The 68,657-nt window shown below is 45.8% G+C and overlaps 1 long non-coding RNA gene across 1 annotated transcript; it reads left to right on the top strand.

The window, feature by feature from the left end:
• The first annotated feature begins 28,641 nt into the window (after positions 1-28,641).
• On the top strand, positions 28,642-59,733 carry LOC146866732 (uncharacterized). The gene is made up of 4 exons (XR_014960555.1): positions 28,642-31,149; positions 44,667-44,740; positions 57,923-58,000; positions 59,533-59,733. It is a non-coding gene; the product is annotated as an uncharacterized LOC146866732 (long non-coding RNA).
• The last annotated feature ends 8,924 nt before the right edge of the window (positions 59,734-68,657 follow it).

The raw sequence follows: 68,657 nt of genomic DNA, 5'->3' as shown, positions 1-68,657 counted from the left end.
AGCTGGGTACAGCCCTCAGGCTACCCTTTGATGTTGAAAAAGGGCTGAATACACCCCGTAGAACTTTCTGCCCACAAGAGAAATACCCTCCCCACACACAAGGCCCTTTTGTCTCCTGTCTCGAAGGAATACACACAATACCACAGGAGTGCCTTTAACAGACAAGTGACACTGGGCACTGGCAGAAAGGTACATTTGGTTTAGGCAGAAAAATGGCAACTTTATAAAAGTGGTATATTCAGAATAGTAATTTAAAATTCGACTTTACCGATTGGGGGGCGTGGCTTCGGCGCGAGGCGGAATGGCTGCCTCTTGAGGGAGCTCCGCAAGTCAGGTCCTTTATCCGGCAAATACTATCCGCAAATATCATCTGTGCGACGCCAGGGTGCCATGGGACAGTAACAGAGAGTGGTGAAGTGCTGCGGAACTCCTGTTGTCCCGAAATTGCTTCCTATGCTGCTGTTCCGAGACGCTGCAGTGACGGCGTGCTGATCGGCAAACTGGCACCTGCCCGGGACCCGATCGCGGAGCTCCGGCGCTGAAACTGAGAAGGCGGTGTCGGGGCGGCCGCGGCGTGGCGGCTGAAGTGGAGACGACTGCCATCACCGATTCTGGACTGCTGGGGCGCCGCTTTACAGCCGGCGCGGTGCTAGCGCCAACTACACGCACGTGGGGCTGAGCTGCCGGGGACTGCGTTGGTGCATGGGGCGCGCCCGGCGAGATGACTCCGAGCGGCTCTCCCTGAGTTGCTGTCTGTTGCTGGGAAAATAGTGCCCGAGTTCTGGGGACGCCGGGCCAGCGGACCAGCTGAACCTGCGGGGATTGCAGAGCTGTGAGGCGAGGGTGCTAATGAGACCTGGCTGGACGCGCTTGGAGGTGCCTTTGGAGCGGCGAGCTGGAGCGATGGTGCTGGTACCGGTGCAGTAAGTGGGGATTGGGTGCTGGTTGTGCCTGGGGCGGGGTGGGCGGTGCGGCCCTGTCAGGTTACTCCAGGAGCTGGTAGTGGAGGTGCCTGGTGGGGGTGGCGCTGCCTAACCGTCTCAGGAGTGAGCGCTCAGTACTTCTGCTGCATGCACTGGGGGTGCGCCGGCCTGACTCGCTGTGGTGGAGGGGTGCCTGCCTGGGCGAGCTAGTGCACCAGCGGCCTGTTCATTTGGGCTGGTGGACTCTGGGCGCTTGGGGAGACGTCGCGGTGTCACCCTAGACATCCTGAATATGATCACACTCACTATGAACGGTCGCTGCGCGGTGCCCTGATTCCTGCATGGGTGCTGAGCGGCGGAGTCCCCGGGCGGCGGAAGAGTCGCACTCTGGAGCCTTGTGTGGTCACTGCTATGACTGAACTTTGGAAAGAGTTGCGGAGCCCCCCTATGCTATACCATAGGGCCTGAGTGTGGGGCAGGTGCACTGTGTGGCGGACTCATCTCGGACCGTCCAGGGCGTGCAAGGGGCGCAGCGAACGGTGGCCACTGGCTGGAGGCCGCTGGATTTAGTGATCGATGCCAGATCTGGATGGACTGCTGAGGGGGTGTGCGACGACTCTGCTGTCTGGTGGAGGGGTCTGCGGTGGTCGGGCCGGGGAGCGAGGGTCGCGGCTGGATACCGCTCAACTCTCCGCTGCCATCTCTATCAACATGGGGAAATCTGACCCCAAGCAGCCCAAGCTGCACTTCGAAACCAAGCGAACTACACGAACCACGGACTTGGGGAGAGAACAGGGTGGTCTGCAGGGTGCACAGGGGATGGCGGAGGACACTGAAGACGACACTAGAACTATCCTACTAGAGCTGCTCGCTGGCATGAAATCGATTGATAGTAAAATAGATGCGCTAGCGACCGGGCTGGATGTGGTCAAGAAGAAGGTGGAGAAGCATGAGCATCGGTTGGATGTTCTGGAAAATAGACTTTCTGACACGCAGGACTCGCAGGCTGAATCGCGGACTCAAATACTACAGATGGAGAAAGTTCTGGAAATCATACGTGCAAAGAACGAGGACTTGGAAGCGTGCTCCAGGCGCAATAACCTTCGCATTATTGGCCTGCCGGAGTCGACCGCCATATCCAAAATGGAGACTTTCATCGATGGGATGCTGCGTGATCTATTTGGCCCGGTGCTGTCCCCTGTGATGATAGTAGAGAGGGCGCATCGCTCCTTGGGTCCCAAACCGAGGCCGGGGGCGCCCCCCCGCCCGATCATTGCACGCCTTCTGAACTATGCTGATAGAGACGCTATCCTCCGGGAGGCTAGGGCTAAGACACCGGTCACTTACAAGGGGGACACGTTGTCTTTTTTTCCGGATTACACCCCTGAAGTGCAAGCCGCCAGAAGGGAGCTTGTACCAACGAAAAAACTACTACAGGCGGCATCGGTGTCGTATGCCATGCTCTACCCGGCCAAACTGAAAATAACGAATGAAGGGTAGGCACACTTCTTCACGGATGCAAAGACGGCTCTAAAATTCGCAAAGCAGATTTGCAGATCAAAGCCTCGGTGTGAGGGGGCGGAGACTGAAGTGGCGACATCGGGACTGGAGGAAACAGACTGAACTTGATGACACTGTTTTTAGTTTGATGGCGGTGATGGGGCCGTTTATTTTCCTACATGATGACAGCACTCATATATAAATGTTGTTTTGGTGATAATTAGGTGTTGGGCAGGGGATGACGGATGCTTCCTGCAGGATCTCGTTAATAGTTTCATAATGTTGCAGTCATCTACTGTTGTCCGGGGTTTTGGAAACTGGGGCATATATTGTCTACGAGCACAGGCGGATTGTATTGTCTTAACCTGGCGACCTCACTTCGGTGGGAGTATTCGTTGCCGGACTGCTCCCCCTAGCGGGTATTCCCCAATGTTTGATGGGTCTGTTATGGGGGGGGAGGTTGGGGTGGGGGACTGGTGTCGGTCTCAACCTAATTGGGAGGTTAGAGTGGGTGGGGGGTGGTTGGGGAGATGGGGGTGGTATGTGTTGTATTTTTTTTTCTGTCAGGTTGCAGTTGGATGGACAGCACTGTGTGCAGCAGGTTAGGGTAAACGAAATTGCTGAGGGCGGCACCCCCCTATGGCCACTCGAGTCCGTACTGGGCCGCATAGTTACTGCTCAGGATGGTAATGGGTGAGAGATTTCGTATGTTGACTTGGAATGTTAGAGGCCTAAATTCACCTAAAAAAGTAAGACATGTGCTGGCCTATTTGAATCGTCATTCTATCCACATAGTTTTGCTGCAAGAGACGCACCTGACACAACATACTGAGCGGAGCGTAGCAGGGAGATGGGCGGGTTTCAGGTTGGCGGCCTCATACTCGTCATATGCACGTGGCACGACGATCTTAATCAAGCGTGGGGTGGTATTTCAGCCAGCTCGTACGTATGCGGACGATGCAGGAAGATGTGCTATGGTACAGGGCAAGTTGCGAGGTGTATTGGTCACTATAATCAACATGTACGGACCTGTGGTGGATGACCCAGGATGTTTTGCTAGAATGTATGGTATATTGAGAACCTGGCCGGTGGCCACTGTCTTGTGGGGAGGCGACCTGAATACATATCTACATCCTGATTTAGATAAGTCCAATCCAATGTCTCATCGAACTCCTAAGATCGCCAGGAGCATTATATGTGCCATGGAGGAATTTGGGCTGTGCGATGTGTGGAGAATGAGGAATCCATTAGCAAAATAGGGGACACACGCGACACCTTCGCACAATAGGTAGTCGAGATTAGACTACTGGTTGGTGGGAGAGGAGGCAACGGGCTGGGTGCGGGGAGTGGTGAACCTACCGCGTACACTGTTAGATCATAATCCCGTACAGCTGGATTTAGAAATCCCGACAGCCATGCGGTTCCCATTTACATGGCGTCTGCGTTCTGAAGCATTACTGGACCCCATATATGAGAACGCAGTTCGGGAGGCCAATGTACAGTACTTCGCAACCAATAAGGGTACAGTGGACTAGGCTTCAACGCTATGGGAAGCGTTCAAGGCGACAATCGGAGGGGTATGCATTGGGACCGCAGTAGGCATCCTTAGGGACATCAGGACGCAGCTGCAAAACACTGAGAACGCCCTGCGTAAGTTGGAGAGTAGATATGCTGAGACTCCTATGGCGGAGGTGCTGGTCCGCATTAATGAGTTGGTTAAGGAATATGACAGACTAGCTGATACGGAAATAAAGTACTTATCGCGCAGACACACGGCGCGCAGGTATGGGGAGGGAGTACGGCCTGGGCGCACACTCGCACTTAAGAGTAAGGAGCGATCGGAACAGGCACATATTGAAAAGATCACGGACGAACATGGGACAGAACACTATCACCCGCAGGCCATCACGGAACAATTTCGGAGCTTTTATGCGGAGCTGTACGCTTCTCAGGGGGGGGGGGAGGGGGGGGGGCGACGGATGCCAAAATGGAGGACTATCTGGAAAATGTAGCATGTGCCTGGTTATCGAACGATCACAGGGAATACTTATGTATGCCCATTGATGAACAAGATATCAGGGCAGCGATTTCGGCACTCTCTAACGGCAAAGCTCCGGGGCCTGACGGCCTTACGGTGGAATTTTATAAGAAGTATGTAGATTTGCTTGCCCCACACTTATTGGAGATGTACGCCGAGGCGCATGAGGTCGGAAGGTTGCCACCTTATCTGCGACAAGCACTGATAATAACGCTGCTCAAGAAAGACAAGCCTCCGGACAGATGCGATTCTTATCGCCCACTGTCTCTGATCAATATAGATGCGAAGATATTGGCTAAAATTTTAGCGACTAAACTACAACCTCTGATGCCGCGGTTGGTGCTACCTGACCAGTCGGGTTTCATTCCTGAGAGATCTACATCGCATAACCTTAGGACGGTCTTTTCCATGTTCCATATACTGGAGCCGAGCATGTCTGCGGCGGCTGTACTGCTAGACGCTGCGAAAGCGTTTGATTCAGTGGAGTGGAGGTATATGATGTTTGTTCTGAGGCGGATGGGATTCCCCCCATTATTTCTGCAATGGATAGCGGTCCTATACGCGGCTCCGACGGCTATGGTATGAGTGGGTGGGTTGACCTCGGATCCTATCATCATAGAGAGGGGTACGCGCCAGGGATGCCCGTTATCACCACTACTGTTTGCTATAGTGTTGGAGCCGCTGGCTTGCGCTATGCGGTAGAGGCACAGGGAAACGGCATTAAATTTTACATATCGCCCTGTGGCCATATCATTATACGCGGACGACATGGTGCTGTTTGTGCGTGACCCATCTCGCTTCTTGGCGCAGTTGTTGCGTGAATATGTATGCTTTGGCCACCTGTCAGGGCTCCTTGTAAATTGGGATAAATCCATCATTATTCCGTTGACGGAATCCACTAAGCGGCTGGATGTGGAATTCCCGCTGATGTGGTCCACGGATCCGGTTAAGTATCTTGGAGTATGGATCCATCGAGATCCAAATGTAGTGGTCCGTGAAAATTATGGGAGAGCATACTCTAGGCTAGAACAACAGGTGGACGTGTGGGTTTCCTTGCCGATGTCTATTGCAGACCGCATTGCCTTAATTAAAATGGTGGTGTTGCCGCGGTTTCTGTACTTATTCGTAAACATCCCAGTGGTGCTGACGATGGGTTTCTTTCAGAACATTCGTAGAGCTCTGATACGATTGGTGTGAGGTGGTAAGACTGCGCGCGTGAACTGGTCGACGCTAACTAATGGGTATGACCGGGGAGGCTTGGGAGCGCTAGATTTTTATGTCTACTATCTCAGTGCGCAGGCGCAATACATTTACTACTGGATGAGACCGCATGCGTACACTCCACACGTGGCGGTGGAGGAGGGAGACGCGCATCCGGTTCCGCTACAAAGTATAATCACACATCGGGCGCATGGAACTCCGAAAACCGAGATCAATGCTGTGGACACCACCATAGCGGCATGGCAGGCAATAGGGCGACTGGCGCGGAAGCTGGCAGTATATGCTCCAGCCATGTACATTGAATATCATGCGGCGCTGTCGGTTACTCATGAGGCGCCCTCCATGCGTCTGCTCAGGGAGGCAGGTTTCCAGCGAATGCAGGACATATACCAGGACGGGTCATGTGTTACCACAGATTCTCTTCACTACAATAGCAATCAGTCACTACTACTTAGATTTGCAATGCACAGATTGCGCCAGGCGATTAGGGTACACTATACCACCTACCCTATGTAACCTCCCAAACTATTAACACTGCAGCTTGCCCCTACCACACCCACTAGCAAGAAACTGATTTCCAGGTTATATAAGTCAATCAAGGGTGAAAGCACGAACAAACCGGACAAGAGCTTGGAACGCTGGAATGCCTGTTTACTTGAACCAATTCGGGAGAAAGATTGGAAACGTGTGTGAGTTGACGGGAACGCTTAGCATGAATGGAAACTTGCGCATTATACACTTTAAATATATACATCAGGTATATTACACACCGGCACGGTTACATAGCTTTGGAATACGTGAGACGGATTGCTGCGTGAGATGTGGGCAGGGGAATGTAGATTTTTTGCATTTGGCGTGGGGATGCAGCAAGGTGTACGAGTTCTGGGAAGTGGTGGTGAGAAATTTGAAGACTATGGGGGCTGTGGAACTCCGATGCGCGCCGAGTGTCTGCCTGCTTTGTTTTGTGCCGCATATTAAGGGAGCGAAAGGAAGATTTGTGAGATTAGCAATATTGTTAGCGGCGCAAAGAGTGGCGACTACGTGGGGAGGGAGACGAAGTCCGAAAGAGGAACACTGGCTGAGGGACTTGGTGTATTGTAAGGACAATTTGAAAACATACGCGGAGGAGCTACCTGTGATTTCAAGGCTCAGAGACATATGGGAACCGTTACGTGTATTCTTATTGAACAGAGCGGCAGAGGCCGAGCATTAGGGTGTATCTCAAATTGTTCGAATGATTTGGCGGGAGGGCTGGGGGGTAATTGACAAGTAGACTGACATGCACTGCATTTCTCCAACTGTTAGAGTAACATTTGACTGGAATATTGGTGAGGGGTTTTTATTTTTTTTTGCTTTTCCTTTTTTTTGGGTTGTGTTGATTAGTACATGAAGATGTAAACATACGAGGAAGATGATTGGAAACAACTGGCTGATTTATTTTAGTGTTGCTATGTATTCCTCTATGTGGACTGAGATATATTGTAATGATCTTTATTTGCGTTTTTGAAATAAATAAATACATTTATCGACTTTACCCTTAAAGAGGATTTTAAATTACATTTCAAATGAGTGCAAGACGTATTTCATTAACTGTTCCTAAACTGAAGTTATTACTAATTAAATGGAATGTGGTAACCCATTGTTAGTGTAATGGCAAGCTAGCCTTGCTGCAGTGAAAATCGACTTTGTTTTTTTTCCCGCTGCTAAGACATGTAAAACATAATTATACATGGCCTACTGCATAAATACAGTGCACCCTGCTCTATGAGCTTTTATGGCCTAATTTCCTTTTAGATAATTAAAATAAAAGGTTTAGGCCTGGCAAAAGGTTTATTTTGCCAGGTCAAAATGTTAGTTTAAAACTGCACTGCTTGCTGCAGTAACAGGTCTCAGACGTGTTTTACAGTGCTACCTTGGTGCGAAGCACAATGAGTGCTGTAGCTCACTTGCAGCATTTAATCTACAGGCCCTGGGTATATGTAGTAACATTACTAGGTACTAATAAGTAAACTAAATGTGTCAATCAGGGGCATACCAATTTAACTATATTTAGAAGGGAGAGCACAAGTACTTTACCACTAGTTAGTAGGAGTAAAGTGTGCAGAGTCCTAATACCAACAAAAACAGTTCTGTTTTGACGGAGTAACCTGTCCGCTGAAATCTAAATCAAGCCCTGAGTGATTTACCCAGAATCACAGGATGTTGAGCCTCTCACTTAGACTCAAGCCGGGTTTCCCAGCTTCAAAGTCTGGTGCTGTAGCCGTTACACCACATCCTTCCCCTGTCTATTGCTTTCTTATTAGCATTCTTTTGGTCACTCTTTTTTGCTGGCATCTGAGATGCATAGACAGTAGACTAATAGAAGTAACGGAGTTCTCACAACTTAAATGGAGGTGCTGGCAATTAGAACAGACAGACCCGGCTGCTTTGCAAATGTGCTTTTGTCATTAAACCATGTGTGTCGCCGTGACTAAGGCTCAGAGCAAAGGAACACAAACAGGAAGGATTTCACTGTACCAACATGGCTGCCAGAGTGTATTTGTAGCCCCCTGTCAGGTACAGGGATGAGGCACACTAACCTCGTAAGCCAGGTACAGCGGGAGAAATGCCAGTTGCTCGTTCACCTCCTCCCCCTAGAGGGTATCGCTCGCGAGCCTCCAAACAAAGACGCTCAGCGGGGAACACCACCCCAGGGGAAAGGGATTAAAAGAACCCAGGGGAAGGAGGTATAGGCGGAACCCTCGAATGATCGCGTCTAGAGTTGAGCCTCACTCCAGTAGCGCATCTCTCATAAGCCCTGGAAGAGAAGAGCAGAGCAATGTAGGAAAGGTACTTGAAGCTAGCACAGGAAACAGAAGGGGATGCACAATGTCACAAAAAATAGCAAAACTCACATGACCCAAGGGCGCAGTCCAGCCAGTGAGTAGATCCAAGGAGCGTCGAGTATGGTTCCCCCTTTCTTCTGTGGAAGTCTAGGGGTCGTGAAATCCTTGCAGGAAGCCACCTCAGGTGATTCTAGACACAACAGTCGCCTGTTCTAGGTGTAGTTCCACGTCGCTCTCCGAGCCTTTCAAACGGCTCCAAGCGCGTAGGTGACCTGGTTGCGATGCGCTCTCCGAGCCTTTCAAACGGCTCCAAGCGGTCTCGGCAGCAGAAGCTTCTAGCTTTGGGGAGGATCTGATCGTGGATCCCCAGAAGGCCCCTATCACGTGGTACCCAGGAAAGGAAGAAGACCCAGTCTGTGGAAAAGAAGAACCGAGTGCGTCCTGGTCCGCACCACTAAACCCCCGGGTTGCTGGGCAGCATTCTTCAGGGAGTCCCTGCCTGGCTGCCCATGGAGGTTCAGCTAGAAACAATAAAAAAAAAAAATATATGGATTCCCCTCTATCGGGGCACTGTGAGGCTTGTTTCCCCTCTGGCGTAGTTGACGGTTTTGCTCCTCGTAGGAGCGAAGAGTCACCAGGAGCGGGGCACCGCGTTTTCCGGCGTCGCGGTCGGGTGCAAGATCCACGGTGCACCTAGCGCTTCTCACCCACACGGCTCCGCGGCCAATGAGCGTGACGAGTAGCGCTGTGATGAGAGCGAGGAGAAAACGGACGGCGTTCTCCTCTAAGTCCGTGATAGATTGCAGTTGGCAAGCACCTGGATGCTGGAAGGCGGGGCTTATGTAGGTCTCGCTCTCGCGTCTTCTCCCAGGTGTTATGGTTGATGTAGTCCAAGTCCTCTGCTAGAGCGCCGGGACGTGACACCCCCCTTTCTATATCTACTGTACAGTATAAAAGTAGTCGGAAAAGCACGGAAGACTTTTGCTGTGATTGTGCTGCACTGGGCTGGACTGGGAAACAACCGTTACAATGCATGCCATTACCCCGCATGTCGTTACAACACGAAAGGCTTGCTGCAGGGGGTAGAAGGTGTTTGATTTAGCTCCAACAACTTCCCTACTGTTGCACACACTGGACTTGGAATAGTAAATTATACTATTCCAACTTCCAGCGCACCCCTGACAGCAAGTTGGAGTAAAGGTATGCGTTGCAACGGCATGCGGGGTAATGGCATGCACTGTAACGTCATACCAGCGGCTGGAACTTGCCAACACGAACAGTAGCATCAGCAAAATGTTTGTACCTTGTGCTGGCCTACCTCCGTCACAGCAGGGATGTACTCTAACACTGGTAATTCAATTAAATTGTCTATTGCGTCATGAAAATCGATTTGACACGCTTTTCTAGGCATGGTCCATGCAATAAAAAAGTGCATACAAAAATAAGTTTATAAACAGTAAATATTGCTGAATTAGTAAATAATAATTTTACAACACCTGAAATTAAAAAAATAACTACCCCTCGCAAATAAAGAATAGAGAGATAAACATGAAAACGTGGATGCTTCTTTGTTTTAACTGTAAGAATATCTTGCAAAACTAGCAGAATAATAACATTTAATATCCAGACAGAATTCAGTCCTCGCAGGCTCCTCTTGGCAATTTGTCAACATATGGTGCAACTTCTGCCTCGCGTAAGCTACTAAAGGCGTTTATTTTCTCACTCTCCGTGTACAATAGATGACTTAGCGCTGTAGAGGATGATGAGAGCTACTGCCATGAAAGTGCAAGGAAAGTGGTTATTTAAGTGCCAAATTATGTTTAAATTGCAGGCAGCCTAGCACACACTTACTTTATCTAGGAAGCTAAGTGAGCTTGGCTAAAAGACATTGACATTTCCAATAGCTCTCGGATTGCCGAGACGTGTTGGCTTTGCCAATTCTTGTTTTATATACAGCTTATTTATTACCAATTATGTAAGGTAGTGAAGATTTACTCTCAAGTATGTCCTAGTTTCCAATTTCTTTGGGGCAGAGTTTAAAAAACAAAATGTAAGTTGACTGTCAGTCCCTACACTAAATGACTCTTTTTTTCAGGGGGCTGGTAGGTAACCTTCCCTCCATAGTTGCAGGAAAAATTATCTATGAACACAAACCATAATACTAGTCACCAGTCATTCTGCAACTTGAAAGGAGGGGCATAATCCACCCTCGGCTACTGGTGGAGGTATATTTTGTGTACAATCTTTTGCCATTTAAACCCTGAGCTCTGCTGGTGACAATCACAAAACATGCACATGCCTAATGACTCACAGCTTTTTAAGTCTGCTAAGGGAATAAACACATGACAGTCTAGAAAAGGGTAGGCAGGAGCCGAAAGGTACTGTTTCCACAGCAGATATATAGTCTATAAAGCTGTGGGCCCAATTCCCCCCCAAAAGCAGAAACAATATGGGTGAAATATCCACTGCCTCATGCCGTACTTTTCATACTTTTGTCCAATCACAAAATATTCCCAGGAGTATGTCTGAAAAGTTGTGCCAGGCTCACACCTTCAAGTGTACTCCTGAAATGTTCATATAACTTTCCATGAGGGCTCCTATTCCTGATCTATAGAGTTCTCCATAGCAGAGGCTCCCAAGCGAGAATAGGATCCACTGTGCAAATGCACAATTTGTTAATTCTCTGAAGAGAAAATATTTTCCTCTATGTAACAAAATTCTTCCCGTACACCACCAGCAAATCTGGTGCTGAGCCACTCCCTTCCTATGACAGCAGGGTAGTTACACCAGCACTTGAAGAGAGTAAATGTATGAACCTTTCCAGAGGGGAAAGGGGATGCATCAGAGTTTGGAAATGTCCACTGTTGGAGCTGGCTCTTTTTGCATGGTCATCCTCAGATTTCAGTCTTCTGTTGCTGAACCAGTTTTTGTTGGCATTAGGACTCCGCACTTTACCACTGCGAACCAGTGCTAAGGTGCTTGAGCTCGCTCCTTCAAACATGATGAAAGTGTTCAACATCTAATTGACACAACGGTATCCATCAGGAAAGAAGTCAAATAACTCCTTATAAACACATTTCTTCCCTAGATTCTAAGATTACCTCTCTTTGTACCCATCCTGACTCCTCAATCACACTCACGACTACTGCTCTCTGGCTACTATAGTGTTTTCAACTGTATCAGTCTTGACATTATGTTGTACACTCCCTTTTTCTCGACACTGCCTGATCCTGTAGTATTTTTTGATACTTTTGTTTATATTGGTTTATCTCCTTTGCTCTCTGAACATTGTAAAGTGTACCCTCCCTTTTCCGGGTGCTACCTTATCCTGTATTTTTTTTTCAAATATGATATTATTGTTATTATTGTCTCTGCGCTCTGTAAATTTGTGAAGTGCTCTGGTACCCGCAAAGGTCATGTTCGTGCTATAGAAAACTATCAAAATAAATAAATACAATTGTAAGTCCCTAGTCAATGGTAATACATGTACCCTGGGCGTGTAAATCAAATGCTATTAGTGGACCTTTAGCACTCCTTGTGCCACCAACTAAAGTAGCCTTTTAAAACATGTCTCAAACTTGCCACTGCAGCCTGTAGTGCAATTTTAAACTGCCATTTCGCCCTGGCAAAATAAACCTTTTGCCAGTCCTAAACCTTCTTTTAAGACTTATAAGTCATCTCTAAGACAGGGTACATAGTATTTAAAAAGTAGGACATATGGGTTTAAGTTTTACATGTCCTGGTAGTGAAAAAGTTATGTATTAGTTTTTCACTACTGTAAGGCCTATCTCTTCCATTGACTAACACTAGGTAATCTTATGACAGGTAATAAGTGATACCTTTTGATTGAGAGCAGATAGAAATATGGTGAGTCCACTCAAATGAATTGCAATTTAAAATTTTCTCTAATAGTAAAGTCGTATTTTAAATCACAATTCTGAAAAAATGCCACTTTTCATCTTCAAAATACTTTATTTGGTGTTTTTCAACTATAAAAGTACATAGACAAATACAGTACATTGTAAAAAAAACAAAGCTCAGCTTAAAAGCACATCCCTGGGGTCATGTCATTAAAATATTTCGATCAATAAAAATATGCTTTCAAGTGATGTTGTAATAAGTTACAATATCAAAGCATTTCATAAGAATTGATCAACAAATACTTTATAATGAACTAAAAATTGATAAAAGAAAATGACAGTTAAAGTGCATCATATAACACTGTATAGGCATTAGGACACTAAGACAAAAATAAGCATGATAGAAAAACAAATTATGTTATCTACTCCAATGCCCTACACCAGGGGTCTCCAACCGGTCGATCGCGAGCTACCGGTAGCTCGCCGAACCCCCATTAGTAGCTCGCGCCTTGCATCTAAAAATTTTGTATCCTGTTGTTGTCATTTATTATTCTTGGGCCTTTTTTTACAGCCGTTGCCTGCCCTCACCAAACCCAACTGCTCAGATTGGTCTAACTGAGCTTAGTTGGAGCGGGGCAGGCCAAAGATGACGTCGCTAGTGCTGATCTCCTCCTCCAGCCCATGTTACCGGCCTTTCACAGCCCGGCACCGCCCTCATGATCCAGCACGATGTATGCTGGTGCAAAGAAGCAGGTCCTGGAAAAACCTGCTAGCATGCAGGTGGTGCAAGCAGTATTGAACTGCTAGGAACCAGCGCCACCTGCTTTTTTCTACCTTGCATCCTGGCAGAGAGAGAGCACAGCTGCTTCCTCTCAGACGCTCAAGAAGAGCTCTCCCTGGCAGGCCAGCACCCGCAGGTCTCAACACAGGGACAGGAAACATGGCGCGTAGCGTGGTGCGATGGGCCCACTGACAACAGACACTGTGTCCGGAGTGGTGAGCAGGGACAGTGAAGCGGTGATGAAGGGGTCCAAACACCAGCCAGGGGAAGGGAGAGAACAAAGACAAATGAGAAGGGTGGTCGAGGCAGGTCAGGCTGCGTGGAGTTTCGAGAAGGAGGGAGCTGTGAGAGGGAAGGGCGGAGGAGGAAGAAAGGCAGATGAGAGTGAGAGACAAGCGAGGAGCAGATCAAATCGGTAAGCATTATACCTCTTAATGCGCTGTTCTCCAGACTGGAGCTGTGATGTGTGCTTTCTGTACTATAATCGTGCTGCAGGTATGCCACGGGCACTTGAAGTATTGGGTCTTGTTAATAGTGAAGTATGAGCCTGCCTTGTCCCATCTGCTCCCGAACTACTAAATATATTATTGCTAATGCTAATTACATTTCTGGGGACTTAAGAGTGAAAGGGGCCCAAAGGATGCCTTCAGCAACACTGCCTGACAGTTTGGAAGCAGCCAAAATGACGACTAACAGACGAAATCGAAAATGTCTTTTTCCGCTTTCCAGCTCTGGGTTTTACATCAGGAGAAGCAGGGTGTTGCCAAGTTTCAGTTTCCTTTACCGAAGGCACAACATAAAAAAAATCCCCACGTCTGCACTCCGAAAAAGAATGTGAATTGCTCCACTCTTCAGAGCAGCTTTTCATTTCTGATCCAGTTTTAACTCTTTCAATCCCTTCTTTGGACAAGCCATTGACAGCATAGGCATGCTCGTCAAAATTATAAATGTGTTTATATTTAACATTCAGGGATAGTGATGTGTGATTTCAATGTTTAACACAGCAGCAGCTCACTAACATTACTGCAAATAATCTCTGTGCCACCATCACATTTCTAATATGTGATGTCCTTTTTCGATCTATTCTAAATGAAGAAACATTTTTATGGATGTTGCATGAAACATAACACAACATTTCTCTGCAAATACTCTGTAATAGACTCACACAACAGCCACATTCAAAATAAATGAAAGGAAAATGATATATAAATCAATCGGTTTAAAAATAATTAAAGGTCATCCAGGCAAGGCTCTCTGCAGAACAACGCTGGCTGTATCAGGGAACCTGAATGGTTGGAGCTCTGGGCCAGAGCCCATTTTGTCCATGCCTTAAAACGTCTCTGTTCCCAGTGCGTGTGGCATTCAACACTAACACTGCAGCAGAGTTCTGGATCATGGACAGACCTGGAGTATTCTGAATAAAACCCTTAATTAATCAAACTAGTTAAAAATTATTTAAAGCTGAACCAGGATGGGACATTTTAAAACTGTAATAAAAAAGAGTATGTGGTGAAGGAGAAATAATTGAGGTTGTTCACAATAAAATGAGTCTTTTTTTAAATCTAGTGACTGCACATCTAAGATAAACTTCAATAATTCACATTTGGTATGGAATATATGTTGAGGTTTAACTTTTGCAGTGCGTGAACAATTAGATCGAGGATAACAAAAGCAGGTCGTAGGCTTGTATCCGGCAGTATTTCGTTACACTTTCCAGGAATGCTTCCAAGCAAGACAAACTTTTGCTTCAGGTAGCACAACCTGCAGCTGTCTATAGCTTCAAAAGAGGGAGAGTGCCCCCTTTTCTTCAAACCACCATATGGGCTTGGAAGAAATTAGGCTTAAAGTCAATGAAACTGGGCGTGGGAGGGGTCTCTCGAAAAAATGTGCGAGTTTCCTAGCCTTCAGTAGCTCACGACAATTTTCGCTGCTCAGATGTAGCTCTCACTACAGAAAAGGTTGGAGACCCCTGCCCTACACCTAATGGACCAACTCCAGTGAAGATACTTGGATACTGCACAGACTATCATCTGAGGGGATTCTGTGTGAAGAAGCCATATATCGACCTCTAGTTGATAACAACCAAGTTGCTTACATAGTGGAACGATCAATGCTTTCCTTGGGTGGATGTAGCCAGGGCAAAAGAAAATACAGTGCACCAGTGATTCCTCTGACTGTTGGCAGACCGGGCATACAGTACTTAGAGGGTGCAGGCGATTCCATTTTGCTAATAAAGGCATTAATGGTAATGTTCCATAACGGAACTTGAGGAAAAGTGAATTTGCAGCCAATGGGTCAATAATATCCAGAAAGAACTCAAATAGAAATTCAGGTTTAAAATCTAGGAAAGGGGAAGTAAGCGTCCCCTTGGTACATTTTGAATTTAGCTAAGATAGATGTGATGCCAAAAGACATTCTTGAGTGTGGTCTTGGATAGATAGACCGTGGATGCCGAAGGAGCACCAGTAGTCTGCTAGGCCAATATGCACTTACATCTTCTGGACATAGCATAGACACTTGATTTTGCCAAAACTGTCCAGGGAAGCTACTTCCTTCAGGGCTCCACGATAATCATCAAGGCCTACAGAGTACTTCACCCTTCTTCAATAGAGTTGCTGCCTCAATTGGGCCTTATGTATCATTAAATTGAGACCCATGCCCTGTTTTAACAAATATTAGCAGGGTATTCTTTGGGAGGTGTGTGAGATCTCAAGAACATGTTCTCCTCCTCCCCAAGTTTAGTCAGATTCAAAGTGCCCAATGCTTCTGCCTCATACAAAGCCCTGCCCTCGGCCTTAGCTCTATAGGCCTTAAACACGGGAGAAATGTGGCTGGTGTGAGATGTCCTATTAACATTTTAAAATGGCAGCAGAGGGATGGACTACATTTAAGCTGCTCTTCTCAACCTATGATGCTCATGACCTATATCTGGATAACCTGATCCCCAAATATTCAAAATCACAAACTCTGTCCAAAGGGCAACCCCCAACATTATCAAGCCCCTAAATGTTTTGCAGGGATTAAGGGCCATAAACTTAGTCTTGGAATGGTTTATTACAACCACTCATTTTGTACCGAAACCTTTGAATTTGTTGACCAGGCATTATAGACCACTCAGGGTCTTTGAGATCAAGAGGGTATCGCCGGCAAATAATAGGAGGGGAATGTTATAACCACCTAGGCAAGGGGCATCATTGAGGCCATCCGCAACGCTGGACACCACAACGTTAAGATTCAAGGAAAAAATGGATGGAAATCCGTTCTGTTAGTTCCCCTCCACGACCCCATCTCACTTGAGCAAAGGTGTCCTTGTGGAGGCGGACCAACATTTTCTAAATATCGGGTAGGACCCCATTATTCCTCAGGGCAGCCCACAAGTTGGCTCTGGGGACTAAGTTGAATGCCAACTTAAGGTCGAGGAAGACCAAGAATAAGTGTGCCCTCTCTATAACCACAGTTTTCCAGTTCATTAGTGAAAACTTAATAATCTGGTCTCAATCGTACTGATCTCTCTTCTAAATCCTGCCTGCAATGGGGAAAGTGTCTGGTAAGCCTCAATCCAGGATTCAATGTTCCAAGTTTTTGTCTTGCAAATACCTTTTGAGCTACATCTATCAGGCTGATAGCCCTGTAGTTTTGGGGGGAGTCCCGCTGGCTATTTTTATAAATGGGCACAATTTGAGCAGCCTTCACTTCACTGAAGCAGCATTAAGGACATGGGTGCCCCATTCTTCATCCTCTTCACTAATAGGGGATTGGCAACCTATATCACAAGCTCATATGTAGTATTAAAGTCCCCCACAAAGATGGCAGTGTCATGAGTCAAAAGAAGCCCTGTGTAGAGTAAGGTCCAGGATCGCCTCTGTCTCCCCCTCTCTGCTGACCATCCTATTATAAATATATAAAAGTAGTAGGTACGGGCATCAGTTCTGGTGATGGATATACCCATAACATCATATGAATTTAAGGGTAGGGGACGTATTGTAGCATTGATGTTTGTTGTAGCCCTAATAAGAAGATATATGATACTTCATGTAGCCTCATCTGTGAGACGGGTCAAAAGACCAGGTTTCCTAGAGGAAACACAAGTCAAATTAATTGATGCAACTCTCCCAGAATGGATCACCAAACTCGCCCTTGATTCCCACAATATTCCAAGAAAGCATGTTTGTAGTAATGAGGGCCATGCTGGTAAGATGTAGTTTAAGTAGATTTATTGAAGTAAGTTACATGTAGAAGAGTTCTAGTGTAGTAGCCCCACCAGGAACAGCCTGCCTGCTGCTCAGCCCATGGTCCAACTATCACACTTCACCTCACAGGCACCCCAACATTCCAATGCACATCATCACGCCAACATTCTATGCGGCACACAGCACATTCACACTGGCTGAGCAGGTAGAGGGATAATGGCAGGACATTCACATGAACAGGATACTACATATCCCCCTTACTAATATAACAGAAGTATAAATGAGAGGAACACAAATGCAGCTGAAAACCTGAAAGAAGATATATCAATGAGAACCAAGAAAAGGAATAAATGAGAGGAACACAAATGCAGCTGAATAGATGCAATGAAGTGAACAAAAAAGAGAGAGCGGAAAGATAGGTGGAGGTGAATGAAGCGGAAGCAATAGATGAATATACACAGATATAACCCGTCCTTCCTTTCTAATAAATTTCAACAGAACAGAATGAAAAAGTAAGATGTAAGAGACAACGGGGTAAGAGATTGAAGGAAAAGCACCAATGACTACCCCCAAACAAACCGACTGGCCAGAACAGTATGCACCGAGGAAAGACATAGCATGACATAAACTAAGCACATGCTTAACACCCAGACACACAAAGTGGAAAGGGAAAGATCTCCGACAAAACAAGGAAGAAAGAGAAACACACTACAATGAGGGAAAACCAGTGGATAAAGGAAGACAACAACCAAATGTAGTCCAGAATCCAAGGATGAGAAGAAGATAAAACATCATCAGGAGAACTGACAAGCGAGAAAACCGAGATGAGAAGAAAATACAAGAAGTATCACTCATCCTCCCACATTTCCATATATAAAAATGTAATACAATATTTGGATAACATTACAAGTAGGTAAAGAGCAAAAAACTGTCAAGAAAATGGGAACAACACCCATAGAGACAACCCTCGTGTGAGGATAAACACTAGCAATATTGGGACTGACACCCAATATGATACACTCGGAGAAAGGATAATAATGTAAAGCTAGTACGTTTAGATGGGACTAACACCCATAACCTACCCACAGACAAATAGATTGGTAGCTAATGTAAATGGGACTAACACCCATAACTCAACCCTTGACAAAGGGTGGGTAGCTAATGTGAATGCTACTAACACCCTTAACCTCCCCCTTGGCATAGGGGAGGGTAGCTAATGTAAACAGGACTAACACCCATAACCTACCACATGGCATAGGAGTGGGTAGCTAGAGTTTATAAGACTTGGACCCATAACCAGGTACCCTAAGTAAGGGTATACACAACTTGAAGCAGCGTAAATGGGAGGAACTCCCATTGAAGCAAATGTAATGTGAGCAAATGGGGCTAGTACCCATTTCCGTCCCTAATGTAGGGAGAGAAAGAGAAATGTAAAACAAGCAAAATGAACAATGTCACCATTCCCTGATGAAGAAGGTGTGTACCCAGTGACCAGAAATGTAAGATAATGTGCCACCAAATTTCACCAAACAATCCCAAGAAGGATAACTGGACAGCTATGGAGCTTTGAATAACAATTCAAGATGAGCAAAGCAGAGTATGGCATATAAACAGAGAATGTCACTGAGGTTGCAGGTGAATGGAGGTTGTAGAAAAACTCTTGTGGATGTATAACAAGATCTACTAATCGTTTATACTGCCTTCTGCATCGATTATGCTGTTGTGGCAAAAACTGTGAGTCTTTTCCATTACTAGGCGAACGTGTTACCGTTTGCATGGTGTACGTGAGGACAGATTCACGGAGACTAGTTCACAGCTCGAGCAAACAGAGAATGATGCTGCAGTAGAAGGTTCGTTATGGTGCGAGCTATTGCATAAAGCACGCATGGTGGTTGGGAGAAATTCTACGTTACGCACGTTTGCTAGGCATCATCGACATCTTGTTAAAAAGGGGATTCTTCGGGCTTGTCCGATATTGTACTACGCTGACTTGGCTTTACATCAAGTGAATCTTTAACAAAAACATGGCGACACGTACAAGGTGCTGTGCTGGGTTGCCTTGGCCCGTACATGTTGAGAAGCTCGGGAAGATGCCTCGCAACGGAGACGACGACTTGAAGGTTTCAAGTGACAAGGGAATGAAGGTAGAAATGCACGCGCTGAAACTGTTACCTGGCTTCCATTTCAGACCGCAAAGCAGCGGTTTAATGGCCCAACAGAAGACAGGTCCCAGATGAGGAAAACAATCATTGTCAGAAACTGTCTCACCTGCAATGTTCTGCTCGAGTCACCGGTACCGTGTCAACAATATGAACACCCAGCATACGAGACAGACGCAAAGTAGGCATACAATAAAGCGCCACCACTACCTTGCGATGTCAGGCAGAAAGTCAGTCACAACATTTCCCACGGTGACGGACACGACCCAAGACAGCTCGTTGGCAAAATCTCGAGCAAGCGTGAATAATGCATCACTAGTGAAACATCAATATTGTTGAAAAAAATACATTCAGATGGAGGCAATAACAGTGAGAGAGTAAGGGCCATATCAACAACAACCGGCGATAATTATCTCTAAGCGCATTTAGCGCTAGGATAATTATCGCCGGCTAGCGTTGATGTTTATCGCTGAGATAGCGTGCTATTAGCAACGCTTATCTCAGTAGCGATAAAAATCCTCACGCTAACAGGCTAACGTGAGATTATCGCTGGAAACCCAGCGATAATCTCACGTTACCTTGTTGATAGGGACAGGCAAACTTAGCCATGATATCCACCTTCCATAGGATATCATGGCTAAGTCAGAAAAATACCAGATGTAAAAAAGCAGCGTTAACCGCGGTTAGCGCTGCTTTTTTTGTCTCTAACAGGGTTAGCGACATTCTTGATATTAGGAGAAATGTCGCTTAGCGACATTTATCCTATTATTTTACTCTGGAACGCCCCCTTTGCATCTCATTAGAGATACAAGGGGAAGCGTAGAGTAAAAGGGTGCTAACATGCAAATTTGCATGTTAGCACCCTGTTGTTGATAGGGCGCTAGTTTTTTCTCTCCTTTTTTGGCTTTTAAAGCCAATAAAGCAGAGGTAAAGCCCTTGTTGATATGCCCCAATGTTATTTAGCTTGATTTTCCATAGTTTGACGCAGATATAAAACTCAGTGACCTCCAAAAGCACCAAGACAGAACCACAAAGCGTTGTTTACTCAGACATTTTCCTTTGTACCATGTTGAATCCAATGATAAGTCAAATTGTATCTTGTTAAGCAAATTAGCTTTGAATTTCCATTGTATTAAGCACACACCAGTTTGGTGTAACTTTCTTTGACAACCAACCAATGTTCATAAGCACAACACACCTAGGCTGGGGATGTCTGACGGAAGGAAACTGGTGAGGCTGAGAGGTGTTGTGCTTCATCTTCACAAGATTCTAGTGGACATCTTTGGTTTTCTGTGAAGAACTTCTTTCTTTCTTGTTGACGTCTTCGGTGTTCTGTGAAGAATAACTTGGTTTCTTGTTTGCACTTTTGGTTTTCTGTAGATAGCTCCTCTTGGTAATGTGTGTACGTTGCCTGCAACTGTAGACTCTGTAGGTAGCGTCATCTTCGCTTCCTCTTTTGGCTGCCAGGTCCATGAAGTCCAGTTGTTACACGTAGGTAGTCACCAACTCGTCTCCAAAATAATGTAGTAATGAGGTCCACGCAGCCTGCCTGCTGCTCAGCCCATTCGCCAACTGTCACACTTCACCTCACAGGCACCCATCATTCCAATACGCATTATCACTCCAATATTCCATACAGCACATTCACACTGGCTGAACAGGTAGAGATATAATGGCAGGACAATCACATGAACAGGATACTACAATTTTAAAAGCAGGAGAAAAAGGAATAGGGTCTGGGACACTATACGTAGGGTTAAAAGAAGTATACACAGTTAGAGAATCCCTATCTGGGTTCTATGTTCCTAAGACAGCATGATGTCCCTACTACTGACACTGATATTTACAGGAACCTTACTAAAAGCAGAAATAGAAGGCATAGGGTCAGTGACACTAGGCGTGGGGTCAAAGAAGGTATCCACAGTTAGGTAATCACTATCTGTGTGCAATGTTTCTTTTAGAAATTTGGCATTTTCTTGTCCTACCCATTTATGCCTTCTACTAGTGTCCTGGGTCATATGACTGTGAATGGCTCTACAGATGGGGTTTGTGTATTCCTCTGAGACAGTGACACAAACGGGGACTAGTTGTGGGGCTGATGGGCCATTCTGCCAGGATGGCTGTGAGCAGAGCTGTGCCTTGCCCCACTCACACTTCAAAAGGCTTGCCTCTAAAACATACAAAGTAGCCGGACACTACTCTTGTGTCACCCCAGACTTCTTGGAGCCTTGGCAGGGGAAGGTAAGAACTTTCTGGGACCAAGTTTGTGAGTAGTATAGGGAATGCCCTCACTTTGAAGGCTGGCACCAGTACATGGAACCTCCTGAGCCACTCATCAGTACACTCCTGGACCTGTGGACATACAGAAGAAGGACTGCCTTGTGTAGAGTCTTTACTGATATGAGCGCTAGGACACTTGCGATTCTGGGAGAACTTCAGCAGAAATTACGTAAGCTGCTGGGAGGTGTTAAGGTGTGGTTAAGTCATAACGCAATGTGTACAGGAGTGTTTGATGGTATGCTTAAGAATATAGATGTCTGTTACAGAGCTCCGTGTGTGGCATGATCATTTGCACGCTGCCGGGCTGGGAAGGTCACTACACCTTGCTCCCTAGAGAAGTGCCCTGCTGCTTGAGGCCTCCCTTGCTCCCTAGAGCACTGCCCTGCTGCTACGATAGGACTGCCCTGCTGAGGACTGCCTTGACTAAAGAGCTACCATGCTGCTTGAGGTAGACTGGACCTGTTCCCTTCATCCCATGCTACCTGAGTGACTTCACAAGTCAGTTGACTGACCTCCTGTCTTAGCTACAGACAGGGACACAAAAAGCCCCAAAGGCCTCCCTGCAACTGCCCAAATGACCTGCTCCACTGGACCTGCAACTGGTTAATTTAGTGACTTTTGTGGTTCACCGTGACATGGATTGTGGTTAGTGGGGCTTCCACTCTTCTCAGCCAGTAATCCAATTTTTTACACCCACAAAAATGCATTTTTAGGGCATTGTCAAGATTCTACGGTAAGCTATGCCTTGGAATGCCACTTACCATCCATTGAGTGGAACATACAGCTGAAGAGATCTCTGCAGTTATTGCAGTTATCCTCCTCAGTAAAAGGTTTAACATTGCCTTGAATCCCTTTATGTTCATGACTGTATTTAGCATTGTGAATAGAAACCATAATCAGTACGGACATTCCTAAAGGGTCACTAATGGATTATATGTCAGGTTCGAGCCTCGCAGGGTCCAGACGCGTTGTGCAATGGTCCACCTCCTGATATCACCAACACCCCGGAATATACCAGAAGGCACGGGGTGTTCGAGGGATCAGGCGAGGGAAGGGAAAAAAGGGAAGGAACTGCGCGGGATTTGATAGGCTCTGAAATGACAAGGGACACAGCATAAATAAGGAGCTTACACAAATGACTACTCTCATCAATTCTCACTAACGTGACCGTGTACCTGTATTGATGGCTGCGATATCCTCAAGCCCCCTCAAACGCTTAAGTACTGCAAGGTCACCATCCTAGTCCTACTAGCCTTCACGGCCTTCAAATGTGAAGCCAGGAAACAATCCCCATAGTCTCGTAAGCTTCCTTCCCCCTACTCCCTAGTGCAAAGAATAAAGAAAGGATCCCCAACAAACAACGGATCCAAAGCAAACAATGTAATGGTGGTAAGATCCCAGCCGGAATCTTAAGGTGAAGGATGTTCCAGCACACCCACTCACGCGAACAGTAGAATAGTACTTCCCTGAGGAGGGTAGTCTAGGACGCCTAAGCGTGGTTAGAATCACCACGATACGTAGGCGGCTAGAGAGCCTATAAGCACTCCAAAGACGGCAACCAGCGGAGGACTTCCCCCCGCGTTCCGCTACTCGCTCTGTTGCCTCTCCGGCTCGTTCCTTCACGAGCTGGGCATAAGTGCCAACCTCGAACCCCGGAAACGGTAAGGCGCAGCTCCCACATTTACGCCGCTGCCTTCCGCTCAAGGGGAACAGGTCACGTCTCCAAGTTACTCGCTTCCCTACCGGGATTCAGCGGAGTCCAGCGTCGGGTAAGGCTCCTCTACTCCTCTCCGTGGCTAGGCTTCCCAGCCGTGAACGAAGCCTCCAGGTACGCTGAATGAAGTCCCCAAGTACGCTGGGAGGAACCTCTCACCCAGCCGCACGGGACCAAACACAAACAGGAAATCGGAATTACGCACGCCGACGCCCTCGCGCCGGCGTCTGAAGTACTGCCCCTGCCCCAGGGCTTCTGGGAATTGTAGTTCGGGCTGCGTAGGCGCCGCTACGCCGGGATCCTGACATTATACTAATATTTCTGGGTCTGCCACAATGCAGACCACTGTTATTTCTATGTAACAGCAAATATATGGTGCTACAAGAAAATTGTTTGCACAACACAAAACGCGAGGGGCCAGATTTATAAAAATTTCATGCAATGCAACATGGCAAGATACCTTCTTGCACTGCATGAAAGGGAGAGGGAAGGAATGCACTATATTTAACATTATATGGAGCATTCCTGTCCTTACCTTGCGCTGGCACACAATGTGCTGACTTGCACCAACGCAGATACCCTTACACCATGGTGCAAAGGTGCCTGCGTTGCAAGCAGGATTGTTTTTGTCCAGGAAAAGACACCTTCCTGCACAAGTACAATCCTCTGAGGCTTTTTCCTCTTTCTATGTGTACCGCACATGAAGAAAGAAGAAAATGCGAGGAGAAATAAAGATATTTTACCCCATTACGCCTCCTCTGGTCTACTACTAATGGAAATTTGGGAATGTGCCAAAATCCATGAGTAGATGCATAGGAACACCCATGCTCCTCCCATTGAACACCTTCCTGGGGCAGAGTAATGCAAGGCAGTGACTTGTGCTGCTTTGTGTTGCTCTAGATTTACCAAGCACTGCAAGACAACGCAAGGTGGCCTTTTTTGTTGCTTGGTAAATTTAACTTTAGTGTTGCATTACTCTTGCGTTGCGTTACCTTGAGTGATGTAATGGCAATGCATCATTATGCTAAATCTGGCCCTATATGTGTTCAAGCCAGAGAAATGACCCCCATTTTAATTAGTATGTATTTAAAGGCCTTAGTTGCTCAACTGCTGTTGTAAATTGCCCTTTTGGATGACTCCCCATCCCCCTTCCCATTTTTGCTGCTAGATGCTGTGGTAATTGATCTGAAATGTGCTAGGTCCTGCTAACCAAGCTCAGCACCAGTGCTCTCTCCCTTACACTGTAATTGTGAATTGGTACACCCAAATGGTAAAGGACGTTTATACATTTGTAAGTGCCTAGTATATGGTACCAGTGGTCCCCAGGGCAGGCATGTAAAAGGGGTACCAGGGTGGCAGCACTTATTGTGCCACCCTGTGTTACCTGAGTAAAACCAAAGGCTGTGGGTCTGCCATGTCAGCCCTGCATGAGCAGGTTGCCTGCTTGAGTTCAACCCTGTATACACCATGTGTGACAGGGTCACCTTAGTACATATAGCATATATGTCAGTCACCCCTAAGGTAGGCCTCCTATAGCCCAGGATGCAGGGTGCAGTATATGATATGTGTGGCAATATATGTGCAAGCGTATATTGCCCTGTGGTAGCATTCTCAACATAATTCTATGGTGAGTGACCGACTATCCATAGGATAACGTGCTGGACACTGAACATACCAAAGATGTCCAGCACCATTATAGAATGGTTGATTGCTTTCGAGTTTGCTACCAAACACTGTGCTTTTTAACTCCTGACACAATGGTGGTGTCAAGGATTAACCAGCATGTACCTAGGTGGTACTTTAGATATTGACGTTGACGCTGACACAGAATGGCAAGTGAATGGGCCATAATGGCGGTCAGCCTCAAAGGCTTCACCGGCGCTGGTGGCCAAAGGAACTTGCGCCCTGAGTACAAAGCCTCCTACTGTCCCAGGCACTGTTTTTCACAGGCAGGTGGGAAAATTAGATATTCAGGAGGTGTACACCTCCACAATGCTAACCACAGCTCCAGGGTGTTGCAGAGGAGGTATAGTCACTAAAGGGGCGGATTAGCCGCAGGACTAGATGCCCATTGGCTACTAGTTCTCACACCCACTAACACTCCCTAAATCCAGGACTTAAGGGGCACCCCAGTCACCAGAACCTCAGATTCAACATAATACCAAGAAAAGACCAGTTTCCACAACAAGGCAGGACTCCACAAAAAAGAGGCTCTAAGCTCAGCCCCTGTGGCAGCCACCCTGCACCTACTGGAAATTACTCAACCAAGGCAAGAGGCCAGTTCCAAAAGGAAGATGAACCCCTCTGCAAATTTGGACTTCATAAGAATTCCCTTGGCCTAGAGGAACTAGACTCCTGCAGTCGGCAGACACAAACTGCTAAATCCACGTCCTTGAAGTACTGACCACAGAGCTGTACCATGTGGCTGCTCAACATTACTGGGCAAGTGGCTTCTGGGAACTGTAGTCCTGACCCTCAGGGAGGCTCAGCTTTCTACAACGTTCACCTGGTCCTCTGGAAAATGATTTCCTCAACCGTTGTGCTTGCAGGTACCAAGGCTTGTTTGTGGTCAATCCTACTACAATCTGCTTTACTCGACACTCCAAGAGATCCTGTTCAGCACCACAGATAGCCTGAAGCACCTCTGCACCCTAATGAATCAATCTATGCCTGCCATTTAATTACACCTTCTGCGTGACCTCACAGCAGTACTTCCATTTATTGTCATCTAGTGGAATACCTAAGTCGGCTTGCCATTGCATCCTGGCTTAGGAATAGTGTGTGCGCCTGAACTCCTGTGATATATCATATATGTTAGACACCAATTTAATTGGAGACTTTGCACGTAGGATATAAGTGAAGGAGGGGAGGGCAGGGGGTTCTTGATATTCCTCGCCCAACAGCGCCCGCATGGCATGGCCTATTCTGAAATAGTGAAATTGAGTGAGTACAGATGCACCCTGCGCACCATCAGTGACCTCCTCCCAAGTGAGAACCCTACCCTCCAAAAAAAGATTGCCCATATTGTGAATACGAGCCTCATTGAGTGACTGGACCACCGCCCTCTCTCCGGTCATTGGGAGCCAGTGACACCATCCCAGTGGCAGCAATGGGGAGTATAGTAGTGTAGCTGCTTGTCTTTTTAATAAATCATGCCAAGCATGTACGGTCGAATTTATGGAGTCCAACACTCCGCAGATTCTACTAGGAGGCTGAGTGAGCTGGAAAGGGAGCGCAGATGGGTCAACCACTATTCTCTCGATATGTAGATGCGGAAGAGTGTGTGGACCATGACACCAGTAATAGGCATGGGAGCTCTGTGCTGCTCTATATTATAGTTCCAGATCCGGTGCACCCAGCCCACCCATGGAATACGGGAGTGTAAGTGTATCCATGTTAGCACGAGGAGATTTCCCTGCCCACGCCAAGCGTACCATTAGAGCGCTTAACCTTTTGAATATGTGTTTTGGGGATTACCATAGGGATATTATTGAAAAGAAATAATAATCTAGGCAATACGATTCTTCTCATCAAGGCGATACAGCCAACAAGGGAAAGAGGCAACCTTATCCATTTGTCAATATCTTCCTCTATTTTAATAATCTCTTCCATAATTGTCCCTCAGTACTATCTCCGAGTCGGTGTGCAACTGTATACCCAGATATCTCACTGAGTCATTGGTCTATTGCAGCCCAAAATCTAAGTCAAAGGGAACCATGGCTGGAGTTAATGGGAAAATAATGGACTTATTCCAGTTGATAATTAAGCTAGAAAGGCCACCGAATCTGATCACCTCTCGAATCAACGGGGCCAGGTTGGTAGCTGGATACCTTGTGTACAGCAGCATATCATCTGCATAGGCCGACAGAATAAGATTGGAAATCGAATCCCCCAGTGTCCATGGTACTCTCTGAGAGCCCACGCCAAAGATTCAGCCACGATTGCATACAATAGCGGGGACAAAGGGCAGCCCTGCCTGGTGCCCCGAGATATCATGAAGGGGGGTGTAACATGATGCCCCGACCTCACTCTAGCTGTCGGCTGATTGTACAAAACTGAAACTAATCTGAGAAAAATCTCTCCAACGCCCAGTCTGCGTAACACTGCCATCATGAACGGCCATTTGACCGAATCAAACGCCTTTTCTGTGTCCAGGAAGGTCTGACATGTTGTATTGCCCCAAACACTGTCCTAAGATTTTGTGTTAACATGCATCCTGGCACAAACCCTGCCTGCCCTCCCACGAGAGTAAGGAGGAGGGCAGCAAGTCTGTTGGCTAAAATGTTGGCAAATATCTTTGTGTCGACATTAAGAAGTGATAATGGTTTGTAGGATGAACAAGCCTGAGGGGATTTACCTGGCTTTAGCAAAGTGATTATAAGAGCCTCCCTCATTGTCTGAGGCATTATGCCTGTGTCGCCAAATTCCTCAAACAGCCTACTCAAGTTGGGAGCCAACAGGTCCTTGTAGGCTTATAAAAGGAGACGGTGAGCCCGTCAAGTCCCGGAGCGCTACCGTCTCGCATGGTGTTCAAGGCAACCTGAATCTCTGTGGGGTCCAGTGGCCTCATCAAGTATTCCCTGTGAACATTCGAGAGCCAAGGTAACTTCACATGTTCTAAATAATCCAACAAGTCTGTTTCATCCAGTGCGAGCTTGGAACTGTACAGTGTTTCATAATACTTGTAGAATTTATGCGCTATATCCGACGGGTCTCTCAGTATACTTCAATCCTCCTCAATCAGTTCTGAAACCACACCTAATTCTCTTTGATGTCGCGCTAGCGCAGCAAGCACCGCACCCGGTCTGTCCCCCTCACCATAAGTTTTGACTACAGCATACTTCCCCATGTGTTTGACTTCATTGTCAGCCTCCTTGCTGTATTCTTCCATCGTTTTTTTCAGAGCTTCGGTTACCTACGGGTCGCTGCCCTTGAGAGCCTCCATTTCTAGCCTGCCCAGTTGACTTTCAAGAGTCGAGAGCCTGCCCCTGATGGAACGGAGAATGCCGGCATGCTTACTAATAGCGATGTAGTCCAGCGCTCTTCCCGGGTGAGAAATCCAAGATGGCGCCCGCGACTAGACCGCCGGAACAAGAAATAGGCGATCTAGTCTTTCCTGAAGGGGAACCGTCAGCCCAGCAAGCGGAAGAACAAATAGCGGGTACAGAGAATGGAGCTTCGTTCTACGCTGCTTCCGAGGACTGCGGATTTGGAGAGCAAACCAGAACCCCGTCGCAGGAGGAAGACGACGCCGAGACGACCGAGAGCCCGTCAAGAGCAGGACCGCCCAGTGGCAACGCGCAAGAGTCCTGTTGGCCTGGGGAGGGAGAGGACGGCAAGACTCCGACAGCCACGACCCAGGAGGGCCGTGGCCCTAGGCAAGTACCGTTTCTTAGTTGTTTCACTGCGGGCTGGTGGAGGACAGGGCTGTGAAAAGCTCCTTTGTTCCCTTTTCCCCTCCTCCCCACATACACCAACCCTCCCTCTAAACCCAAAGCTCATTCCTGGTTGTGGGTGACAGTCTATTAACCAGCCCAAGCCTAGGGTTGCTGACCCTATTGTCCTTTTGTTTCCCTTGAGGGTACGGGCCACTTGCAAAACCCCCGGACTTCCTGGCAGCAAGGAGAAGCCGACCAAGGACCACAAGAACCTCGTGCCCGGTGGGAAGGCCACAGAAGCAACATCCCCGTGACCCATTGACTGGACTAACACCCGAGGAGCCACCTTGCTGTTCCTTCCTAATGTTATGTTTTGTTATTTTTAATTTATTCAGCGCACAGCTACTCTGAAGTGTCCCGGCTCTATAGACCGCTGGGGAACCCGTCCTGGCTATCCCTGTGAGATGGTCCCTTTCTGGGTATCTCCAAGGTGAAACCAGGCATCCCCGGCGTCTGTGGGGGGCCGTTGTAGAGATGAGGCAAGCTTAATGCCCAGAGTTGCCGAGTGTGAGCCACACCTCTCCACCACCCCTCCCTCTCTTGGATCCCACACGACCTGTACAGCATCTCTTACCCTCAGGTCAATAAAATATTCACCACCCCTCGCTCCTGTCTCTGCGCCCTGTATATCTGGGGATTACAGTGGTGTCAGACGTGGGATTGCGTCATTTAAGACCAACATGACCCAACCCGTCACCATGGAAGCCATGATCACCCAGTTAGCTGAGGGACAGAGACACCTGCAGTCGGTCCTCGAACGCCAAAATCAGGCAGCCCAGAAAGAAAGAGAAGCCTTTCAGTCCGCCTTGAAAGAACAAGCAACCCTATTGATTGCTAACCAACAAATCCAAGACACGGCTATCCTACGACTTACGGAGACTATATCTACGGCCAGGGTCCATCCTAACATTCCCAGCTCGGTACTACAGAAGTACCAAGAAGGGGAAGACCCCGATTATTTTTTGGTAAATTTTGAGAGGGTGGCCACGACCGCCAGCTGGCCTCCCGAAGGGTGGGGTCAGTATAAAGCCCCCCTCCTGTCCGGCGAATTGCAAGCCGCCTATCAGGCCGCTAACCCTGCTGGTATAACACCCTACCCTGAGATTAAGAAAACCATTCTCGAAAGGTTGGGGTATGACACAGAATAATATAGGGCAAAATTCCGCAAGGAGAGGTGGGTGGCGGGCAACAACCCCAGAGCCCTATACTATTGTGTCAGAGACCTGGGCGAAAGATGGCTACAACCCAACTTCTTCACAATGGAAGAGCTTACAGAAAGGGTATATCTAGAACAGTACATAGAGGCCCTCCCTGCCAACACCTTGTCCTGGTTAAAACAACACCCTCATTTGAGTGTGCAAACAGCAGTAGAGTTGGCATGTGCCTACCATAGGTCCCCGGATTTTAGAGCCCAACATGTAAAAACACCTCCAACCCTTCCCCATAAAACACCCCTCAGACAGGCGGAGAGTAGAACTGCTGATGGAGGTAGAGGGATAACGAAACCACCTGCACAACCCTTCCCTTCGACCACAGGTCCTCAGTGTTTTAAGTGCTTGGAGAAGGGGCATATAGCCAGACACTGCCCAGTAAAAAGCGAGACGGTAGAACCTATGGAGGTTGGTTTGACCCGGGCAAGAGTATTGGCCGCAGGAGGAACAGAGCCCCGATATAGAAAGACCATCCGTTAAAACGGCCGGTCTATTGATGCCCTGTTGGATACCGGGTGTCATCACACTGTAATATCCCGAGATCTGGTCCCCATTAGTCACATCAGTAGTGAAGCTGTATTGTGTCCATGGGGACGTCCGTCTATACCCCCTAGCCAATGTCCTAATGGAAATAGAGGGGGAACCCCAGGTTAGACAGGTGGGCATAGTTCCAGCTCTCCCGGAAAAAGGCATACTAGGAACAGATCTTCCCCGATTTGACGAGTACTTGGCAAGCGTGTCCAAAAAGCTCCCTGAGACAGAATGGCTACAAGAAGCACCCTTTTCTGCCTCTGAATTCCCACAAAGCGAGCCCAAAATTCCTAAGTCCAGGTCGGAGAAAAGGAAGGAGCGGGTGGCTTATGTAAAATCCCAGTGCCCCCATGTCACTTGTCTTCTTTCCTCCCCAGAATAGAGCGAGTGGCCGGCCCGTAGCTTCAGGACAGCTCAACGTGATGACAGCACCCTGACCCATGCTTGGAACCAAGCCCACAAAGAAGACCTTAACAAGGTAGGACCATACTTCCTTATTAAGAAGGAGCAACTACTGGTTCCCCTTGCATTCAGGGAACAGGCTTTACACATAGCACACAGTCAGATTAGGGGTGGACACTACGGACAAGAGCACACACTGCGCTACTTACTAGAGAAGTTCTATTGGCCTGAAGTCTACAGGGAAGTCGCCAGGTTTTGTGCCCCTAGTCCCCGATGTCAGTTAGTCAACCCGTCCATAGACAAAAAAGTTCCTTTAAGGCCCTTGCCTATTATCGATGTACCCTTCAAACGGGTGGGCATGGATTTGGTTGGCTCCTTTTACCGTTGTCTCGAGGTCACCAGTACATTCTGGTTGTAGTGGATTATGCCACCCGATACCCTGAGGCGATACCCCTAACAAGCATGACCACAGCTGTGGTTGCACAAGCCATGATCTCTTTCTTTTTAAGGGTTGGCTTTCCCTCAGAGATCTTAACCAATCAGTGGACCCCCTTCATGTCCCGGTTATTATTATTATTATTATTATTATTATTATTGAATTTGTTAGGCGCACAGCTACCCTATTCAGGGTTTCCCGGTGCAAACGATGAAAGAAGTCTGTACCTTGCTGGGTATTCACCAGCTCTGAACAGCCGTTTACCACCCCCAGACGGACGGTCTGGTAGAACTTTATAACAGAACCATAAAGACCATACTCAGAAAGTACATCACAGATTCAGGGAGGGACTGGGACCGTAAGCTCCCACTGGTAATGTTTACCATACGCTCTCATGAACAGACATCAACCGGGTTCAGTCCCTTCCATGTAGTCTTCGGACGTAGACCTCACACCCTTCTAGAAATGACAGTGGAGCAGTGGACTGAGGAGGAGGAGGAAGGGAGACCTTTGTTAACGTACTCAACCACCCTAAAGAAACACCTCATGTCTCAATGGGAGGAGGTCCACCAAAATCTGGAGAAGGCCCAACACTAACAAATGAATCAGTATGACAGGGGCACTCAAGTCCGACAACTAACAGTCGGAGATAAGGTCCTCATGCTGATGCCCACCTAGGAATAGAAACTGTTAGCGACCTGGCAAGGCCCCATACCATCCTTAGTCAGGTAACCCCGTCACCTATAGAGTAGCTATACCCAGAACTGGAGCCCAGGGACAGATCTACCACATTAACTTGCTAATAAAATGGGAGGAACCTCCCCCTCAGGTCAGAAACCCCATGGCGTCTGTAAATCACATCACCTGCACGAAGACCCTAGAGATACGCGTCCGACCCTCAAGTTCCCCACCAGTAGAATGGCCCAATATGGGAGAAACACTCAACAGTAAAAAAAACACAGTTGTATAGGCTGTTGAACAGGTTCCCAGGCGTTTGCTCCAGCACCCCAGGGAGAACCACCTTAGTGTACCACGATATAAAAACAGAAGCAGGGACAGTCATAAAGCTAAAACCCTACCGCATACCTGCCGCCAGACGACAGGCTGTAGAACAAGAAGTAGACTCAATGTTACGGGCAGATATCATAGAACCCGCTCAGAGCAATTGGTGTTCCCCGGTGGTGTTGGTGCCCAAACCGGACAGTAGTCTCCGTTTTTGCATCTACTACCGCCAACTAAATGCACACTCCAAATTCGACAGTTACCCTATGCCAAGAGTTGATGAGCTCGTGGAGAGACTCGTAGGGGCCCGTGTGATACACTATTTATCTAACAAACGGGTACTGGCAGATCCCTCTCCAACCCGCTGCCAGGGAGAAAACAGCCTTCTCCAATCCCTCAGTCCTGTACCACTTTAAGGTCATGCCCTTTGGACTGCACGGAGCACCCGCGACTTTCCAGAGATTGATGGACATCATCCTACGTGCTCATCAACAATACGCAGTGGCTTATCTGGATGATATTGGGGGGTACAGCCCTGACTGGGAGACACACTTAGAACACCTTCGGTGTATCTTCTCATCCTCCACCAGTCGAGTCTGACACTCAATCCAAAAAACACCACCCTGGGAACCAACCATATAGAATACTTAGGCTACTCCATTCAAGACGGGACACTACAACCACAACGCATCAAACTAGAAGCGATCCAGAACATACCCCAGCCAACCCCTAAAAAGGACATACTTGCCTTTCTTGGACTGGTAGGTTATTACCGACTCTTTATTTCAGACTTTTCCACCAATGGAAGTACCACCAAGAACACAGCTTTCAGGCCTTGAAGACCCTGTTGTGCCAGGCCCCTGTACTGATGTGTCCCGATTTCGGAAAACCCTTCATCCTCCAAACGGATGCCTCTGACCACGGATTAGGGGATGTCCTATCCCAACCTGACCAACAGGGTGACTTGAGACCAATATTATATCTCAGCCGTAAGTTGTTCCAACGAGAGACCCAGTACTCAACAATGGAAAAAGAATGCCTGGCAATTAAGTGGGCTATGGAGGCCCTGCAGTATTATTTGTTGGGTCGCTCTTTTTTTTTTGGTTACTGATCACGCCCCCCCCCCCCTCACCTGGCTTGCCACTCACAAGGACACGAATCCTAAGATACTACAATGGTTCCTATCCTTACAACCTTTTTCTGTTCAGACCATCCATGCCCCCGGTCGAGCTCAAGGGAATGTGGATTTTGTTTCACGGTACCCATCAGAGACATGGCCCGAACGTCCATGCTTGGAAGGTAGGCAATGTAGTCCCGCGCTCTTCACGGGTGAGAAATCGAAGATGGTGCCCGCGACCAGACCGCCGGAACAAGAAATAGGCGGTCTAGTCTCTCCTGAAGGGGAACCGTCAGCCCTGCAAGCGGAAGAACAAATAGCGGGGACAGAGAACGGAGCTTCGTTCTACGCTGCTCCTGAGGACTGCGGATTTGGAGAACAAACCAGAACCCCGTCGCAGGAGGAAGACAAGGCCGAGACGACCGAGAGCCCGTCAAGAGCAGGACCGCCCAGTGGCAACGTGCAAGAGTCCAGCCGGCCCGGGGAGGAGGAGGGCGGCAATACTCCGACAGCCATGACCCAGGAGGGCCGTGGCCCTAAGCAAGTACCGTTTCTTAGTTGTTTCACTGTGGGCTGGTGGAGGACAGGGCTGTGAAAATCTCCTTTGTTCACTTCCCTCCTTCTCCCCCTCCTCCCCACATACACTAACCCTCCCTCTAAACCCAAAGCACATTCCTGGTTGTGGGTGACGGTCTATTAACCAGCCCAAGCCTAGGGTTGCTGACCCTATTGTCCTTTTGTTTCCCTTGAGGGTACGGGCCACTTGCAAAACCCCTGGACGTCCTGGCAACAAGGTGAAGCCGTCCAAGGACCACAAGAACCTTGTGCCCGGTGGGAAGGCCACAGAAGCAACATCCCCGTGACCCATTGACTGGACTAACACCCAAGGACCCCCCTTGCTGTTCCTTCCTAATAACCTCTCAAACCCTCCCTCTCTTGGATCCCACACGACCTGTACAGTATCTCTTACCCTCAGGTCAATAAAATATTCACCACCCCTCGCTCCTGTCTCTGCACCCTGTATATCTGGGGATTACAAGCGACTTCACGAATGTAGACGTTAAATGCCTCCCAGACAGTGAAATGCTCGACCGCACCAAAATTAATGCTAAAAAACTCAGATTGCCGTGGCCAGCTCGACCTTAATCACCGAAACTATTAGTGAATACGGAGGGAACTGCTGTGTGAACGGGGCGACCCCCTGGGGGGAGGGGATTTCAACCTCCAAGATGATTTGAGAGTGATCTGAGAATGTGCGAGGCATAATTGTGAACTCATGAACACGGGGAAGGAGTGACCCCGACAGAAGCATGTAATCAATTCTAGTGTGTATGTCCTGGGGGGCAGAGTAGTGTGTGAACCTGCCTGCTTCAGAATGCCTAGCCCTCCAGATATCGATCAAGCCCAACTGCGTTGCTATGTCGGAAATGGTTTTTGATGCAGCCAAGGGGCGTTGGGCCGGCCCATAAATATTAGCTTGCATGTCCAGCCCTTTCCCATGACATCTAGAGATGGCATACCTGCCATAAGGGTCAGTCTTGAGCTCAGTAAGAGAAATCCCCGATCTAGGGTTGACCCAGGTTAACACACCTCTAGCATGGGAGGAGAATCCTGCTGCCTGGAATGTGCCTTGAAGCCTCCTCCTGTTAAGCATGCTATTATTAGGGGCAAGGTATGTCTCCTGCAGTAAGGCGACATCTTTTTCGTGGCGTTTAAGGTAGGCCAATATTTTGCAAAATTTTCTGAAGTTGTTCAACCCTCTTACGTTCCAAGTCATAAATCGAACTCTGCCCATTTGGCTACGAGTTTCGTCCACTAGCATCTATTACATCTGTAATGTTCTATCATCTGCAAATCGCAATAGTTTAACCTCTGCTGCTATTATCACATCAACTGTGTATACATAAGCTGTGATTACAAAACAAAAACTCGTCCCACCCCCTACCACGCAATGCATTCCCCAACAATGCATATGCGAGCAAACTCCCACCCCCCCCCCCCCCCATAGCAGTGCTTAACATTCCTCATGTTCGTAAAAATTGCACACAAAACCAAAATGACATCAAACCAATCAGGAGGTAACCCGCAGGGGCGGGTATTACTGGCCATTAGAACTAGGATCCAACATAACCCCACCATCTAGCATGCAAGGAAATATCACCACAGGAAGAACCCACCCATACTTGACAAATAATAGAATGGTCCAAGTGGAAAGGAAACTAAGGTGCGACCTAGCTAAACAATCCGTAGATAGTTCCTACCCACTTAGTCTGGAGGATATATGTACTCTACGTAGCATTTCTAATGAACAGGTTGACAATCCAGTTGTTTTTTGTATTATGAAACTCCAGCGATAATAGAAAGGCAAAACCTAATAGGACCGAAACATCAGCCAAGAGCTACTTATTCTACACCAGGTTTCCAGCTGAACCAGCAGCCCCATCCTCAGAAATCGGTGCTTTCTTGTGCAATCCTGCTATATTCCACTCTTAGAGGGCTTTTGAAGAGATTTAGGGTCAGAGAAGATCTTGGCAGTGCCGTTAACCACAACTCTCAGTGTAGCGGGGTATAACTTGGCGTATTCTATGTGGTGTTCCTTCAGTTTACGTTTCACTGAGACAAATTCCCCTAGCCTCTTGAACCCTCAGAGTAAAGTCAGGAAACAGCGATATAGAGGAGCCCTCATATCTCAGTTCACCTAGTTCTCTGGCTTTCTTTAGGGCAGCGTCCCTGTCCCTGTAGTTGGGTAGTTTAGTAATAATAGGACGCGGAGTGGCACAGGAGGCAGGCCTAGGACCCATCGACCGGTGCGCGCGCTCCATGACAAACAAAGACGAGAAGGTTTCGGCGCCCAACAAAGTGGTAAGGAATTCTTCCACAAAAATATTCATGAACCCAGTAGCCGTGGACTTCGGTAGGCCAGTAATGGCCAGGCTCTTTTGCATTGTCGCCAGGATTTTCTTGATATCTGCACTAGTGACCTCAGATTCTTCGCTCGAACCCGACGGCATTTCCGATGCCTCATCTCTGTGTCTGCACTTACGTAGGTCAAAGTTTAGCTTCGGTTGAGTTTTGTCAGGCTTGCCCATTGTGACGGTGGCGTCCACGTGACAAGGTATGTAGCAAATAGTGCAGGTCGCAGAGGTGCCCCCAGCTGTGAAATACCGGAAATAGTGGTGCAATCTGGAGCAACCTTAGCTCGCAAGACTGATGTTAAAGACCCAGACCTTATATCTGGACCAAGGGCACAGCGTAGTAGCACCCCTCACTAGGGGGGCAGGGGGACAGCCGCAGTCACACCCAGTGCAGACAGTCACAGTCCAGGGGGGCATACGCAATCAGGCCACTGACAAGCCTCCCCCAGTAGACAGGGAACCTGAGGCCAGCCAACCTAGTCCAAGAGCCAGGGTATAGCCATGTCCAACTATGATGTGAGGCCTGCAGGAGAAAGCAGAGTTCAAACAAGGCCCCCGCCATTCACCACATCAGCCGGAGAGCAGAACATTCAAAGAGCCGCCTCCCTATGCAGGTTAAAAGCAGGGCCGGAATGCCCACGGGTTACGGGAGGGAACCGAAAGCTGTCCGCTGAGCCGCTCGGGAGGGAGGGCTGCAATGAATCCGCTCAGGCAATCTCTACCATTAGATCGGACTCCTGGGAGGACGTGAAGCAGACGAGGATGCGCCACTCACTGCTGCAACCGGGAAGGCCCAGGAGACTCTGGTCCACACTTCTCAGGCCGAAAACCAGGCCGCACAGTATTCACACAGCCCGCAGCAGGTCACACCTCTACGCTCCGCACCTCCCAGCTCCAGCAGTCACTGCAACATCTCAGCATTCATCCACGTCCCAGACTCGCACCCGGGGCTGTTCCTCAAGTCCAAATTGGCAAGCCCCCAGGGCCCTGTAGTATGTTGCTTTAAGATTAGTCATATGATCTAGAATCGTAGAATGTATTGTATTCTGAAGTTCTCTCCTAAGGCAGTTCTTCTGTGGAGACTGTCAGCGCTGGATGTGCTTTTCCTGTATGCGGGGGGCTGTAATAAAGAACCCAGTTCATTTTACCAATTTCCTGAGTGAAGTACTTCTAAGGTTACTTCATCGTTTTGGCGACAAGGATGCTCAGCACCCTGCCAACTATAAATTAAAATTGCATCTTCTTCATACTTCAACCGGACAAGGATTCAGCTTTTCCAACAGTATTTTCAACTAATGCACCATTACGTGAAGGGGAGCAACAACGGACAACTCTATATTTACGTGAGTTTAGTTGTGTTATTTTCGATCCCCAGCGTACTACTTTAAGAAATTGTTCATAACTACTGACGCGAGCGCTATTTACATTCGATCAGACTACAGTTACTGTCCTGACGCGAGCGCTGTTTACCTTCATTTGGATTACGGTTGCTGCCACTCAATGCGCGGCGCCGTCTTGAAAGACGCTTCTACTATCTGCATTCTAGCAGCGCAACACTCTGATATCATTGCGCGTAAGCTACGAGGTCACGCTACGTGACCCTGGCGGCCATCTTAATTTCCTCCTATTCAAGTTACAGCTAGTACGAGTTGAGCACTTCGATTTCAACAGCGCTTACATGGAATTCTCCACATTCGTATGAATTATAAACTTCAGATCTACCGATTTCATTCTACAGTCCAGTAAGATTTTTTTTTTTCTCTTCTTTCTTTTACCTTATCATTTCTAAATATTTTCAACAGTACATTTAAGCAATTAAACATGGATGGGGAATCTAGTACAACCTCCACAGCAAGCAATGGTACACAAAATGCAAATGTCAGTATTACTCTAAGTAACCCAAAATAATTTTTGACTAATCCTGGAGAATCTATCATTAAATGGCAAGAATGGAAAGAGTATTTCATTAATTATATTGCTACTCTTGAAGACAATGGTAGTGTAATGTCTCCAGAAAGGAAAAAGAGAATTTTGATGCACTGTTTGGGACCTTAAGGTATCAGAGTTTATAACCAAATTCAGAAAAATGATAGAAGTGGTGATGTTGATGTTTTCAAATGCGCCATAGCTGATCTAGATGACCATTATTCACCGATTGTTTGTGCAGCAGTATCTAGACATACATTCTACAAACGTAAACAGGAGACTAATGAATTGATTCAAGATTATGTGTCTGCTTTAAAAAACCTAGCCATCAAGTGCAAATTTGGTTCTTTACATGGCGACATGATTAGAGACCAAATCGTCATGTGCACGAAAAATAAGAGTATCCAGGACAAACTTTGGATTGAAGGTGATGCTAGTCTCAAAGATATTATTACGTTAGTTAAAAAAACAGAACTATCGAAAAGATGCGCTAAAGCAGTCTCCCTTTCAAGTGAAGCAGTTACTGTTAATAAGATTACTGACACCAGGAAAGATAAAAGTCTTACTTACAAGCAACCAAGATCTTATCAAAACAACAATTGGAAACCACATCAAAACTCTAATTTAAAAAAAGAAGAAAACCTTTCTCAGTCTGGTTTTGTATGTTACAGATGTGGAAGCACATCTCATACAGCAAGATTTGAAAAATGCCCTGCCAAATCAACAAAATGTTCAGAATGTGGAATTGTTGGACATTTTTCCAAAGTTTGTAGGAGGAAGCGCTCTAAAAAATCACATGTAACCTGTGTTACGAACAACAATTCTGACTTATCAGATAACAATGAAGATGAAGATTCTTTAGAAAACACAAATGTTTCCAGTAACATTACTAGGCATGTTGTGGTTAATATTACAAGCAATGATAGCAACAAACCTTTATGTATGATTTCCTTTAGTGGTATAATTTTACTGATGTGACCCCAGAAACCTTCACTGGACAAAAAATTGAAATGCTTGGTTATAGACCTTTAATGTTTGAGTTCAAAGGTAGAAGAGCATTGTGGAAATTTTATGTAGCCAACGGTGGGCCGTCAGTTTTAGGTTGGAAAGACCAACGTTCTCTTGATATTATTTTGAATCCCAATAGCCCTGAACGAGTTTTAGTCATGTGTGAAGCAGAAAGTACTAAAAAGTGGGTTTTGGAAGAATTTCCTAAAGTTTTTGGTGGCGGTATTGGGAATCTTGACGGTTTTACACACAAAATTTTAGTCAAACCCAACGCAGTTTCCAAAATTCACAAAGTACGTCATATCCCACTAATTGTTCGAGATGAAGTAAAAACAGAACTTAAGAAATTACTAGATGCGGAAGTAATCGAACCAATCGAAGCATCTGATTGTATTTCTCCGATTGTAATTGCCAGATGTGCTAATGGGAAAATTTGCATGTGTATAGATTTGAGGTATTTAAATGACAATATAATCATTGATCAATTTCCTCTTTCAAGAATTGATGAAATGCTTTCGTTAACTAAAGGTGCAAAATGGTTCTCAACCATTGACTTATCCTGCGCATATCATCAAATTTCTTTACATCCCTTTTGTCAGGAATCCGATCAGTGTGACTAGTGGGAGAATCAGTAAGAGTTCTAGAGTCTTCGTAAAACCTTCCTGGTGCAATCTGTGGTTGAACATTTAGGAGTTTGCATGTTCCAAGATGGCCACTTTCATTCCTATAAAGCTACATAGAGACTATTGGGGAACTTATGATCTCGCGGGACTCAAGGTCTGGAGCCGCGAGACTGTGCGCTAATCTGCGCACTTCAATTTGACTGTGGAGACGAGTGTTTGGTCACGAATACTCTCTGCGAAGTGGTTCCATTCGAGAGAGTTTCCGGTTTGTCCAGTTTGGCTTGGCTGCCGCGGGGAAGCCTGATGCCTTCGAGCGCTTCCTAGCAGTTGTAATTTCACCGTTTCGCGTCACTAAGTGAGACCGACATTTTCGGTTGGTCCCATTTAACTCGACAGCCGCTTGGAAGCCTAGTATCCTTGAACGCTTCTTAGCGGTTGAGATATTTCCTGTTTCCCATCGCTGGGTGAGGCGGACATTTCTGGTGAGAGCATATGAGGAGGAGTAGAGAAACTGCTTCCTCTATTTTGTTTGAAACATTGTTTCCCTTCAGCCACAGAGAATACTGAACCATCGCAAGCCGCTCTACTGTCGTTTAGTCGGGACGCAATTGGGGTGATTGAAACAACTGAAGTCCCAATCGAGTACCAAGACTTTCAAGAAGTCTTTAGTGAGCAAGAAGCAGAAAAACTACCCACACATCGTTATTACGATTGTGCTATAGATCTGGAACCTGGTGCTGTATTGCCATGTAATAGAATATATGCGTTAACGGAAGCGGAAAATAACTATCTAAAAGAATATCTAGACCTTTACTTAGCCAATGGGTTTATTAGACCATCTCAGTCCCCGGTCTCTTCTCTGTTATTCTTCATCCCTAAGAAGGAAGGATTACCGTGCAATCAATAGGGTAACCGTTAAAAATCGTTATCCTCTACCTTTAATCTCAGTTCTTTTGGATCAGATCAAAGAGGCTCAGATTTTTACCAAACTTGATCTTCGAGGTGCCTATCACATTATACGAATGAAAGAAGGCCACGAGTGGAAAACGGCATTTAGAACAAAATATGGGCTGTTCGAATATCAGGTGATGCCATTCCGCCTGTGTAATGCCCCAGCAGCCTTTCAGCACTTCATCAACTACATCATGGGAGATTTGATTGACAAAATAGCAGTGATTTATTTAGATGACATCTTAATCTTTTCCAAAAATCCACAAGAGCACACGGAAAATGTCAAATTAGTCCTTGAAAGACTTCGCCAGCACCAGCTATTTGTAAAATTGGAGAAATGTGCCTTTAGTGTGCATTCATTGGAATTTTTGGGATTCATCTTGTCTCCTGCAGGAATCACAATGGATATGAAGAATGTTCAGTCAGTCATCGATTGGCCTTCTCCTAAGGATGTTTAGGAGGTCCAGAGATTCCTTGGTTTTGCCAATTTCTATCGGCGATTTATCTCAGGATTCTCGCAGAAGATCATTCCCATTACAAGACTCCTCAAGAAGGGGGTTAAATTCCATTGTGGAGAGGAAGCTGAACGAGCCTTTGATTTCTTGAAGAAAAGTTTCACCTCGGCCCAAATCTTGCTTCATGCAGATCCAACTGAACCCTTTTTTGTGGAAGCTGACTCCTCTGATCAAGCGATTGGAGGAGTCCTATTACAGCGACATAAATATACGGGACAGTTACACCCAGTGGCCTTTCAGTCTAGAAAGTTGAATCCAGCAGAAATCAATTATACTATTGCCAAGAAAGAATTGTTGGCTGTGAAGGATGCCTTCGAAGAATGGAGACATTACCTGCTGGGAGCCAGGCATACGATAAATGTGTTCACAGATCACAAGAATCTTCAATTTTTAAGATCAGCTAAGACTTTAACACCTCGTCAATTATGTTGGTCCCTTTATTTTGCAGATTTCGATTTTGTGATCACGTATCGCCCGGGGAGCAAGAATGGGAAAGCGGACGCCTTGTCTAGGATACAAACTGAGACCACAGAACATCCAGTGGATCCGTAACCTATCATTCCAACATCCAAGTTTGTATGTTCTTTGACCTTGGCCAATTACAAAGAAGAAGTCAGAAAATTGATGTCTGAGGTTGAAATGAAGGATTGGGCTAAAATAGAGAGTGGAAGGGAGATTGTAGATTCTTTGCCCTATCATAATGGTGTTTTGTATTTACCCACCAAAGAGATCCAAGAACGAGCATTGAGAGACTGTCACGATCAACCCTTAGCAGGACATAAAGGCACACTCAAGACCCAAGACTTGATTCAACGCTATTTTTGGTGGCCCAGTATGAATTCTCAAATTAAACGCTATGTTGAATCTTGTGAACTCTGTGCCCGTGGGAAGTCCAGTAGACAGTGTCCACAGGGACTCTTACAGCCTTTGCCCACTTCCAAGCATCCTTGGCACACTGTCACGTTGGACTCAATTGTTGACCTGCCCCTGAGTCGAGGGTTTGACACATTATTGATTGTAGTAGATACCTTTACCAAGATTAGCCATTTTGTCCCTGTGAAAGAGGTCCCATCTGCCCAAGAGTTAGCTAGACTCTTTAGTGAGAATATTGTGAAGATTCATGGAATTCCTAAGATTTTGGTCTCTGACCGTGGACCCCAGTTTGTGTCCCGCTTTTGGAAGGTGTTCATGCAGGGACTGGGAGTGGAAGTCTGGCACTCAACCAGTTACCACCCGGAAACAGATGGACAGACTGAAAGAGTAAACCAAGAATTGGAGCGATATATTTGTCTGTTTCTTCTGGATCAGGGTGGTGAATGGGCGGATTTGTTGTGGATGGCGGAATTCACACATAACGCCAAAAATGTTTCCACTGAGTACTCCCCATTCTTTTTAAATTTTGGTTTGCACCCAAATCCTTTTAGTTTCCAAGAAAATCTGGGGGTACCAGCAGTTGAGGACCTTTTAGGAAATCTATCCTCAGTCCATAAATCAGCTGAATCTAACTTGTTAAAAGCAAAAGAGAATTACAAAAAAACAGGCAGACAAACACCGAAAAAAGGCACCCACATTTCAAACAGGAGATTTAGTGTGGTTATCTTCTCGAAACCTTCATTTAAATGGCAATAAGAAATTCCAACTCCGTTTTGTAGGCCCCTACCCTGTTAAGAAAGTGTTAGGGCCTGTAACAGTTAAACTCAAACTTCCCTATAGTCTAGGGATTCATTCAGTTTTTCATGTGTCCCTCTTAAAGAAAACTGACTCTCACGTTCGATTGGGCAAGCCACCACCTCCTCTAAAGATTGAGGGACATTCAGAGTATGAGGTGAAAGGAATCTTGGACTCAAAAAGAGTTCGAAAAAAGTTATTCTATTTGGTTGATTGGAAGGGTTATGGACCAGAAGACAGATCTTGGCAGCCAGTGCAGAATGTCCAAGCCCCTTTGCTGATCAAACGATTTCATTTACAACACCCTTCCAAACCAAGACCGATGAATCGGTCATTGAGAGGGGGTACTGTCAGGAATCAGATCAGTGTGACTAGTGGGATAATCAGTAAGAGTTCTAGAGTCTTCGTAAAACCTTCCTGGTGCAATCTGTGGTTGAACATTTAGGAGTTTGCATGTTCCAAGATGGACACTTTCATTCCTATAAAGCTGCATAGAGACTATTGGGGAACTTATGATCTCGCGGGACTCAAGGTCTCGAGCCGCGAGACTGTGCGCTAATCTGCGCACTTCAATTTGACTGTGGAGACGAGTGTTTGGTCACGAATACTCTCTGCGAAGTGGTTCCATTCGAGAGAGTTTCCGGTTTGTCCTGTTTGGCTTGGCTGCCACTGGGAAGCCTGATGCCTTCGAGCGCTTCCTAGCGGTTGTAATTTCACCGTTTCGTGTCACTAAGTGAGACCGACATTTTCGGTTGGTCCCATTTAACTCGACAGCCACTTGGAAGCCTAGTATCCTTGAACGCTTCTTAGCGGTTGAGATATTCCTGTTTCCCATCGCTGAGTGAGGCAGACATTTCTGGTGAGAGCATATGAGGAGGAGTACAGAAACTGCTTCCTCAGCGCTGTGAGTCTTCAGTCAGCAGCTCCCTGCACTGCATTCCAGAACGTCACTGAGTCCCCTCATCAACTTGAGTATCCCGAGGAGAGCGCTACACCAATTTCAGTGTGGATATTCTTGTCTCTTCAGTGACATAAAAGTAAGACAATTCCTGTATTCAGGGATTTGCCTCTGTATCGCTTTGTTGTCGCGCTTAAGTGACAGATATGGAGACCTAAATGTCCTTGCTTCCCTTTGCGTCTTTCCCTATTTATTCCTTCCTATTTTACCTAACTTGTTCCTTTTTGCACGCATACTTGAAAACCTGAATCGCCTGAACTCATTCCTACATTCATTCTTCTGAGAGGAACTGCGCAATCAGCTGAGGCGAAAGACATTTTTGACAGATAAAAAATGAACACAACCAGCGTACTAATACCTGCAAAGAGTATACAAGCATACATTAGGTGGGAAATGTCATGTAAAGTAAGCTATTGATGGTGGGAAGGAAAGAAGTGTGTTTAATCAATGATTCTCTTTCCCTGTGTGTATTAGGAACCTTCAGTCCCTTGGATTACGAACTAAAGCCATAACATAAAAGAAGAGAAGCTAGACTCCTGAAGAACCTGGTAGGGGGAACTAGGCTTGTGGATAGATAAAAGTATTTTATGTACTAAAATGCAAGAGAAGTTATGAAGGTATCTGTTCCCTTGTGTGCATTAGGACAACTCCAATTCCCAGCTGTTAGCGTAGAGATCAGAAGACTCTGCTGACAAAGTTGGAGGAAGCCCAGGAGTAGTTGGAGTGTCTCTTTTCTGTCCCAATCCCCTTTCCCCCTTTCTGGAGCAGCTGCGTAAACTGCGGTGTGTTCTGGGAAGGGGGCATTGGGAACTTGCAGCATTCTGCCTCCGTGAAGAAATTGGCGTTTGACACCTTGAGTAAACATCTCACAGCCTTTTGTACTCCTTTTGGTTGCTACCAGTTTCGCCGCATGCCATTCGGATTAGCATCCGCAGCTGCGGTATTTCAAAGACTCATGAATGAATTATTTGGTGATATGCAAGGTATAGTATTTTTCCAAGATGATATCCTTATAATGGGACCTAACAGGAAAGTTCATGATGAACGTTTGAGAAAAGTAATGTGCATCTTACAAGACAAAGGAGTCACTGCTGAACTTTCAAAATGCAAATTTGCAGAAAATAATGTTACCTATCTAGGTCATGAAGTCAGTGCCTTAGCTATTACACCCAAAACCAGCCTGGTAAGTGCCATTATGGATGCTCCCTCCCCCAAATCCAAAGAGGATCTCAGATCCTTCTTAGGGCTCGCTGAATTTTATTCAAAATTTGTGGACAAGTTCTCAGAGAAAACTCACGTAATGAGATCTCTACTTAAAAACAAAGCACAGTTCATCTGGTGTGCTTCTGGCCAAAAATCCTTTGAGGAAATTAAAAAAGCCATTGCCCAAGCACCTAGTCTTCAAGGTTTTGATCCTTGCGCACAAACCATTGTCACCACCGATGCTAGTAGCAAGGGGTTAGGAAGCGTATTGACCCAATTAGATGATAACAGCAAAGAAGTCATCATCGCTTTTGCATCACGTTCTCTCACTCCTACTGAGGAACGTTATTCTGTTGTAAAACGGGAGACCCTAGCTTGTGTATGGGCACTAGAACATTTCAGGAAATTCCTTTGGTGTAGGAAATTTATTTTACGATGTGACCATAAACCTTTAAGTAAATTACTAACTACCGATGGTTTAACCAATGCCACAGCCAGAATTGCTAGATTGTCCATGAGGTTACAGGATTTCATGTATGAAATACAATATATGCCTGGTGTCAAAAATGTTACTGCAGACTTTCTAAGTCGTATGTCTTTACCATTAGTTGAACTTGACACAAATTCTTGGAATGATTTTTCGGTTGCTCACATATCATTAAATAAGACTTAGAGTAGTTTTAGCAAAGAAGAATGGCTCGAAGCAGAAAATTCCGACCAAATATTACTTGTCCTTAAACAATTAATTATATAAGGATGGAATTTATAAAAAGTTTGCTAACGATGAATTGAGAGGTTTTTGGGAAGTTCGGGATGAACTTAGTCATTGTGATACACTAGTTTTACGTGGTGATAAAATTGTGCCACTAAAAAACTTAAGGAAGAAGATAGTTGATTTATGTCATGAAGGACATACAGGAATTACACGCACCGATTTAGATGTAGAAAGATGTGTGAGGTCATGTGTGCAATGTGAAATTTCTGATAAAACACTTAAAACATTCAATCCACCTTTAGGTTGTCCTAGGTTCCCTTGGGAAGTCGTTGCCATTGATTGCATGGGACCAATTTGTTTGCAAGACAGCTCACAAAAGTACATTTTGGTACTTATTGACACTTTTTCAAGATGGTTAGAAATTTGTGTTGTAGACTTTATCAATACTAAAACGGTAATAACATTTTTAGACGATATTTTCTTAAGAGAAGGCTTCCCTAAGTTCATTCTATTTGACAATGGAGTACAATTTAAATCCCTTGAAATGAAAAACTATTTGAGTGCATCTGGTATCCAACAGAGATTTACAGCATTATATCACCCAAGTGGTAACGGTATTGTTGAGAGAGCCAACCGTAGTATTAAAGGGGCTCTCAAACTTGCTAATAAGAGTAATCTATCTTGGGAAGTAGAATTAAAAAAACTTCTTTGGGCATATAGAAGTACTATCAATGGTACCACTTGCACAAGTCCTTTTTCTTTCTTTAATGAGAGGCAGAATTCCTCATTCAAAAATCAATCCTGGTTGGTTAAATACAAGTGGAATGGTTCATTGTGATATACCTATTGTGAGAGAGCATATTAAAGAATCTCAGATGAAAAACAAAACCTATTATGATCTAAAACATGGCACCAAAGAAGTTAATTTACATAAAGGTCAATGGGTTCGTATTAAGAATACTAAGAGAGTTTCTAAAACTGAAAGCAAGTTTAGTGAACCTAAACTAGTGGTCAAAGTCATGAACAACACTGCTTTACTTCAAAATGGTGAAGTGTGGCATTGTAGTCGTCTTGCACCAGTTTCATATAATACTGAAACTGAAGATTTTAACAAATGTAAAATTTTCTGGTGGTTGGATACATGTGATGTCTCACAAGATATTGAAAATTCTAATTCAAATGATGAGAGTTGGAATGTGACTCCTGATTGTTCTACTGTTCCAAGAACATCATCTGATGTTATTCCTGAAAATTCACATGATTGTACTGTTACTCCAGGATGTGTTTCCTTACCAGAAATTTCATCAGGTGTCAATCCCTCACTGGGTGAGAATTCACATGATTTTCCTGATTCTGTTACACCACAATTATGTTGTGATGAAAGAGTGGTAAAAACATCCAGTGGTAGAATTGTTAAAAAACCTAAATCTCTAGAAATATTTGATTGTAGTTAATTTATTCATTTTTTTAAATTTATTTCTTTTCTTTTCTTTTAATTTTTTTTTTCTTTAAGAAGGGGGATTGTGTAGTATGTTGCTTTAAGATTAGTCATACGATCTAGAATCGTAAAATGTATTGTATTCTGAAGTTCTCTCCTAAGGCAGTTCTTCTGTAGAGACTGTCAGCGCTGGATGTGCTTTTCCTGTATGCGGGGGGCTGTAATAAAGAACCCAGTTAATTTCACCAATTTCCTGAGTGAAGTTCTTCTAAGGTTACTACAGGCCCCCACTCCGATGAGGCGAAGTCGGCGAAAGGAACCCAGGCGCGCCCACCGCAGGCCGGGAACAAAGCCACTCAGAGCATCCACGTCTTGGGGTAGGCCGCTCATCAGCACTCCCTCTCTCCCGTTATCGAAAGGCTCCGCAACGCAGAAGCACCCAGCGGGGCTCCGGGCACGATTCTCAGCCCGATCTTCATGCAGCCGGATAGCTCAGCGCCCAATGCAGTACAGGGTAGATTTTCAGACGGTGGGCACCGGGTGATATGCGCATAATTAAGGATATATTTAGACAGCTTGCAGAACAAGCTCAGCCAGTGGCCATCTTTGAGCCTCGCAAGCTTTGCCCCTGAGGACTGTATAATCTAATGATGAAAGAGCACATTCTAACAAGTTGTTCCACAGAATATTACGACCGCATCTGGCATATTCTGAGTTATCTTCTTCTAGAGAGCTGGGAAAGATTGCAGATAAATGGATAAGATCCAGGGTTACCCAGAACAAGACCCAAGGTGGAGGTGACTCCAAGAAGGGTGCTCAAACTTCCCAACAGGGGAAGCAGTTGAGCACTGACAAAAGACACATCAGGCCCCAAAAGACTTCCGAGAAGGGTGGGCCCAGCTACTCTTCCTAGTCCAAAGGAAAGGGGTATCCGGGTAAAAAGTGGGATCCCAAAACGGCTGGGACGTGGTCTGACTGTCAGTAGGCAGGGCACAAGAGGGGTGATGCAGTATGCATCAAGAATTCCCCCACTGTGGGACAATCCAAGGATATTGTTAGTGTTGGGCTGGGAGTAGAAGGGTGCTCTGGAGGGTCCAGAGAATACACTTAGGCAACTTTGGTTTCCATTGGAGGGGTGGACATTGAAGCCTTGGCAGTCTTACCTCCACACCTGGAGAGGCACAGACAAAGGCCAAGAATCAATGGGACTGAAGTAGAGGGTCTGAGGGATACAAGTGCCAGTGCTACCATGGTAGCAGCTAGTCTGGTTTCCCCAGACCAAATGATCCCTGATGTCAGTCAATAAATTACCAACGCTGATAATGAGACGAAGCTTCATCCAATGGCATTGGTGAACTCACAGTGGGGAGGAGTTACTGGCCAGAAGAAGGTAGTTGTGTCTCCTGCCGTACCAGTATAGTGTTTGTTAGACAATGATCTGGAGACTTCCTCATGGGCAGAGTTAGAAGGGAGAGCTTGTGCAGAAATGCTGGGTCTCCCTGAGTGGGTGTGTGTGACAACTAGGGCACAGGCTGCACATCAGGGTAAAGGTAAAGACCTGGAGCTGAAACTATGGCCAAGCACTTTAAGAGGAAGGGCAAGAAGACTGCTAACCCAGCTTCTAAAGATACACAGGATCAGGGTGGGAACTCTTCCCAAGAGGAGGTCTTGATGTCTGAGGAGAGAATTGCAACTGAGGAAGCCTGGCCTGACCTGGCAGAGCTTTTCAGTGCAAGCTGATCCTCCAGAAAGGAACTTTGCAAGTAGTAAAGGATAAGCCTAACCCTTGAGAACATCAGGCAGTAAGCTGCCAGGCAAGGGAAGGGAGATGTCAATGACACTCAGGGTTTATTGGAAGGATGGATTGCTGTATGCTGAGGCCGGGGACCCCAAACCAGGGACAGCCAGGAGAGTGGCGTTTTCCCAAGCATACAGAGAACTAATTCTAACTTTAGCCCATGACATCCCCCTGGCTGGACATCTTGGTCAGTTAAGGACTTGGGACCGATTAATGGCCCTTTCTGTTGGCCCCAAATGTATGAGAAAGTGAATGAGTTTTGTCACTCATGTGTAACCTGTCAGGCCAGTGGCAAGAGAGGTTCCTCACCAAAGGCGACTACCTGTGGTTGGGACTCCCTTTGAGAGGGTAGGGTTCAACATGGTTGATCCCCTTGGCCCACCTACTACATCTGGAAACAGATTTATTCTAGTAGAAGTGGACCCTGCTACTAGTACCCAGAGGCAATCCCTCTTAGGACTGCAACTGCTCCTGCAGTAGCAAAGGCCCTCCTTGGCATCTTCACCAGGGTTGGGTTTCCTAAAGAAGTGGTCGCTGATAGGGGAACCGATTTTATGTCTGCATACCTAAACGCTATGTGGGATGAATGTGGTGTGAGTTACGAATTCACAACCCCCTATCACCCTCAGACTAATGGCTTGGTGGAGAGATTCAACAACAACATTAAGGGCATAATCATAGGACTCTCAGAGAAACGTAGAAGATGGGATGTCTTAATGCCATGCTTCCTGTTTGTATACAGGGAAGTTCCCCAATAGGCGGTTGGATTCAGCCCCTTTGAACTTCTGTTTGGACACCATGTAAGGGGTGATCTGAGTCTGGTGAGGGAAGGTTGGGAGAAACCTCCCAAGCAACCCAAACAAGACACAGTGGACTATGTGTTGGGCCTACTCTCATGCAAACAAGAAATTTCAGTCAAGCTAGGAGCTTGTGAAGCACTGGTATGACCAGAAAACTTCCTTGGTTGAGTACCAACCAGGACAGTTGGTGTGGGTGTTGGAGCCTGTGGCTCCCAGGCCTCTCCAGGACAAGTGGACTGGGCCCTATCAAGTTGAGGAAAATAAAGGGGAATTCACCTACTTGGTTGACTTAGGCACCCCTAGAAGTCCTCGCAGAGTACTATATATAAATCACCTGAAACCACACCAGGACAGAGCTCACATGACCATGCTCATGTAAACTGATGTTGATCAGGAGGACGAGAGTGAACCTCACCCTGATGTATTGTCCACGAACCCACAAAAGGGTACAGTTGAGGGTGTTGCACTTTCTGGCACCTTAACTGCTCAGCAGCAGGCTGACTGTACAGTAGTTCTCGTCCTGTTTGCAGAGCTCTTTTTCATGACCCCTGGTCAGACAACATGATGTACCCATGATGTGGACACTGGTGACAGCCTCCCTGTCAAGAACAAGATTTACAGACTATCTGATCAAGTCAAGGCAAGCTTCAAGACTGAAGTCAGTAAGATGCTGGGGGTTGGTGTAGTTAAACCTTCTGACCATCCCTGGGCTATAGCCCAGATTTACTGGTCCCCAAACCTCACTCAAAGGATGAAAAGGTCGAGATGAGAATTTGTGTGGACTACAGGGGGTTGAATGCAGTGACCAAGAGTAATGCACACCTCATTCCAAGAGTAGATGAGCTTATTGATAAACATGGGGCAGCCAGGTTTCTCAGTACATTTGATTTAACATGAGGGTACTGGCAGATTGGACTGGCCCAGGGAGCCAAGAAGAGATTTACATTTTCCACCCCAGAGGGCCACTTTCAGTTCAAACTGATCCATTTTGGGTTAAAGAATGCACCTGCTACTTTTCAAAGGTTAGTGAATAGAGTTATTTCCGGTCTGGATGACTTCAGTGCAGCAGATCTGGATGATATAGCTGTCTTTAGCTTCACCTGAGAGACGTTTTTGCAGGCCCTGCAAAAGGCAGGCCTCACTATCAAGGAAAGTAAGTGCCAGGTAGGGCAGAGTTCTGTTGTGTACTCGGGCCACCCAGTTGGAGGAGACCAAGTTAGACCTCTCCTATCCAAGATCCAGACCATTCTGAACTGGAAGCCTTCTAAGACACAGATTCAGGTCAGTGCATTCCTTGGCCTGACTACATGAGGTTTGTGAGGGGATATAGTACCATTGTGGACCCTCTCATTGAGTTAACCTTAAAGAAGCAACCAAAGAAGGTCATTTAAACCACAGGCTGTCAAAATGCCTTTGATACCCTGAAAACAGCTGTGTGCTCAGCACCAGTCTTAAAAGAACAAGACTATGGGAAAAAGTTTATTGTTCAAACAGACGCTTCGGAACATCAGATTGGGGCACTGTTAGCAAAGACAAACGATGAAAGCCAAGATCAGACAGAAGCCTACATTATCAGACAACTTCTTCCCAGAGAGCAGCTTTGGAGTGCCATTGAGAAGGAAGCATTTGCTGTGGTATGGTCCCTGAAGAAGCTGAGGCCCTACTTGTTTGGGATTCACTTTCTGGTTCAAACAGACCTCAGGTCTCTTGGGTGGTTGATGCAGATGAGAGGAGAGAACCCCAAATTGTTGAGTTGATCCATTTCCCTACAGTGGAACACAGATTAGGGTCTGACCTTGCCAATGCAGATGGTATTTCCAGGTTCTTCTGCTTAGACGATGGGAACTACCCAGAGGGAGGTCAGTGCTCATCAGGGAGTAGGCACCTGGACACCTAGCTGGCCACTAGCCTGTGGCCTCCAGTTCCTGCTTGTTCTATACTGATCTAGTGACCCACAGCTGCCTGGGTTTTCCCCCTGAGGTTTTCCTGACCAGGTTTTCCACTCACCGTTTTCCCCCCTACGGAAGCCCTGCCCACTCCAGGGCCTACTTAATGCAGGACAAAGCACGACGTGCCGCTGGTGTGCCAAAGGCACACTAAAGGCAAGCCCGTCTGTGCCCGTCTGTGCCTGGACTACGCCCTGCGCCACAGCCCTTAGCCCTCCCTTCCCCCCCGAAGATACTCCACTGCTTAGCTCTACACACTTAACCCTGGATGCCGCAACACACGCTGCCACTGCACCAACTGACACTCCGCGGTAGGACCTTTTACCTGCACCCACTGCCACTTCACCTGCCACTGGACATACTCCAGCCCACCGACCAGCACCACCCGAACACACCACAGACACAACCTGAACAAAAAAAGCAACTCACATGCGCCCTTCTCAACACACACTCACTATGCAAGCATTCCACTGAATTATGGGACCTCATCACCATCCTCGCACCGGACATTGTCTTCCTCACTGAGACCTGGCCCAACCCCACATCCACCCCAGACACTGCCACAACAATCCCCGACAGATATAAAATCACTCACCAAGACTGGACCAACAAACTGGGAGGAGGAACAGCCATCATCCACAAAGAGACCATAGAGTGCACCGAAAACACCACCAACATCTCAACTCCACATGGACGACAAGACAACCATCAGGGGCACCCTTTCATACCGAACCCCAGGCCCATGTTCCAGCTGCTGACACCATTGCAGACTTAATACACCCCTACCCTTAGACTCCAAGGACTACATTTTCCTCTGTGACCTAAATTTCCACATCGACGACCCCAACGACAAAAACACCACACACCTCCTCGACAGTATGAGCAGCCTCGGATTGAAATACAATACGAAAAATACAGCCATGTCAAGAACTCACATGGACCGATCACTGCATCTTCCACTTCAGCATCTCCAACCCCCGCACCGCCACCTCTAAGATGACCAACGCCCCTCCACCAGAGGTGGAACAGAATCTCAGAGACCAGCTTGGAGAGTGCCCTTAATACATCCTAACCTGCTACTGCCATCAACTTTGAACAGGGAGTGAAAAACGTCAACACGTGGATCACCAATTGCGCAGACAGCATTGTCCCCATCAAGAGCAACATGCAGAGAAAATCCTCCAAAAAGGCTAGCTAGCACACCCAAGAACCCAGTACAGCAAAACGAGACAGCAAACTGTTGGAGAGGAGATGGTGGAACATAAGGACACCTTCAACAGGGCAGTCTTCAAGACCTCCCTCAACCTCTACCACTGCCTGCTGAGGGCAACAAAGAAGACAGCCCTTGCTGCACGCATCAAAATCAGTGACAACAACACCAAGGAACTTTTAGGAATTCTTCAACTCTACTGCCAGTGAAAACATCACCACACCCTCACAGGAGCTGTGTGACAACCTCGCCCACTCCTTCCACAACAAGATTGAAACCATATACAGAAACTTTGAACTCTAACCCACACTTACAGACTTCCTCGACAGATATGCCACCAACGTAACTAAAACAAACCACAGACTGACCACCTGGAACATCCTCTTGCACATGACACCACCTCCACCAGGAAATCCATCCACTCTGGAGCTCCCACAGACCCATGCCCTCACCACATCTTCGACCTCGGAAACCAGAGGATCAGCCAGAAACTCACAATCCTACTCAACACATCTATCACTACCGCAACATTTCCTGATGGCTGAAAACACGCCAAAGTCAGACTCGTTCTCAAAAAACCCTCTGCCAACCCCAGCAAACTCAGAAACTACCAGCCAATCTCGCTGCTCCCATTTCCTCTGAAGGTACTGGGAAAGATAATCAACAATCAACTCATGACACACCTGGAGCAGAGCCAGCTACTCAACACCTCTCAATCTGGCTTCCGCAGCAATCAAACCACCCTGATCACAGCCACTGGTGACATCCAAACCCTCGCCTGAGGAGAAACAGCAGCTTTGAACCTCCTTGACCTCTTGGTAGCTTTAGACACCATTTCCCACCACACACTGATTGAAAGAAACCACCACATCGGCATCCAAGGGGACGTGCTCAGATGGATCACCTCCTTCCTCGACGGAGGAACCCAGAGGATTCACCTCCCACCTTTCACCTCTGAACCCATGGAGATCACCTGCGGTGCAACCAGGGCTTATCCCTCAACCTCATGCCCTTGCACACATATATGACCCCGCTGGCCAACACTGACAGATCCCATGGTCTCAACATAATTTCCTATGCAGACAACACCCAACTCATTCTCTTCTCTGTCACCGACGACTCCATTACCAAGAGAACCAACTTCCACAGATGGATGACAAATGCCGCCGACTGGATGAAGAGCAACTGCCTACAGCTGAACACAGGCAAGACAGAAGAACTGATCTTTGGCAACAGCAGCAACACATGGAATGACTCCTCATGGCCATCAGACCTAGAACCCGCACCCACTCCCTCCAACCACGCCAGAAACCTCAGAATCATCAGTATCAACAGGCTCACCATGAAAACACATATCAGTGCTGTCTCCTCTGCCTGCTTCCTCTCTGTGCGCATGCTACGTAAGATCGTCAAGTGGCTAACCCTACACACACACTGTGACACAAGCCGACTGGATTACACCAATGCCCTCTACATAGGAATTGCCGCACACCTCCTACAGAGACTTCAGAACATACAGAACGCTGCAGACAGACTCATCCTTGGCTTTCTCCGACAAACCTACATCACAACTCACCTCAGGAAACTCCACTGGCTTCCCATACAGAAGAGATGACAATTGAAGCTGCTGACCCATGCATACAAGGCACTACCCAATCAAAGACCTGCCTACATTAACCATCGCCTGAACTTCCACCAACCGTTGAGAAGACAACGCCTCACCTTCCTTTCACTTTACCCTACGCATTTACTGAAGCAGAAGTGGAAGATGCTCCCTTTGCCACATCACAGCAAAGACCTGGAACAGCCTCCCCATGCACCTCCGGACCATCACCTCACTTCCGGAATTCCGAATGGCCCTCAAGACCTGGCTGTTCGAATAAACCTCTGGGACCTCAAGTGCCTGAATACCCTATCGGGGGATTAGCCTTGCTTTATAAATCCTGATTGATTGATTGATCTCCTTTTGTCGGGGGGGGTCATGTTGTAAAGTGCCCCTTTTGGATGGTTACCCACCCACTTGTTGCTACTAGATGCTGTGGTAAATTATCTGAAAGTAAATGTGTGCTGGGTCATGCTAACCAGGCCTAGCACCAATGCTCTTTCCCTTAAACTGTAACTGTGAATTGGTATATCCAATTGGCAAAGGACTTTTACACCCCTGGAAGGCCGTAGTATATGGTACCAGTGATACCCAGGCCAGGGATGTAAAAGGCTCGAGTTCGACTCTTCACACCCCATGTGTGACAGGGTCACCTCACTGCATACAGTATGTCAGTCACCGCTGAGGTAGTCCTTCTATAGCCCAGGAGGTAGGGTGCAGTATATTATATGTATGGGTATATATATGCAAGCATATATTGCTCTGTGGTTGCATTCTCAATGTAATCTATGGTGAGTAACTACCCTCCATAGGATAACATGGACTGGACACTGGACCCAGAGGCCCAGCTCCAATATGGAACGGTCAATTCCTTTAGTGTTTGGTAGTAAACATTGTGCTTTTTAACCCCTGACATGATGGTGGTGTCAAGGTTTAACCAGCATGTACCTAAGTGGTACTTTAGACAGTGACCCTTGGTGGGCTTTTCCAAGGGTTTGCCGCAAAGACAGAGATTTGACCTCATGCTTGGGGAGTGTGTGCAGCTCCCAGAGGTCACAGACAAAGACCTGTGTGACACCTCCGCCCACTCAGGATGGCTACTGAATAGGCCATCACAGCGGTGACGCTTAAAGGCTTCACCGGTGCTGGTGGACAAATGAACGTGTCTCCCACTCGAGGACAAAGGCTCCCCTGCCCCAGGCACGGTTTTTTGAGGGTGGGAAAAGTAGCTATTCGGGAGGCTTACACTCTAGGGTGTTGCAGCTGAGGTGTACAGTCGAGGATAGTTTTGGTCATCTTGAATTTAGTGTAAAAATCAGGTTCTGACTAGTTTTAATAACATACACCTACAGGATGTAGTCACTAAGGGGCGGGTTAGCCGCAGAACTAGATGCCCATTGGCTACTAGTCCTCACACCTACTAACGCCTCCTAAGTTCAGGATTTAAGGGGCACCCTAGTCACCAGAACCTCAGATTCAATGTGATACCAAGAAGAGACCCATTTTCACGACAAGGCAGGAATCCACAAAGAAGAGGCACTAAGCCGAGCACTTGTGACAGCCACCCTGCACCTTCTGTATTTCGACTCGACCAAGGCAAGAGGCTGGTTCCAAAAGGAAGGTGAACCCCTCTGCAAACTCCAGACTTCACAAGAACTCCCTTGGGCTAGGAACAAGTCCCCTGCAGTCGGCAGGTACAAACTGCCACAACCTTCACAGAGACGTCCAGCGTGGCTCATCATATTCACTGGGCTCCTTCTGGGAACTATAGTCCCAACAGTCAGCAAGACTCAGCATTCTACAACGTACCCCTGGTCCTCTGGAAGAAGATTTCCTCAACTGCAGTGCTTGCAGGTACCAAGGCTTGTTGGTGGTCAATCCAACAACAACCTGCTTCACTCCACGCTCAAAGAGAAGGGATCCAAATGCACAAATGACCAACCACTCCTGTGGCTCCATCGTGAAGATCCTGCATCTGTTTTCACTCTCTCTTGGCACGCCTGCCAGCACCAGTTGCCGTGGATCCTGTTCAGCACCACGGATAGCCAGAAGCACCTCTGTACCCGAGTCCTCCAGGCCAGGTAGATTGGATCTGCTTAAAGACTCCTGGTCCAAGGCCAGCTTCTAGCTTATATTCCAAAAGGTTTTTCTCAACTCGCCCCGTAAGTACCTTTTTGCTAAGGTAGCCATTAAAAGACCATGAGCATGAACAACAGCTTGTATGATAGCTAAAGTACACCTCTGCACCACGCTCTTCTGAGCCAGATACAATTGTGCTAGCTGTTGTGATCTGGTCTAGGGACTCATGAGACCTTAACTTCAAGTGTGTTCCATTAAAATCACTCTCTAAGTTACAGTTTGCATATACGTTTTTTTTCCATTGACCGCAACGTTAAATGCTTTTCATTGTAAAGTACGGATTTATTTAATGCTTGAAAATTGATAACTCTGGCTATCCTGTATGAGCCGACTTTGTTCTAATGTCTAAAAATATATTAAAATCAAAGCTATTTTTATAAATTGGTGTCGGATTTCTCTAGAGTCATGTCAATTACTTTCATCCATGTTGGTGATATTAAATGCTTAACAGAAGGTGTAGAAGAGAGTTCCGGGGGTCCATTTTTGTGTATTGTGCTAGTATTACACGGTAAGGCACCCCTGCCATACCACATAATACTTTCACCTTGCAACAACTGCCAATTAAGAAAGCATTCGACTACGTAGAAAAAGAAAATGTCACCACACATTATCTATCACTGTAGCGCTCTAAGTGTTCCTTGAGCAGTATGTCAAACACAGGTGTAAAGTCGGAACACCTGGCACTGGAGGATTTTCACTCCTACTAAGTCTGGGACCTCTTTTTTCATGGATTCTATATATCACACTGGAGCACTCTAGCTGTTATGTATTCGGTTGATATGACACTGTTACACTGTTAGTATATCTCACAGCTTATGACCTTCTCTGTGATTCATATATACATGTTGTAACTTACCCCCTTTCATTCTTTTTTACAGGTGAGGAGTCTAGGGTCCTCAATCTGCCGCAGATGGTAAAATGCACTTCCGACGGCACCCCAGATCTCTTCATACCAGGTAAGAAACATAAGTGATAGTCAGAAGCTTGACTTAAACGGAGTCACTTGTAATTACTCTGGTCCTCATATCACATGTAATTCAGGCTTGGTCCTACTTCAAATTGAACATTCCAGCCTAAATTGCTGGTCCATGTCCCCTCTAAACGGGAACACAAGAAACCCTTTACCTCTATCAGCCTTCTTTGGCCTCAGATGTGGTGTTCTGCTTGATCCTAGGCACATTAAGCCAAGAGACTCACGTCTGGCATAGCCGTCACTTTTAAGGTGTTTCAATCAGAAAAACAAGCACAATTGAAAGGAATATTTGAATTACTCTCAGCCACTGATAATTACCCTGCACCTCACTCCAGACGATCAATTTTTGCTCACTCTGCCACTACAGACATGGAGCACCATATTCTTAGGTGAATGGCCTATAGAGCACCTACTTCGTATCTACTGGAAGTAGCACTCATAAAATATATAAAGACATTCATTAAATAATGAAAACAAACACAAAAGAGATTTACACTGTATGGGTAGGAGCACGTCCCTGGTCAAGTCCTTTAAGGACATTGCAGGCCAGCACCGACCTTAGAACTATTGTACCCAGTTGCGACTCCTCCGCTAAGGCGGAGGAGCGTCGCCCCACTGACCAGGTCAAAAAGGAAAAAATAAAATGATAATTACTCATTGTTATTATCATTTTATGTTTCCCCTTGCTCAGCTGGGTTGGGGTGGGTCTGTTCTGCTCACAGAGCAGGGTAGGGGAGGAGTGGTTTACCCACCACAAGTGCGCATGACGCTTTGTCCGACCGTCTCGGGCTGGTCAAACAGTCATGCACACTTTGTATGTTCTCCATGTAGGCTGCATTACAGCCTGCATGGAGAACATACCCAGCCTCCCATTCTCTGGCTGAGCGCCGTTCCAGAATGGCATTGTTGTCTGTATTCTATTTCCCTTTGAAATGTGCATCAGCATGCAGATGCCTTTGTCTGCGTGCGATGCATGTTTCTTTTCAAAGTTAAATATGCTTTATTGATTCACGTGTCCAGGACAATTATGTAAATTTCTGCCTGGCCGCTGAGCTTATCAGACCTGCTGCTGTGGGCTCCTTATTACTCTGATCTTAAAATAAATACTTTCTGGATTTTTATCTGCTGACTTACTTTCTTTATCATTCCTGTGGTGGTACCTTTCTGACAGGATCTTCATACCAGTCTCTTCCAAACAGGTCACAAACTTTCGTTCCCCGAAGACGTAGTGTAGTATATTGTAACCTTGTTTAACTCTTCCTTGCGCGATGTGGTGTTGCACTCTGTTCCCATTGGTTGGCTCCCCACTACGTCATTTAGAATGTTCTAATGATATTTAAGCAACGTCACTGTGGGGCGCGGCATTTCTGCTTACCGGCTGTTCCTCATTTCCCGACTTCATATCAGCTGTATGCGGGTCTTTGTATTGAAATAAATACTTTACAGATACTAACCTGCGTGTTGGTATTTCTCTATGTTGTTTGACACTTCAATTGGCGACGTGGATGGGATAAGTACTTTAAGTGAAGACCCGCTTTGCTGAAATTCGTTTTGGGACGGGATTTTTGAGGACTACAACAGTAATTAAACAGGCAAGTTATTACTGCTTTTGCCTACTTCGGGTTAACCGTTTATTAATTTGCCGTGTGTTTCTCGATTCTATTGCCGTAGTTTCTTTGAGGAGCCAACTGACGCACAGAGGCTACGTTGATTGACAACCGCTTCGAGTTTTACTTAAAGGCAAGTTGCTATGTGATCTTCATGGCATGAGAAGTTATTAGATGATATGTTATGATGTTATGAGATGTGTTTGGGCTGTTGATAAACTCAAAATGTACTTATGGGGAAAAAGTTTTGAGTTGATCACGGATCACAAACATTTGACTTTCTTAATGGACGGATGTAGCAGGGGGAATGGCAAAGTGTCTGCAAGGTTAGTAAGATTGTTATCAAAACTTCAGGAATACAATTTTACTATAAAACACATTGCAGGTAAAAAAAACATAAGTGCTGACTTTCTTTCACGCCTCCCTTTAAACAGTGATGAACCCAAAATGGAAGAAGACACTGAATGTGGAGTGTCGTATGTGAATGGTTTTAACCAATCAGAACAAGTGTGTAAAGAATCTGAATGGTTGAGCCTCATAGAGGAAGACCCAGTTTTAAACAAGGTAAAAGCGTATATATTAAGCAAGTGGCCGCCAATCAGAAATGTACATGCAGGATTAAAAACTTATGTGCAAGTTGCGGAAGAATTAAGCATTGAGAGAGGTTTTATTTTAAGGGGAGATTTGTTGATTTCACCTACAAAACTAAGAAAACATCTAGTTGAATTAGCTCACAATACCCATTTGGGGTCAACCATGACCAAGAAATTGTTGAAACAATATTATTGGTGGCCTGGATTGGACTCAGATGTCAATGCATTTGTGGATAATTGTTCAATATGTTTGAAGTCAGATAAACATTGGAAGCCTAGAGTGCAAAAAATGCAGTTAGTTGATATTCCTAATTCATCTTGGAGCAAGGTTGCAATAGATTTTGCTGGTCCGTTCAATGTGTTAGAACATAATTCAAGATTTATAATTGTATTATGTGACTATTATAGTAAATGGATATATTTCAAATTTGTGTCAACCATAGACTCCAAATGTGTAATAGAATTCTTGGAGTCACGTTTTTCTTTGGAAGGTTTCCCGCAGGTCTTAGTTTCGGACAATGGAAAACAGCTTACCTCTGAAGTAATGATCACATTTTTAAAGAGAAATGGAATACGCCAGGAAAAGACTCCGTGTTACTCGCCCAAATCCAATGGACAGGTGGAAAGAGTTAACCGTTTCCTTAAAGATGGTATTCAGATGGCACTTTCTGCAGGTTTTCCGGTAGCTGAATTCACTCAAGAAAGAGTTGATATGTACAACAACACAATCAACAGTGTAACAGGGTATTCTCCTTTTTTCCTCATGAGAGGACGGCAATGTAACACTGCCATCACTCCAAAGTTTTCCATTCTTCAGGAACGAACTCAGGAAGTGACAAAATTGGATGATTCTAAGCTTAAAGTGAGAGATAAAATTTTAAAGCAACAAGTTAAGTCAAAAGAGTACCATGACAAGATCCACAGAGCCATTGTTAAAGATATCTGCAAGGGTGATTGGGTTATTGTCAAGAAACCTTTTGTCAAGCAGAAAGGAGAATCCAAATACTACGAACCTAGTGAAGGGGTGGATGTCTCGAGTGGTTCTGTTCGCTTGCATAAATTGGGGTGGAGAAACAAAAGTGATGTTATCAAGCTCAAATGTGGGCAGAAAGAACTCATGACACATGCACATAATGAGAATGCAGTTTCCGATCAGAGTGATTGTTGGTTTGACGTGAGTCTAAATAAAAACGAAGGGGTTACTACCAATGACCATTCAGTCACAAATAACCCAAACAGAGAATGCACCAGCACAAGTGAGACATCAGGGTTTCCGATGCATGTTGTTACTGAAAAAGAGATGGTACATAACAGGGAAATTTTGGGTGCATCATCTGACCAAGAGACGCCGGTACCAAGTGTTATAGTTACAGATGGAAGTAGTATTGATAGCAATGATTTGTTTACTTCTTTTTTTTTTTTTTTTTTTTTTTGAGTTTCCAAAACCTTTATTGAATAAGTCTAAGTTACAAACTGATTTGATATGCAAGCACATACAGAATGGAGGTATACAGTATTAACAATTCACATTTTTTCAGCTAGCAGAACCAAAGAAAAAGCTTTTAGTGCGCATTTATCAAAACTTAAAGAAAAAGAGAAAAGCAAAAAAGAGATAAAGGGAAAAGAGAGAAAAAAAGGAGAAAGAAGACCAGGCTAGAGACCCCACCAATATTTAACTTTTGTTATTTAAATCATTCATCCAATCATTAAGTGGTCTCCAGATCTTAAGTCCCTTAAGTTTTCCTCTCTTCCCCCTTTGGGCATAGAGAGCATTCTCCAGATTAAATACATGTAGCAGACGCATTTTCCATTGCCCAAATGTAGGAGGTAGTGGGTCAAGCCACGAGGAGGCAATACATAATCTGAGTATAGTCATCACGATAAACAAAAACTCCTTACATTTATCCTCTGATGTTGATACCCCAAGTAACATAAGTTGAGGAGTTAGCAGTACCCTTCTGTTCAAAACATGTTGCAGAAACGTAGTAACCTCCAGCCTAAGTTTCTCGAGCTCCGGGCATGTAGAAAAAATATGCACCAAATCTGCACCTAAAGTTTTGCATCTAAAACAATGGATACTCTCCGATCCCCCCCATTTAATAATTTTAGCAGGAGAAATATAAAGATCAAAGAATGTTTTAAAGCAGGGGTCTCCAACCTTTTCTGTAGTGAGAGCTACATCTGAGCAGCGAAAATTGTCGTGAGCTACTGAAGGCTAGGAAACTCGCACATTTTTTCGAGAGACCCCTCCCACGCCCAGTTTCATTGACTTTAAGCCTAATTTCTTCCAAGCCCATATGGTGGTTTGAAGAAAAGGGGGCACTCTCCCTCTTTTGAAGCTATAGACAGCTGCAGGTTGTGCTACCTGAAGCAAAAGTTTGTCTTGCTTGGAAGCATTCCTGGAAAGTGTAACGAAATACTGCCGGATACAAGCCTACGACCTGCTTTTGTTATCCTCGATCTAATTGTTCACGCACTGCAAAAGTTAAACCTCAACATATATTCCATACCAAATGTGAATTATTGAAGTTTATCTTAGATGTGCAGTCACTAGATTTAAAAAAAGACTCATTTTATTGTGAACAACCTCAATTATTTCTCCTTCACCACATACTCTTTTTTATTACAGTTTTAAAATGTCCCATCCTGGTTCAGCTTTAAATAATTTTTAACTAGTTTGATTAATTAAGGGTTTTATTCAGAATATTCCAGGTCTGTCCATGATCCAGAACTCTGCTGCAGTGTTAGTGTTGAATGCCACACGCACTGGGAACAGAGACGTTTTAAGGCATGGACAAAATGGGCTCTGGCCCAGAGCTCCAACCATTCAGGTTCCCTGATACAGCCAGCGTTGTTCTGCAGAGAGCCTTGCCTGGATGACCTTTAATTATTTTTAAACCGATTGATTTATATATCATTTTCCTTTCATTTATTTTGAATGTGGCTGTTGTGTGAGTCTATTACAGAGTATTTGCAGAGAAATGTTGTGTTATGTTTCATGCAACATCCATAAAAATGTTTCTTCATTTAGAATAGATCGAAAAAGGACATCACATATTAGAAATGTGATGGTGGCACAGAGATTATTTGCAGTAATGTTAGTGAGCTGCTGCTGTGTTAAACATTGAAAACACACATCACTATCCCTGAATGTTAAATATAAACACATTTATAATTTTGACGAGCATGCCTATGCTGTCAATGGCTTGTCCAAAGAAGGGATTGAAAGAGTTAAAACTGGATCAGAAATGAAAAGCTGCTCTGAAGAGTGGAGCAATTCACATTCTTTTTCGGAGTGCAGACGTGGGGATTTTTTTTATGTTGTGCCTTCGGTAAAGGAAACTGAAACTTGGCAACACCCTGCTTCTCCTGATGTAAAACCCAGAGCTGGAAAGCGGAAAAAGACATTTTCGATTTCGTCTGTTAGTCGTCATTTTGGCTGCTTCCAAACTGTCAGGCAGTGTTGCTGAAGGCATCCTTTGGGCCCCTTTCACTCTTAAGTCCCCAGAAATGTAATTAGCATTAGCAATAATATATTTAGTAGTTCGGGAGCAGATGGGACAAGGCAGGCTCATACTTCACTATTAACAAGACCCAATACTTCAAGTGCCCGTGGCATACCTGCAGCACGATTATAGTACAGAAAGCACACATCACAGCTCCAGTCTGGAGAACAGCGCATTAAGAGGTATAATGCTTACCGATTTGATCTGCTCCTCGCTTGTCTCTCACTCTCATCTGCCTTTCTTCCTCCTCCGCCCTTCCCTCTCACAGCTCCCTCCTTCTCGAAACTCCACGCAGCCTGACCTGCCTCGACCACCCTTCTCATTTGTCTTTGTTCTCTCCCTTCCCCTGGCTGGTGTTTGGACCCCTTCATCACCACTTCACTGTCCCTGCTCACCACTCCGGACACAGTGTCTGTTGTCAGTGGGCCCATCGCACCACGCTATGCGCCATGTTTCCTGTCCCTGTGTTGAGACCTGCGGGTGCTGGCCTGCCAGGGAGAGCTCTTCTTGAGCGTCTGAGAGGAAGCAGCTGTGCTCTCTCTCTGCCAGGATGCAAGGTAGAAAAAAGCAGGTGGCGCTGGTTCCTAGCAGTTCAATACTGCTTGCACCACCTGCATGCTAGCAGGTTTTTCCAGGACCTGCTTCTTTGCACCAGCATACATCGTGCTGGATCATGAGGGCGGTGCCGGGCTGTGAAAGGCCGGTAACATGGGCTGGAGGAGGAGATCAGCACTAGCGACGTCATCTTTGGCCTGCCCCGCTCCAACTAAGCTCAGTTAGACCAATCTGAGCAGTTGGGTTTGGTGAGGGCAGGCAACGGCTGTAAAAAAAGGCCCAAGAATAATAAATGACAACAACAGGATACAAAATTTTTAGATGCAAGGCGCGAGCTACTAATGGGGGTTCGGCGAGCTACCGGTAGCTCGCGATCGACCGGTTGGAGACCCCTGTTTTAAAGCATTGTGCCCGGAGGTTAGCTGTAGATAATACAGTGTTAGCCAATACAATAGCACTTTCCAAGCACGAATCAGTAACCTCCAGCCTTTCCTGCCATTTGATAGAATGTTTATCAATATCGTCAGGTACCCCTTCAAGAAATATCCTATAAAGCTTCGAGATTGTAGGGGGGTCCCTGCCAGTAATAACCTCTAGCAGCGGAATCACAGAGTACCCAGTTATACCCCCAGTTTTCTTAATAATAAAGTCCCTTATTTGTAGAAACTTAAAAAAATCACTGTTAATAAGATTAAACCTATTTTTAATTGTTTCAAATGTAGCTAGCTGGTCTCCGTCCAGCAGGTCTGCCAAATTACGCACACCCGCCCTTATCCACCGCTCGAAATATCCATCCAACAATGTTACAGGGATCTGGCTATTATCAAGAAATGGTGTGTATCTGCTAAACCTGCCCATACCAAGTTTTTTTCTAACCCGGGTCCAGTTTTGATATGCAGTGATCAAAGTCTTAAATCGGGTTTTTGTATAGTAGCTAGGCTCATACATTTTTAACAGACAACCACAAGCTCCCGAACCCATTAACATCTCATATATAGTGGGCACATCATTTGATATCGCGATCATATTATCTTCTGATCGAAACATGGGCCAATAATATTTAAATGACGCCGCCAAGTAATATAATCTAATATTTGGTAGTCCAAGTCCACCTCTTTCAACTGGAAGTGTTGGAAAACAGTTTGCACAGCGCGTTTTTTTATAAGACCAGATAAATCTCGCTATCTCACGCTCGATCTGTTGAAACCATATATTATGTATTTCCAGGGGTATTGTACGGAAAATATATAATAGTTTCGGCAGAACTACCATTTTAATCAGATTACATCTCCCAATAATAGATAGCTTCAGGTTGTCCCATCGACCCATGTCCTTCTTAATTTTATACATTATAGGGGTTCAATTTGCCTCTACTACCTCCTTAGTTTGGGCCCTGACTCGAATACCAAGATACACCGCCTCCTCCACTATTCTGTCATCTGTAGAGATCATGAATTTATTGACTACAATCTGGGTTTTCTCCCTATTAAGCCTATAACCAGAGATTCGGCCAAACTTCTCAGCCAGCATTTCGACTTCGACCAGTGTAGTAGATAATTCCGACGTGACAACAGCGACATCGTCGGCATATGCCAATATTTTCGTATCCCTATGATTTAGGCTAAAGGGAGATATATTCTCTGAAGCCTCCGGGAGCCTAAGAAACGGATCCATATATAATGCATATAACAGAGGCGAAGATGGGCATCCTTGTCTTGTCCCTCTTTCTATAGGGAAAGTTTCAGAGAGGCCTCCCATAATCTGTACCTGTGCTAACGGTTTATAATAAAGAGCCTGCATTGCCCTGATAAAACCTTCTCCTAAATCATTAGCTTTGAGGCATTTCCGTAGATAGTTCCAGGAAACACGATCAAATGCCTTTTCTGCGTCTAGAAAGGCCACTGCTAAGAGAAGTTTTAAAACATCAGAGGCATCCAATAGTGTAATAAGTCTCCTTATATGATCCTCTGTCCCCCTTCCCTGTATAAATCCATTTTGCCACCGGGAAACCAATTGTGGCATAACTCTATTAAGACAAGAGGCAAGGATCTTAGAGTATAGCTTAGCGTCACTGTTTAGAAGTGTTATTGGTCTGTAAGAACCCATATTTAACGGGTCTTTTTCTGTTTTTAAAAATATAACAATATTTGCCGAGCCCCAGGACGACGGTGGTACATCTCCCCCCTTGACGATATTAAAGAGATCAAGAAGCTCCGCACTTATCTCCTTAAAAAAGGTTTTATAGAATTCTAACGGTATGGCATCAGTACCGGTGGCTTTGGCTGATGGTAGATCGTATAGCGCTTTCTGGAGTTCCTTATCTGAGATTTCTACTTCAAGATGACACACCTCCTCCTTTGCCAATTTTACTTTAGGCAAAAAAAGAGGGTCATAGCCCTCACCAGGTAACATATCTGCTGTATATAGGGCCCTATAGAAGTCTTTAAAAGAATCTCTAATCTCACCCTCGTCAGATATTATAGCGCCATTCAGATTTTTTATTTGACTTATGTGTCGAGCAGAAATTTGTTGCCGGGTCCTGACTGCAAGTAATCGCCCAACAGATTCACTATATTCATAGCATTCTTGCTGCTTGGCTAGATATGATCCTGCAAGCTTATTTAGATAAAAATCATTTAGAGTTGATTTAGTCACTAAAATTGAGTCCAGGATTGCAGTTAGTTCCATTTTATCTCTCATATTTACTGTTAATTCAGTTTCAAGCTGGGAAAGCTTCTGATAATAGCTCTTCACCTGTTGAATATATCTCTTCCTTCTACACGTTCCAAAGCTGAGAGTCTCCCCTCGTATCCAGGCCTTAAACGTGTCCCAGACCACTCCTGGAGATGCCGAACCCTTATTGATACTAAAACATTCACCTATCCTACTTCTCATATAGTTTCTGTAGTCTTGGTCTAGAAGGATAGCCCTTTCAAATGACCATTTTTTATGTTTATTTACCATACCGTCCATAGGAAATTCGAAAATCAATGGGTTATGATCTGATAGAACCCTGGGGTATAATTCGATTTTTGCTTCCTTTAATAGCGATGGTGAAACCAAAAAGTAGTCCAACCTGGCACATTTTTGGTGAGGGGCTGAATAATAGGTAAAACCTGGACCCAGACCCCTTAATTTAGGCCAAAATCAATAAGCCCCACATCGGTTATTAAATCGTTTAATGCCCTACGCACTTGTGGTTTGCGGTCCGCAGTTCTGATACTGCCAGCATTTTTAGCCCCATTAATGTTTAAATCCCCGCATAGTATATAAAGCTCTGGCCAGGATGGGAGCTCACTAGATAAATGTCTCAAAACTGATGGATCATCTAACACTGAGGAGTATACTGAACCCAGCGTAAAATAACCCGATCCACATTTGATAACCATAAGGATCCATCTTCCCAATTTGTCCACACTTTTTCTGTCACACCTCACACTGTTATTTCTAGATAGCACAGCAACTCCTTTTGTCCTACAATCCTGGGTGGTGTGCGCAAGTCTCTTAAACCCCAAGGTATCTAACAAATTACAATCTTTATTAGCTATATGTGTCTCTTGTAGACATACCAAATCTACACCAAGAAATTTAAAGTCTTCTTGTGCCCTTCTTCTTTTATTCTTATCGTTGAGACCACATATGTTAATGGAGGCTATACGGATATGAGAGCTAACCATTATTTATTAATATTACTTCCCTCAGAATAGTAATATCTTTCTGAAGTAATTCTTTAATTTTCTGGCCTACATTGTTTAAAGACTTAACAAAGACAATAATCCTGTTGATCTTGACATTCAAAATCCAGAAATAGCAAATTAGAAAAAAAGCCTTGCCTCCATCCAACTGTACCGTGCTTGCGATACTTGCAAAGCTTGCATCATTTGAACCAAAAAAAAGATTATATTTTTCTCCCCCCGTCCAACCCCCCTCTCTCCCCCCAGCCACCCTGAGAAGACCCCATCCCCATCCCCCACCCCTACTCCCTCCCCCTCCTCTTAGGCACGGCAAAAGGACCAGAAGGTCCCTAGTGATGTGGAGCCGGAGGGCTCCCCTGTGAAATCCCCAAAAATACCCGATAAACACCAGCTCATATATAATAATCACAAGGCTTGACTAGACTAGCCACAAAAAAAAAAAAGTAAATGAGCTTCGAGTCATATAATTGTTAGCACAGAAAATATACATCCCTGGGCACAGAAGCCTCTTATAATGTATATAGGAATTCTTTGGCCTGTATTTCTGATATAATAAAAGATAGTTTTCCTTGATACAATATTTTTAGCTTTGCAGGATTGAGCAAGAATACTTGTGCACCTTTCGCCTGAAACTGAGGCATCAGCGAGCGAAGCTGCCACCTTCGCTCAACTGTAGCCTGGCAG

Source organism: Triturus cristatus, chromosome 1_2, assembly GCF_964204655.1.
Source record: "Triturus cristatus chromosome 1_2, aTriCri1.1, whole genome shotgun sequence".
NCBI classification, from domain to species: Eukaryota; Metazoa; Chordata; class Amphibia; order Caudata; family Salamandridae; genus Triturus; species Triturus cristatus.
Note: the sequence above shows the minus strand (reverse complement) of the source record. Positions and strands in the feature narration are given on the sequence as shown.